Here is a 72089-nt window from a genome sequence, read left to right on the forward strand (position 1 = left end):
GACACTTGTATCATGCAAGAAGAGTCACTCATCATTGTACTAAAGTGTGACTCGACTCCACTTCCATGCAAACTGCACACAGAAAGGCCTGGCCGGCATTTGAACCCATGACCTCCGTGATATGCGGCCAGAGCTCCAAGCAATTGTACTCAATTGCAAAACCAAAAGTTCTGAAAAACTACTCAAAGTACAAGTGACTCAACTCTTAAGTACAATGTAATAGAAGGCGTTTGATTCAATACCTAGGAATTTTCTCTTTACCGGCTATAAAAATGCTACAAAAAAGTAGTTTTAAGCATTATTTCAATATTTATATAAGACGTCACCATGAAGCCAGTTTTATGCTATTTGCAGGTTCACCAAATATGGAGAATAAGAATGTTGCTTGGTCTTTTGAACCTTGATTTTGGTTGCATCATTCCTACAGTATGGTCAAAATTCAGTGTAACACAGTGCATCCATCCATCCATAGACCAAAATATCTAAGGCCTTCTCCACACAAGCCAAAACCATCCTTTTTTCTCCCGTTTTTTTTTTTTGCAATCCACAAGGCACAAGAAATATGACTCAAAATGATGTAGTGTATGAACAAAGCCTATAGGGGGCGCTGTAACTGCCACAAAAATGCACCAAAACTGAAGAAGACACAGAGCATGAAAAAAAATCCTTGTATTCAAGGAAATCAAACATGTTGCTTCTACTGGAGCGTGTAGTCCGCCATTGTTCCCGTGGCGGGATTAAGTGGCGTTGTCGTGTGGACAGGCCCTTCGCGAAATGCGTCGCTGGACCGTGGCGTCGCGGAAAAAATACGTAAACATCAGGAGTGTGCCACCGTGTTCACGAGACACATCTTTGTCTGGGGACAGAATAAATGACTTCATGCCGTGCCCTTTGACCTTTCAGCCTAAGTGAAGTAGAAGGTCCTGAAACAAAAGATACAGACAAGTGTGAAGTGCTGGACGGCCTTTTCTTTGTGGAGTTTGCATGTTCTTCAGGTACTTTATTGGGGGGGGGGGGGGGGGGGGGGTCGAGCAACAAGAACGCAGAGGAGGTACCTGAGAGTCCCATCAGGGACTAATTCCTTCCCTCCCCTCTGAGTCATAAAAGGAGAGAAAAGGTGCATAAATAAAAGTAAATGGTCAATCTGTGCTGGATTCGCATTCAGAAATTCAGTCCGGGAGTTGTTGTCTATAGTTGTGTGTGTTGTGTGTGTGTGTGTGTGTGTGTGTGTGTGTGTGTGTGTGTATAAACGCTGCAGTTTCCTGCTTCGGGTTTCCCTTTAAAAGGGGGCAAGGCTCAGTGCTGGGAATTCACGTCATTTCGCCGTTTTACACACATCGAGATCAATGAGAGAGAGAGAGAGGGAGAGAGAGAGAGAGAGCGAGAGAGAGAGAGAGAGAGAGAGAGAGGGAGGGAGGGAGAGAGAGAGAGAGAGCGAGCGAGAGAGAGAGAGAGAGAGACTCTTCCAGGAAGGGATTATTAACCAGCGCGCTGCCGACACGTGAAGGAAAACACACGCAGACAAAAGAAGTTTTTCACGCCGCGCGTCGCGCGCCATGGACCCGCACGGCGCTTAGAGCAGGAAACACGACACACACACACACCTAGAAGGAGGAAGGAGAGAGAGAGAGAGAGAGAGAGAGAGAGAAAAAAGCGGGCTGCATGAGGAAAAAACTACACAACTTCCTCCCACAACCACCGAGCAGCAGCAGCAGCAGCCGCCGGAGCGCCGCTTCTGCTGCAGCCGAGCGGCGGCGCGTCCGCTCCCGCGAACCACACAGCGCAGCGCCGCGGACAGAGAGAGAGAGAGGAGTGGAAGGACGCGGAGAGAAGTTTTGACGGGAGATAATGTCTGAATCCTCCTCCTCTGCTGCAAACAAGGTACCCCCCTCCTCCTCCTCTTTCTTTCTATCTCTCCGTTTTTAATACGATCGCCCCACTTCCTCTCGCGCTGTCGTCCTCGCGGCGGATCACGGAGCGTCCGGAGCGCCATTCAGCCGAGGCGCGTTTGTTTTGCCCGTCATCTGTTGCGCTTTCTTTTATTTTTTTTTTGGAGTTGAGCTCGCGGGGGGTGGTGGTGGGGGGAGTTAGTCGTGACTGTTGATCCAGAGATTGGATTGATCAGAGCTGAGAGGGATAAAACCTGGACTGACCTGTGGTCGCAGAGAGAAAGAGCGCGCTCTGGGAGACGCTGCAGGAAGGACGCACATGAGGGGGGGGGGGGCACAACAACAACAACAACGGCGAGGGTCCTGCAACGGGACCGCACGAGCATATCGTGTTAATTGCTATATAATAGTGACAAGATATTGCGGCAAACGATTTCTGTTTTCTTCTGACTTAATTCCCGAGGTCACCTGGTATGACGCGATCAATCTACGGAAAACTTTTCACGAGTTGATTGCACAGTTTTTGTAATCCAATCGTGATCAGTCGTACTTGTCCTCGTATTTAAAGCCAAATTCTCGACGCATAATCTGTAGGATTGCAATGTGTATGTTGTGCATCACGACAATAATGCATTTGTGACGTATTGTGCAGCGAGGACAGTTTGCACTTCTCTAAAATCTTTTTTGTTCGCATTTTAAAGCATTTAAAAAAAAAATCACAACACAATCATAATTTAAGCATCTGTCCCATTTCAACCACATGGAAAGAAACAACAGTGTGTGGATTACAACTGTCAGATGAGGATACAACATAGAGACACTTTCTTGTTATTCCCAAGCATGGATTTCCATTACTGCATTTAGTAATTTGTTTAAAACCTGTGGCATGTCAAACGTCACCCGACTGGCACAGCAGTTCTCCAACAACAAACTTAGAGAAAAAAAAAGCAGATGAGAAGGATTGAATATTGACGTAAACTGCACTTAACTTTTTGTCAGGCAAGTGACCACATTTGTTACCTTCTTAATTACCTACTAATCCCCCCCATACATTGATGAGGATCGTGTTATAAATGGCTCTGGTAAAGCATATTTTCCTTTCAGTGTAGTTGGTGCACAAACTAGTGTTGAAAATAAGCAACACATTTTCTAACATGTGTATTACAAACCTATAAGTATTTATATTGGGGCACAAGAGCATGAGGAGATTTTTTTACGCTGGAAATGGTGAAATATGTGTGTAAGAGTGTTTTACCTGGGCATCATAAGGCCCGCGGGCCACATGGGTGACCATGCTTGACCGGCTCTCAGGGAGTCGCTGGGAAATCCTGAAGCGCAGGAAAGTGTTACCATTGGCTTTATTACATCTAAAATAGTCACATTTATCAAGTTATTAGCTATTATTACATTATTGGTCGCATCTAACAATTGTTGGATTTGTGTTTCACAGTCGAGGAAACAAAAGGTGTTTAAAGAAAAAAAAAAGGTTTTATTCTGTTATTTACTAAAGTGGAAAATTAGGAAAAAGTCAAGAAAAAGTCCAGCAGAGCAACAGTAGCTTATAAAAAATCTTGTTAAAAAAAAAAATTAAGTATTGAAATACCTTAAGATAAAACTCTAAGAACACAAACACCCATAAAGCATAATTTAATTATTGCAGTATTGTAATCAGTTTCTCCCCATCCTGCATTTAACAGACGCTCATGACTGATTTATTCTCCCGACTTGGCCAACAACTTTTTCTCCATCCGGATGATTCATTCAACAATCAGCAATGAAAATAGTCGATAGTCGCATGAGATTCGCGCATCGATCAGCTCGTACAGCGACCGAGAAGCAGACGGATCAATACGCAGCCGTCTTCATAGAGGTAAATTGTTCTTAAGAAGTCACCTTGGGCTTTATTGTTTATTTTCTGTCTTGATGTTTGGTGAGTTTGTAAATCATGAACGACAGGTTAATTGTCACGCGCTAACAATGGTAGAAATATTATTTTGGATGTCAGGGTGACGGAGCTGGAAACGGCAGCGTTGGCTGTGTGCGGGTGAAATACGGTGTTTTTGTTTACGAGGGATGTCTTGCTCATTAGCCAGTCTGATGTCAGCGCACGGTTGCAGAGGAACGGTCGGCGCTTCAGTCTGAGAAGTTTCACCATCACAGCAGAGTGAGAGAGAGGGAGAGGGAGAGGGAGAGAGAGAGAGAGAGAGAATGACTCCCCTTCACCTCCACGCTGCAGCCCAGTTCTGTCAAAAATGACGTTCTCTTTTCGGGATCGGTCGCCGACGTTGTCCTCTGCGGAAAGTGACCCGGTTGAAGGCCGCATGTGGCAGCATGACTTATTAGAATCGGAGAGACGAGGACATAGACGACTGGGAGATTATTGCTCGGCCTCCGCAGGAAATTCCTGGTACTGGTGCGCAGGTCTCGGCGTGGCTGTTTGGTGACAGCAGCTGCACTGAAACTGGAAGGAGAAATGGAACAAAAAGCAGGGGGGAAAAAAAAGAAAAGAAAACCTGCGTTTCATTTCCTCAAGAAACCTTATGTGGCTTCATTTGCAGGAAAGAAAACCGGTCACAAGGAAAAAGGGCACAAACTGGGAAACCTCACACTTTAGCCTGGGCTTTACGGAGCGGTCCGGATCAGTGGCTCATACTGTCGAGCAGTTTTCATCCAGTGACTCACCAAATCACAGTTTAAATATAACAATGGAGACGGTTAAGGGCCTGCTTTTGTAGTGTGACTGTCGGAGCACTCTCGCTTCACGGGAAGGAGTGTCCCAGGTGTGATTCTGGGTTTTGGGTCTATTCAGTTTCTGATTGTGCCGGAGTCTGCTTTTCTAGTTCCTTTCCACCGTCCAAAGAAATGTGCATTCTGTGAATTAGGCTTCGTCTACGAGTGAAAACGCTTTGTAGCGTTTTAGGCATCCGACAATAACGACCCAGCTTGGTTGTCTGTCCGTACAAAAATGTCCGTGTCCTCCCATCGTTGACGTTTATAACGTATTGTTCTCGACAAACACCAGTGGGTTTTCATTACAAAAAACAAACAACAGCACCAACATGAAAACAACATCGTTTTCAGCGTTTCTGCCGTTTCCATGTAAACGCGAAACTTTTCTAAAATGAAAAAGAAAAAAAAGACTACGCGTTTCCACTTGAAACGTCGTGTGAACGGAGCCTCAGTGTCTCCGAGTGTGACTGTGTGATCTCTGGGTTCTGGACTCTGTCCAAGTTGGAAATGAAGTGGGATGGATGGATGGACGGCAGAAATTCTAATCAAATATGAAACGTTGAATTTGTATCTTTCATTCGACTGGTATTGACCACTGCACCACCGTACCGCCTTCATTCCAAACCTATCTTAAACGTTCACCAGCCATTGAGGAGATCCACCTGTACACAGGTACACTTTCTGCCAAGTCGATGGCTGTAGCATCTCCAACGTAGCAAAGCGCGGCCGCCGTCGCCGTGAGTGCACGGCGAGGTGAGTGGCGTCGTCACGGGTGGGGGGGGGGCTGTTTGGGTTCAGGGCCGGTGCACCGTGCAGCGTTGTGAGCCATGCTTTGTGTCTCTGTGTCTATTCATAGCCGGAGAGGAGCTCTTTCAGTCCTTCCGCGAACCCGCTGCCAAACTCCACTTCCTCCCCCGTCCATGCTCCCGCCGCGAGGCCGGCCAGCCGAATGGAGGACGAGCCCGCCAGGCTGCCTGCGCACCTGCGTGAGTCACACACACACACACACACACACACACACACACACACACACACACACACACACACACACACACACACACACACACACACACACACACACACACACACACACACACACACACACACACACACACACACACACACACACACACACACACACACACACACACGAGGACCAATTGATTTAAATGTTTGGGTTTTGCCTCAGCAGTCTGTTTGGTCTGGTCCTCAAACCTCACCAACTCACTTTGGATTGTTTTTATTTTTATTTCTTTATTTATTTCTAAACCTCCCTTCTTGTTAACAACAATTTGAGTCTTGTGCGAGTTCAGGACAGCGAATAGAGGCAGTAGCTATCAAAGTGGTGACGTTACCTTTATAGTTAAAAGCCATCATGTCCAATCACACACACACACCATTATCACAGCATGAGTGCGGAGGTGGGTGGAGGAGGGGTGGAGGGAGGGGGTGGATTTCGTCGACAGACTTGCTCGCCTTTACTGAACAAGGAACTGATGGACCGACTGCGCTGGGAGAACCAACCGTCACACTGCAGTCAGAAGATAACGAGTGCAGAGTACACAGGAAGTGGGATATTTAACGGGGTGAATATTATTCTGGCCACAGGGGCATCTTAAGGGCATGTATGAAGTTTTTTTATTTATTTTTTTGTCAATATTTCAAGCGAGAAAAGTTGCAAAAAAGCTACTTTGAATCCGACCTCTTACTCATAAACTGACCAACCAACTTTTGGGAATCAGACTGAAGTTTCTGCCGCTACAAAGTGGGAGAAGAGGAGAGAGTAATCTATTGTTCCCCAATCACTTCCAATGTCATCAAATTTGAATTGGGCACTTCTTTACATGAAATACTACCGTTATTATGCCGACTACCTTTATAATCTTGGGTATTTACAGATATCGATTTAAGAGAAACAATTGCTCCTTAGTGGATTTCACCAGTACTATGTGCTAAATATAGACATTCTGGAAACATTCGTTTCCTGTTTGATAGCAGGTGAGCAGCTGTGATCATGTGACCGAATTCACCTGCTAGTCAGGGAAGACAAACTGACTGCAGGAAGTGAACATGGAGGTTAAATGAGTTATTAAAGGTCGATGATGAAGGAAATGTTACCTTAGAAGGAGGGCTTTGTTTATTTCCAATGAAACTGCTCTAATTGAAGCTCGTCTTGGAAACTTCAATAGTGGAAAACAAAAACAGGCTGAGTTTTTCCTGTTTTCCAGGTGAAACCAGTTGGGAGTTTTGTTTGGGAACACCGATTGTCCATATTTGCTTTGAATTTGAGCAAAACCAATTTGTTCAAATTCAGATGAAGGAAAACCAAGTTTACGCCCCGGAAGAAAGAAAATGGGGCTTTTTTTTTTCTTTCTTTTTTTTGTGAGTGAGTCAAGAAATTTTCAAGGGAAACTGTGAAGCAACACTGTGACATATACACTTCTGTGAAACTTGGGTTTGGTCTTTTAAAATGTTTTTATTTTTTTATTTTTTTTAAACTTACTCAATCACTCCCGGTTTAAAGATTAACCTCCAGCTGCTTCGCCCGTCAATATTTAACCAGTTCACGTCTGTTTTCTGGAGGAAGTGTGAAGTTCAGGGTGTTCGTCTGGGTGTTGGGTCTAGATCCGACGTGCCGGAAAAACCCCCCTGGGCCACTTCCTCTTTCGCATTGTTGCAGAAAAAAAAAAAAAGGAAGAGCGCTCAACAAGTCCGCGTCGAGTTTCCTGCCGGGGGCAAACCGACGGGTCAGTTCACATCCGCAGGCGCGTGGAAGTCACATTTTTGTTTGAGGAACATGTCAAACTCAGACCGCACTCTCTTGCACATCTGCAGGGAGATGTGGCTTCTCTCTCTCTCTCTCGCCGGTGTTTAGATTATTTCAGCTGCCGGTGAAGATCTGCTCCACTCGCCCAGACGGCCGGCGACACGTCTTCGTCGCGGCTCGTACGGCATTTCTCCTCCATCGCTGTTTCAACACACGTGCTGGAAAACAAGCCGTCCATTAACCCACCCCCCCCCCCCCCCACACACACACACACACACACACATATATATATACAGACACTTTGTCCTGAGTGGAGGGGGAGAGGGAAGGAAGAGAGCGGAGGAGGAGGAGAGGGGGAGGCAAGGGTGGAGGAGGAGGAGGAGAAAAAAAGACAGAAAGAAAAAGAATGAGGGAGGAAATTGCAGTGTGGGCAGAAATCCGCCTTCTCCATTTCCTGGGGAGGAAGTGGATTAGATCGGGGAGAGTTGCAGCCTCACACTGAAGAACCAGGCTCCTTTTTTTTTACCCTTTCAGCCCGACACCACTGCGACACACTGCAAACACCCACTCTATGAAGATGAATAATATTCTGTTTTAAACCCCCACCCCTAAAAAAAAAAAAAAATCCCTTTCCCGCTTTCGTTTTAGTTTGTTACAAATCCGACAGCTTTTCCAACTGTTGTCTCATTTTCAGTCTCGAATTTCCATCAAATTGATTCCTGTGCGACCTCCCAACATGTACGCCTCCAATTTGACTTAAATTGCCATCAAATGCTGCTCATGGAAATGTAATCATGTGTTAGAATTGGCGGTAGAACCACTCCATTACCTCCACGAGCCTTTACCAGTTCACTCATAATCAGAGATTTGTCGGGGGGGGGGAAAAAAAACACGGGCAGGACTTAATATTCTGAACGAGGATGCGATCGGACGTCTAATCAGTCTGAAATGTGTTTTTCCAGGCGTTTGTTTAAGCGTTTAAATGACTTGGAACACATCGTGCTCTTTTACCAGAGTTCTGGTTGTCTATTGACGACGGTTGTCCGCACGTTGTCGTCATGCCGCGGGGACGCGACTGAGTCAAGTCCGACTCTTCCCAATGTGGAAGGTCGACGGGTCGGAGAGCCCTGCAGAGTTCCAAATGCAACACAAACAGCTTGTTACTTGCTTGTAGCTAGTAGTCCTTCCTTTATGGAGTCAGGTTCACATTTTCAGAGAATATGTCCAGAGAATAAATGAATTCACTTTTTGTCCCTGCGGCTTAAAAAAGAAAACTTGACAGGATCTGTGTGGTAGCATTAGCCTGCGACGAAGCGGGTTTAAGCGGCTATAGCGGAGGAGTGCTGTCAACCGTCCATGTCACTTTGTTCTGTTTGGCTGTTTGTGTGGAAGACGGGACAACTTCTGAAAGACCGTCCCGCTCACGCACTCGCGCAGATTACGAAGCGGCGCAGACGCTAACTGGCGCGCCGGATTCGGCGGCTTGTAACTCAGCGGTAATCCGTGCGGCGGCGGGCCAACGCGGCGCCTACGTGCCCGAGCGTGACGCGGGCGACGGGGCCGGTCGGCGAGAACGCGGTTACTGAGAGGTCTCCAGCGCAAGCTGATTGTGTGTTCTCTTACAACAAAGACCCATGGGACGTGAAAGAACAGCAAGTGCAGAAATATCTTCTCGTCCGATTTAAAAAAAAAAAAAAAAAAAAAAAATCTATGTCCATGGAAACAAGAGTGTGTTTGTGTGTGTGTGCGTGCTCACAGCTGGGTTTGTGCTGTGCATGCCTGTGCGAGTGGGTGGATGAGTGTGAGTGAATCTTGTGTCTTTGTGCAGAGCTTGCCAGAGGTTTTGTGTGTGTGTGTGTGCGCGTGTGTGTGTGTGTGTGTGCGCGCGTGTGCGTGTGTGTGTGTGTGCATGCTTGGTCTTTCTGAGGGGAAATTTCCTGCCCCTGGAAGCAGCTCTTGTCCTCAGGAATTTCCTGAGTGGGCAGACGGCGCTTCCTGAATAAATGTTGTTGTTGTTGTGTGTGTGTGTGTGTGTGTGTGTGTGTGTGTGTGTGTGTGTGTGTGTGTGTGTGTGTGTGTGTGTGTGTGTGTGTGTGTGTGTGTGTGTGTGTGTGTGTGTGTGTGTGTGTGTGTGTGTGTGTGTGTGTGTTTAACTTGCTCTCTTTTCTCCTCTGAAAAGGAAACTGTTTTCACATGCCAGCGAGGGAGCTAAGCGCCACCACCCCCCCACTCCCCCTTTCTCTTCCTGTTCGCGACGCGCTCCTCATGGCATTCTTCTTCTTCTTTTTTTCGGGGGGGGGGGGGGGGGGGTCGTCTGTACTGAGAACATCACAGTAGATGCACGCCAGTCTCACAGACTGATGGTGTGACGATAATGACAAGTCATTAGACGATGCATTAAATCGATCCCACGTGTTTTTCTTTCTGCACACTTGGAAGTTAAAGAAAGAGACATTTCCTCTGCCTCATAATGATAAAAGTGGCACATTTGACCGGTTTTGTGCCCCCAATTAAAAGTGTCACTGATGGATAGAGGGATCTGTGCTGCACATTTATCAGATCTGTGCAGATTACAATGGATTTTGTTGGATGGTGAAAGACCCTTGTGGGCTTGCCAGACCTGCTGCCATAGAAACATGGTTTTATTCTATCAAAGTCTGAAACAAAACCAAGTTCCCTCAGTCTTCTGGACGTCTCATAACTCTTTCATCACTCGTCACTGCTAACTCGTCCATTACCTATACATTACTGATAAAAAAAAAAGAAGCTGTGTAAATATTTGGTGAACGCACCGACAGACGTCCCTGCAGCACTTCTGCATTATCAACACCGACTGTGTCCTGGTTGTACTGCCCTCGATTACAGTTCTGCATTGTGCAAGGTAGCTTGCACAGTCTCCAGAGAACCGAACATGAATATTGTTTTATGAGCACAATTAGGCCATTTAGTCTCATCAGTTCTCATTTAGAATCAAAAATTGGGCTTTAAAATTGAGTTTTGTGATTATTGCTCGCAGATGAATGGTTTTGGAAATAAAGCCACATTTGTGTTGGACTAAAGTAGTTTTGTTCTCTTTGATCTAGAACCAGTAAAATAAGGAATTAACAACCACAACTCCAAATGTTCTCCCTTTGTTCCATTGCATAGGTTAAACTTTTAGAGGAAAGGTTATTCTAATTTTGACAATACTTCTATTAATATAACTAACTGGTGTTAGCATTAATGCAACCTATCCAAATACCTCTGTGACTGTTTACAGTAGTAAATCTCCAGACGTCCTCATTTATATCCTGATAAACGTAAGAAAAAGTATCTTTACCAGGATTCATTAACAAATGGACCGCTTTGCTCACTTAAAGAAGCCTTGACAATGAACTTGTACCTGCGAGATATGGTTTTGTATTGTTAAAGTATTAATATATTACTAATGGATAATATTAATCTATAGAAATATATTAAATGAAATGTATTTCCACTAGAAAATGGACGCGTATGACATAACGGCGCCCCAATGTTTGATCGAGGGAGTGGCTTAATGCTTGCAAGGTTCAGATCATCTCACATCTGTCCACTTTCATCTCGCACAACTTGTGCTCACACGACTTCTCTGTTGCACTCTGTGACCACACCGCCCCCCCACTGCTACCGGCGGTACTGCTCCATTGGTCAGCGTCTCAGGCGATGAACAGAACGACAGACGACGCTTTGTGCTTTACGCCCGTGGAGCACAAATGAGCCTTTAGGGTGAATCGAGCAGCCTGGATGGACTAAACAAAGCTTTAAGTCAATTGAACACTGCATTTATTTGTCGGACATTTAAAAAAAAAAAAAAACCCAAAAAGCCGCAACACAAAGTTGAACACCCAAAAATGAGGAATTCATCAATTTTGGCTTCATACGTCAGAGACACGTCAGAGACACGTCAGGGACACTCCTCTTTGACTTTGCAGTGTGGAAAAAGAGAGTCAGTGAAGTTTCCAACATTGGGAAATATGACAAACAAACTTTTGCAATCCCCAACCACTTTCTAACATGTCGTTTTCTTGTATATTTGACAAATAATTACCGTACAGTCTGTCAGTCGTTTAATTGCTCTTATGAATGAAACTTCTGCTTTAACCGACTAAAAACAAAGACTTCCCATTCTCCACTTTGAGAAAAGAAGACGTGCTCTGACAGTTTTTTGCGGGGTTTTGGACAAGCAGGGGCCTTTTCAGTTGGTTAACAAACGCCTTTGAAGTTGAAGCGTTTACAAAAAAAAAAAAAAAAAAAAACCAGAGTGGGGAAACAAGGTAGAGGAGGGGAAGAAAAAGTTGGCTGTGGAACAAAAGGAAGAATGGCAGTTGACGCTGGATTCAGGAACTAACCTACAAGAGCCGGCTTGCTCCGGCGCTCAAAAACAAACTATTAAAAAAAAAAGAAAAAACAGGTCGTGCTACTTCCTGGCCATAAAAGTTGAGCTGTGATTGACGATCCGTTTTATGTTTGTTGTGACTGGATGCGGCCCAGTTTCGCCGGACGGGGACAGGCACGTGCATGCCGGAGGAGGAAGTCGGAGAATAAATATGAGAGGGGGAGGAAGAGGAGATGGAGGAAGGGTGGCAGGGCTCTCCTGTATGAAAAGTAAAAGTGTGAATGGTGTTTCATTTCCCCCCCCCCCGCCGCACCCACCTGACGGTCAGCGGGGCTGTGCGGCCCGGCGACGCTCACAAAGCGAAGAGGCGACGGAGGATCCGTGGAAATAACCACACGTCCCTGAGTCAGGGTGTCAGGAGGTCACAACACCTCCTCCTTCCTCCTCCGCCTCCTCCCCCTCTGTCTGCAGAAAGAAAAATCTTTTCTCCATCGAGATAGCAAAACCAATATCCGCCTACTTCTGCTCGGAGAAAAAAAAAAAAAAAAGCAAACATTTGCCGGTGTGACTAAGGATCGCTGGGTGTTCAGAGCAAAGTCCCAACATTACTGTTGCCGTTTTACTTCTTTTTCTCGTGTTTGTTGTTTATTCAGTTGTAGTTTGTCCAGATTGCTGACAGTCTGGACTTTTCTGATCCCCATATGACTCCAAATCTAGTTTCACCGATTAAAAAGAAAGAAAGCAGACTGCTCAGGATGTGACTGCATGTGTGGACATGTGTTGCACTTTATTGTAGTTTATTGGATCCCCGTGACTATTAAAGCTGCACAATATCAAGTGAACACAAGATAAGCCATCTTGTTGCTTAATATTGCGATAGACAACGATTAATATTGTGCAGCCCAAGGCAACGATCTGGCATAGTTAAAGTACAGTGACTTAAAGTACCTCCATTAGCAGTGTAACATGATGTTTACACTAAAATCCTTTTGGACAAATTTGCTAACATTGGGTCCTGACAGCCCAGATGTTTAACTGGAATCTGTTCAACACTATATTTTATATATTAGAACATTATAACATGTACCTCGCTGTTTTGGGAAAACTATGCATTCTACATTGTTGTACAGTAAATTTACCTGCTGTTTATGCCCCCCCCCCCAAAAAAAAAATCTGCTAATGGTGGAAGTTGGTTAAACAAATGTATTAAAAACAAAAACCCAACGTGAAATCTACAAGGATTTAATTTTCGAATTAAATAAATAGTGACAAGATATTTTGACAAGTAATAAAACAATGACGTTTAAATGAAAAACTGCGTTTTAGTGTCCGTTTCCACGACAACAGTGCTCCGAGTCACGCAAGACGCAAGTTTCTGAAAGCTGCTACTGCGCACCACGGACGTGATAAATAGTTCTTTTGCACATGCGGGAGTCGATGGTCAATAACAACAATGGCTGCACCCTCTAGTGGCCTGGCATGCTAATTACTTAGTTTCCAGCATTTCGGCCCTTTTCGTGTAAACGAGGCCTTAAAGTTTATCCAGTTGTCTTTTCTGAGTCCGTTGGTTCGGGGGGGGGGGGCAAGAGTCGGTGGCGGAGTGAGTGGTGCTTTGGCGTGCGAAAATGGGACCGTGATCGCGGTCGAGCGGCAGGACGGACCTCATTAACTCGTCTGGCTGAGAGGGGAAGCTGAGGGCTTCTGTACCGCAACAACGAAACGAGATACCAGTGATCTCATCCTCCTCTTCCCTTCATTCATCCCGAGCGCTCACGAGTTGCCTTGGCAACTTGCGCGCTCTGTGTGTGTGTGCATGTGTGTGTGTGCGCGCGTGTGTGTGTGTGTGTGTGTGTGTGTGTGTGTGTGTTAGCGAGCATTAGCGGGGGCCTGAGAAACCACAGAGTGAAAATTATGTGTCATCAGAGAGGATTAGGAGCCCACGGTTTAGTCAAGGGTTTGGGATCCTGCTACTGTCATGCTTGAAGGTTTTATTCAATGTAAAAACGCACGCACGCACACACACACACACACACACACACACACACACACACAGTCAGAACCTGAGATGCAGTCACAGAAGGCAGGATGATGGTGAGGAAGACTGAAATTGATTTTCCTCCTGTAACAGATTTTTTGACAGAAAACAAGCAGAGAGGACAAATTTATCATCTCTGGGAAGTGTGTGAATGTGTGGAAGGAACAGAGTGTCAGGGTCGAGGCTGCTCTTTTTTTTTTCTTCTTTTTTTTTTTCTTCTCTCCCCTCATTCACTCCCCGTCGATGCCATCCATTTTCTTTCCCACCTCAGAGGAAGCCAAGAGACTGTTTGCGTCTTAACGGCTCCTCTGCAACGGAGACTTTCACGTCGTGTTTAGAATCGGCTCCTGCCTGCATCATGCAGATGGCACATATCAGAGAAGATCCCAAAATCGCAGCTTCAGTGTGACTCGGATGATCCATGTAAAAACAAAATATGATCAAATAATGTGACATACTAGCGATAGAACGGACGAGGCGATGATAGCGCGTCATCACAGGCGTAGTTTTAATCTGGGAGACGCGTTAATGAAGCCAGAAACCAACTTGGTCACACAATAGTTTGTCAAGACAGACTTGCAGGTACATTACATATTTTGTAGCGTTGCTGTCTTTGAACGTTATCATTGGATATGTCATGAAGGTTTCTCTGTATTTAGGATGTTCCTGGCAACTGATTCCTCTGTTGATTTAAATAATCAGACCCCCGACAAATAGCATTGCCTTGCATGCCCTTGTTTGTAAAAAAAACAACAACAAAAAAACGGCATTTCTGGGCTGCTTTAAAAAAAAAAAAAAACTAAATCGAGAGTATACTCAGTTCTCCAGGGACGACTAAACCACTGGTTCTGACCACAGAGTGGATTTAAAGCTGCAGTTGGTGATGTCTATCAGGCGGCAAGTGAATATTCTGTCGTTCAAAGTTGATGTGTTCGACGGAGAAAAACAAACCGTGTAAATGTTCGAATAAACGTGACAAAGATGGAATAGTGATGGGTAGACGACCGAGTCGGAGCATCGCTAAACCTGATTCCTGGTCCACAGTCTTCTTCTATATCAAAAGTGGTAGAAAACTGGTGAAACGGTGACAAGTTCTTCTCTCATGCTCTCTTGGATAAATCTTCTGGAACAACAAATAAGCACTCGACGATCTGTTCATCAGGCGGTCGCCCATCTTTTTGAAAAGAGTTTTGTCTTTGTCGGGTTCATACATGAAGCGTTTGAAATGCTGCTTTGTACACGAGCTTCTTCTGTTCAAACCCCAAACGGGGAAAGTGTAGCATGTGGGGACCGAGCATGACGCCTCTTCCTGTTTGGCTTTCCTTTCCTCTTTCTTTAGTCTTCTTGTTCTTGTACTTTTACTTCATCCGCCTTCTATTTTTTTTCTCTTTTTTCTTGTTACTTCTGAACACCATCCGCTGCTGCTCTCACCACTCCTTCCTCTCCATTTCCATGTATTTTTTTTTTTTTTTCTCACCTTCTTTTCTTCTCCGCGCTGTCGCCGCCTGCTAAGAAAACCTCCCGGCATTGCTCTCTAACCTTACCGCGGGAAGTTTCCTGTGCTGAAACGGAGCCCACGCTGGATTGCTTCCTGCCAGAGTGCGTTGTGGGACACATTTGTTTGCCCCCCTCCCCCCCATTCCTCCTCCTCCTCCTCCTCGTCCCTCCTGCTCCCCTTGTTGCTTCCTCCTCTGGGTCCTGTGCAGATGGCCGGGGCCGGCAGACCGGATCTCGGAGGGGTTTTGGCAGCGCCGCACCGTTCTCCGGCCCCGGAGAGAGCATACCGCAGCCGTGACCTCGCGACCCGGGGGCCGCGCCGCTGCCCCACCCGGCAGCGCTCCGCTCACAAGTCGGCGGCGAGGGACCGACGTGCAGCTGGCGCATGCCGTGCAGATGGCAGATTGATCCAATTTTGATTTAAAAAAAAAAAAATGTCCATGATATTGTCCGTGACTGGTATTCCAGCAGATCCCAGATCTATTCTCATTATGTAGTCCAGTTAAATTTAAACATAAAGTCATTGCATGAGCTGTAAAAAAAGGGGGGGGGGGGTCACATATCGGTTTAAATCAGTCCTGGCAGACATCAAAGTCTTCTCTTACCACTGATGTTCAGACATATTGATCAAAAGGGTGTGCGGGAACACACGCTTATTTGTACATGGCACATACGGCCCTTTCACTTCCTGGAAACCTCGTCAGAACGTGTGAAGCAAAACTACCGTTTCTTATCTGCACAGGGTTCCTGTGGTTGTGAAACACCTGTATCCCCAATTTTCGCGGACACTTTCTTCCGACGTCCGTCGACAAGCCCAGGGTCTGAGCCTGACAGGCGGCGAGCCGCGCGCCAGATAACCTCGGCCATCGCGGGGGGCTTATCGGTGGAGGCCCTGCCTGCCATCTGAACGCAGAGCGCCAGAAGGGAAGGGGAGAAATGGGAAGCCGGCAATCTAGACAGGGTTTCATTTTATATTGATTGCACTCGGTGAAAACTTCCTTTGTTTGACGGACAGAGGGGGAGCTAAAGGAGGCGGGCAGCGGAGGGGCCTGAAAAGCGAGCACAAGGTTCCTATTACTTGCGTGACAGTGACATTGGCGGCCAGAGATAACAGCTGTCCGACTCCCAGAGGAAGTGTTTGAGGCCGGCCGATAAGTGAGACGTATGAAACGAGTCGCCGTCCTCCGTGTGGGTATTGCAGGCGCTCCGATCGGAGCTCGAGACGCTGTTGCAAGGCAGTTTTTTCGGGAAAGTGTGCGTCTATGTGACAAAAAGAGAAGAACACAGGAAAAAAAAACCGAGGGAGTTGAAGCCTGAATCACAGTGTAAATCATCGGGTTACAAAAAAACACAAACTGATGCGATTCGTTGTCATTCAGTGTGTCATACAAAGAAAATAGATCCTTTTATCTTGTGTTTTGTCAGTTTTAAAGCATTTTAGAGATGACTACAGTGGGCAGAGTCAGAAAAACAATCATCGATGTGCTAAAATTGGATTTCCAGTCATAATGTGTAAAAGAACATAAAGTGCATATTAAACCTTGGACATTTATCTATTTGAGCCAATTTGCTTTTTTGAGCGTTTTTTTTTTTTTTTTTTTTTGAAGTCCTAACATAAATCTAATATCCAGAACTTGATTTTTGGAGAATTTGTTGATCCTTCCTCCTTGCCAATTGCCTTCCCTTTCCTATTCCTCACATAAGAGGGAACAGGCGTGACGTGATGTCGGGCGCGGCGCCTGATTAAGCTCATTTGTTCACGCGGGGTCGTGGTTGCAGCGCAGAAAGCAAAGAAAGTCCTGTATCCTACAAATTTCTCTAGCTTTTCTGGGACGTCTCCAAGCTGCTCCCTGACCAAACAAGGCATGTTACTGCATCTCGGGACGGGTACCGTTCACATTTGAACCGACGCGGTGCCGATACCATGTGAACGTGTACATGTGAATCGATTCCCGACTCGGCTATATTCATTTTCAGTATGTTTTTGTGTATAAATGTGGTAATAAATGTTAATTCGTTCAATAAAACCTATTTATTTCTCTATATAAACTTTAATAAATATAGCAAAACAATACCTAACTGTTTATATTGTAACATCATAGTCAAATCATACATTTCTCCAACATGAAAACCCCTTAACTATTACAACGTAGTGTTATTTTCTTAATAATGCACAAATTAAAATGCAGCTCCAGTTATTCCGAGTCCTTTTCTTTGGCCTCTGGAAACATTGGCAGATCTGAGGCTGTCGACAATTGTTCACTCTTCAGCCTTGACAAAAATCTTGTGCTGAACCAGTTCGCTGCGTTCAAGTCCGGCTGGGAAAATTGCCCACTCTTCCACTTCTCAGTCGCAAGGATGCGTTTAGGTAGGGAATCGTGGTGCCGTTTGATTTGAATTGGTACCTATAAAAGTGCAGAATTCGGCGCCCGTCCCCAACTCCATTGTTTTCAGCATTAGTTCTGTGTAAGCGGGCGTTGTCGAACGCAAGACTTTTCTCAAAGGATTTACGTTTTTCACGTGGAAGAAGCTGAGATACAGATAAACTCATGAGTTTACCAATAGTTTTGGAGGAGGAGGTTTTCGATTAATCTTCCAAAGAGGAAGGAATTCAATGCTAACGGCTAAATCCAGAAGGTGGAACAGAAGAAATTCTCTTGAGCAGAAGTTTTTGTGGGCGAATTCGAGTTAAAACTCTGTCTGCAGAGCTTTGATTCTCTGTGAACGTTGGTTGGTGACCAGTGCAGATGTTTTATACTCCTGTTCCCACGCCAGTAAAAGACACATTTCTGGAGGAGGGAGGAGGCGAGGAGGGTGGGGTGTTTCCTCTCCTCGTGTCCTCGTCCTTTCATACACAAACTAATAAGCCGCGTGTCCTCTGATGTTCCCGTCTGCAGCTCACAAAGAGCAGACCAGAGCAGATCAGAGCACATTGAAAAAAGAAAAAAGTCTGACTGTCTCTCAACCTTCATTTTTCCATCCCAGTGATTCATTCGGTATTCTTCCCTCGAAACATCTTCTAATCTTTTATTCTAACCTCCTCTCCCTTTCCTGACTCCCGTCTCCTCCTCCATCTTTTTTTTCGCTCTCTTTATCTCTGCTGCCGTTCCCGTAATCACTCCCTCCTTTTGGCTTTTATCTCCACTTCCTCAATATCCTTTTTACTGCCTCTGCCTCCTTCCTTCCTCCCCCCCGTTCGCTCTCTACATCCCCTTCCCCCCTCCTCTCCTTCCTGCCTTTCCTTCTCTCTTCCTTCCTCACCGCCCCCGTCCTCCTGCTGCCTCCTCACTTTTTTTTTCCTTCTCCTCCCCCCCCCTCTGCAGGTTTGCAGCCGGTGTTTTGGAGCCGGGAGGACGTTGCTCAGTGGCTGCGGTGGGCAGAGAAGGAATTCGCCCTGCGGCCCATCACCAGCGGCTCCTTCCAGATGAACGGCAAAGCTCTGCTCCTCCTCACCAAGGAGGACTTCCGCTACCGATCCCCTCACTCCGGTACCTCTCTCTCTCTCTCTCTCTCTCTCCCTCTCTCCCTCTTTTATTTTTGGGGTTGCCGGGTCCATCCCCGGCCTCGGAAAAACTGGAGGCATCCTTGAAATGTTTCACACATGAGTCACTTCAATTGATCTCATCAGATATTTTTGGCGTCCACGGCTGTGGAAAACAAGAGGAAGAAGCATTTTTAAATCGTGGAAACGGGACCGACGGCAGGAAAAAAAAAACATTTGTAAGGGGGGGGGGAGAAGTGACACGAAGCGACTGAAGATGAGTAAACATCTTTGAACTCGCTTGGCCCCAGTAAAAACTCAACCCTGCTCGTGTTAAAGAACAGGAGCAGTGAAGTGAGGCGGCGTTCACACAGAGGAAGAGAGAGAGAGAGAGAGGAAGTAGCAGACGGTTGATCAGGAAGTAGAACAACCTCAACCGTCGCCACGGCGACACCAGAGGCTCAGAATTCAAACGAGAGAGGACAGTGCAAAATAGATTTCCTGCTTTGATTTCATACTTAAGCTTATATTGTTGAATAAAATGCCCTGAATCGGGACGAACAAGCAGGTGAACACCAGGCAGCCCAGGGTTTGGATTGTGGGAGGACTTACAGAAAGCTGCAAAGGAATCCAGTGAATCAACATTGTTTTAAAGCAATTGTGGTAATAATGCCGGTGTTTTTAATGTGACACAAGTAGCGATGGATTATATATATATTGAACCTATTAAAATATGAACAATAAGTGTTAAAGTACATTTTATTATTGAGCAACAATCATTTGATCCTCGACGTTTTTCATTCTCAACTCTAGCTATGTGGATTTAAACACCAATGAGGTAAATCAGTCACTTCATTCGGTTCCTCTTCACGATCAAATGTGATTTACTACAAAAGCTCCCCGGTGTTAAACGGGTGCATTTATTTATTTATTTAAGCCAACAGCTTCATAATGAGGAGTGTGTCTGAGGCTCTAAAGCCGCTCATCAATGTTCAAATCTTCTCGGAAACATTAAAAGTAATTAAAGGTGACTGAAATTAAATGAGATTAAAAAAACACAGTTACTTGTGCAGGAAAACGTTGGAGAATCTTGATTTATTGTCCGACTCAGTAAAAACCAACGCGACAAAAGCCGGACCGGCTGCATGTCGGTGTCATCTGGGGCCTCCAGTTTAAGGAACCGAGCAGCTTTTACGGCTTCTGATCCATTTCCTCCTCGATTATGAGCGCGGTTCGCGTCGGCCCCTGCAGCGTGCCTCCATTTCCTTTCCGAGAGTTGAAATGAGGAGCCGCCGTTTTCCTTCCGGGAACGTCGTATCTCCGCTCCAAGTCACAGCTGCACTTGCACCGTTTAGACTGGGACTAAAGGCTGAAAGATGAGCCGCGGGTAAAACAAGCTGCAGGGATGCGCTCACCTGTTTTCCTCCGATTCATTTCAAGTAAGAAGGAGGAGGAAAAAAAAAAAAAAAAGCAGAATCAAAACAAAAGCGGGGAGGTGGGAATTTTCCCCTTCGGTGCAACTTCATGCCACAAGACTTAGAAAGTGAGAACCGAAAGGGGCGTGTGTGTGTTTGTTTGTGTGTGTGTGTGTGTATGTGTGCTTCCTTTATGAGATTCATTTCCTTGTTATGGTAAAAGTGTTTAGTTGAGCGAGATAAGGCGGAGCGGCGGCCTCGGTGAAAGCCCGGTCGGAGCAGCTGTGAATCGTTTGGTCCACTTCCTGCCGGGTGTCAGCACCGCTGTATAACCCACTTACGGGAGAATACGCAGCCACGGCTCATTTACTGGAGTCGACAGGTCGGCTCCTTTGTGATACAGGACCCGTTTGCACAACCGTTCAACTGAAAACTCTACGGGTTTTTTTTTTTCCATCTTCCTTTCAGTAATGTTTTGCGTTTATATGACAACAGGCAAGCCAGCGCAAGAGTTGGCGCTGTTGTTTTGTTTTTGTAATAAAACCGCACATACAACAATACCCCGTCAACATCCCTTCATTCGTATGGAGAGACGACTGAGTTGGATCGGTGTGACTCGTCTATAAAACTACCAAGTCCCCGTTTTTGTTGATGTCCATCTCCTCGCACGCGTGCAGAAAACACTGTGGTGTAAATGTTAAACTTTTCTGAAACCGATGTGTTGTCACGTTGTTTCCTAAAACAAGATTTAAAACGAGTCCTTTGCTCCAAGTCCCCTGAAATTCGGTCAATTTTCTACAATTTCTTCACCGTGGCTTTATCAAATGGTTCTATCACTAATATGGAAATGATCAACTCATGAAAATGGGTCAAATTAAACCAAAATGTTCTAAAAAATTATGTTTATTGTCATGAAATTGTGACCCTTCTTCCCCTTGAATTGTTTTTTTTAATAGCGAGTGGTCGAGTAAAGAGAAGGAGTCGGTGTGCGATGGGAGCAGTTGGTGTTTGTGTCGTAATCCATCGGTTTCTGGTCGAAGCTGTCGAGTCGTGTGTCGACATCCATCGGAATCGACCCTCAGACCCACTCTCTAGAACCTTCCGCCTCCTCCCGGGCCCTTCCACTATTGCTCAGGCTGCCCGGAAAGCTGCCCCGAGAAGCAGAAGAGGAACCGGCTCCTCCGCGCGTGACGGCGTTAAAAAGTGCGGCCTTTGAGACGCGCGGTGACCTCTGGCCTCTGCTCCTCCGCAGGCGACGTCCTGTATGAGCTGCTGCAACACATCCTGAAGCAGAGGAAGTCCCACGTCTTGTACCCGTCGGCCTACTTCCCCGGGAACTCCTTCCACTCGCTGCCTGAGGGCGCCGTGCAGCACCTGAAACTGGAAGGTCAGTCGCCCATCAGTCCATCAATCTGTCATGCACATGCAGGAAAACACACAAATGCTTAGAAGCTTTAGGTTTTAAGAGCTCACGCAGACTAATATATAGTGTGGGAATCTCAAATTGGATGCTTATGATGGGGCAATGAGGGATACACGTCTTTAATTCAGTGATTTCTCTTATTTCACTCGTAAATTAAAATGAAAGGAAATTATTTTACATCGATTAAACAGCAATTTCATCAATGTGGGGCCAAATTGTGAACAATCACTTCTGCCTTAGTCATGCTTTGGAATTATTTCTACTCATTTTATGCAGATATGCAATTTAGTTTTAATTAGTTTTAATTTGTTTCTGTTATAGCGGCATATTTACAAACTGAAATTAGCTTGGAGTGATGGTCCCCTTCTTCTAACCTGTTAAAATGTTTCTGTAAATAGACACTTTTTTTTTTTGGTGCACTTTTCACACAAAATGTAATATTTTCTCAAAAATACAACCTCAAAACATAAAAAAATAGACACAAATTCGAAGCAATTGAGAAAATACAAACATTTCAATGTAAAACGAGCAAAAGTTGATTTGAAATTGAGATTTTTGGGAACTCCGAGGTGGCGGCTGTGCTGATTTCAAAGGCGGCAGCTCGTCTCTCAGTTCGCATGAGCACAGACGCGTTGACTCGGCCCTTTTTGTTTTGCCGCAATCAAGGAAGCGGCGAGGACGTCGGGTGAAATACCTGACATGGTTTTTCTGGCTCTGATCTGAGGAAAGGTGACACAGCAGCTCACTGTGCAGCTTTTTCTCATGTTGACAGTAAAACCTGCCCCACCAGGAAACGTTCGGCTCCCGTTCAAACAATACCCCACTTATTACCACCGGCTTCCAAGTTTCGCCCGCTTCTGCATGATCTGGGCTTTTTTTTTTTTTTTTTTTTTTTCAAATGAGGGGGGGGAGAAAAAAAATTATTCAGCCCATTCCCAGTAAACTTGAGCAGAAAAGAAGTGAGGAGGGACTGCGGGGTGTCAGTGACACCTTGTGGAGGTAACAAGCACCGGCAGAGCTGATAAACCAACAACAAACACTGTTGCATAACTCTAACACAATTAAAACAATGGTGGCTAACTTAAGTTTGTTTGACAGTGAGTTGGATCAAACAACCAGGAAGACTGTTGAGCGGTTTCCCGGCAAGTGTCACAGCTTTGGAATGAAATGTTTTGAAAGGACTGCTGCGTCACATCTCGTGTCGGCTTTTAAAGCCAACCAGTTTTCTGGAAATGGAATGAAAAAAAAAAGTGGTAAAGTGACTTTGAGAAATTAAAAATATTCTACACAAGATATTGCAAAATTGCTGTTACTGTATCATTAATACAGATTTTGCAAAAGACCGTCTGAACTGTGATAAATTGTGTTTAAATGAGCTCCATGTTCTGCACATTTATAATTAATTCAATTCAACTTTATTTATTAAGTGCCGATTACAACACTTTTTCCTGAGAGCCCAACAATTAGGATGTTTTAAATATTAAAAGTGGGATGAATCAGTTGTTCTCAAAAAAAGAACAATCAGGTAATTATATGAATCAAATGAAAAAAAAGACTAAATAATACAACCCAGTCACAGGTGTGTGTGAGAAAACACTGCTTTTAACATCTATCGTGGCAAAAAGTGTGATCTGCCTTAATTCAGGTTTAAATTGAGCTCGTGTCACAATAAATACTCTGATAAGACTTAATGTTGTGGTCACTGCAGACTGGAAGCACCCAGTTCAGCTTAGATGTTTATTCCTTGTGCTTGTCACTTACAGGAGACTCAAAGAGTTAATCGGTTTTTCGTCTCGTCAAAATGTTACGGCTGATGATCACTGGATGTGTTTTCTTAACAACTTTATACAAACATTCCATTCGGTCTCTGCAGAGACGGAACGTTTCCAAAAAGTCCTGCCTTCTCAGCTCTTTTCAAATCAAGTTTTCTGTCGTCACTCGAAAACGTTGCCGTGGAAACGGGGCTCTGATTCTGTCCTTGACGTTCCTCAGACACGGTACGCCGAGGACCCCGCGGCACAGAGCCCCTCCCCCAGCACCCGCCGACCATCGAGCTGCGGCACCGCTCTCGCTCCCCGCACCACCCGGCCATCCGACGATCCCCGCCGGAGTCCAACCACCCCCGCCCCGCCGCCGAGGACCTCCTGCACACCTTCTCCCAGCTGCCCGACAGCAACCACCACCTCCCGGAGGAGATGTACCCGCTGTCCGTGTCGCCGGCCGCCACCACCAACGGCCGCTGCGGGACCCCCCGGGAGGCGCCCTGCCCGGGCAGCCCCGGGGGCCAGGAGGCGGGCCCTCCTCGCGTCATCCAGCTCATGCCGAGCACCATCATGAACCCTCTCCTCCTGAGCCCCATGAGGAGCGGCGGGGCCGTCGGCATGGACTTCAGGCACAACCGGGGCGGCGCTCTGTCTCAGGTCACGATGGAGAACGGGCGCGAGGGGAAACTCCACGCCCACCAGCAGCTGAGCCAGCAGAGTCTGCTGCAGCAGCAGGAGGAGGCGCTGTACCGGAACCACGTCATCATGCCCGTTTCTCCTCCGGACGAGCAGCAGATGCCCATCGGACGCATAGCGGGTGAGCTTGAGTCCGGACCCCCGACTGTACGCGTCGCAAACGCATTCGCATGAGAGCTCGTCTCATGCGAATGGAAAACAAATCTCGTTCCATCTCCCTCCCGCAGACTGCAGGCTCCTGTGGGACTACGTCTACCAGCTCCTCTCAGACAGCAGGTACGAGAACTACATCCGCTGGGAGGATCCGGAGAGCAAAGTCTTCCGCATCATGGACCCCAACGGCCTGGCCAGGCTCTGGGGCAATCACAAGGTGAGCACATGCTCGCTGGGGCCTTCAGAGTTCAGGTTCTTAATCCTGAGTCCGCAATCTTCTTTACTGTTCGTCTCACGTGCTTCGGTGCAGAAACGTGTCGCGGCTCACTTAAGTTACACAAACGTCAGATAAGATGCGACGTGACGATCGGACTGATGCTGCTTTGAGGAATTAATATGGACGGGAAAAGAAGCGTGGATCTGACTTGCGCAGAAAAAAAGTACCACATTTTAAGCCGCACCCACAAAATTAAAAAAGAGTACACATATAGACTGCACTTGACTGCAGGTGTCCGGGTTGTAACAGGGCAGGAATTTCACTGCAAGCACATGGGATACGGGGATTGCACAGGAAATGGCTTTATGTGATGCTCCTGAACGCATCATTCACGGCTGACCACGGAAAGCAGCACAAGACGAGGTCACGAAGAGCAGAACTATCACTTTTTAGGGCAAGTTTTGGAGGAGTAGAAGCTCCAAGCCCGTGAACCCGTAAAAATCCATAAATTAGCCACATAATTTTACAAGCCGCAGGGTTCAAAGCGTGTGAACAAAGTGGCGGCTTATTGTCTGGAAATGACGGGAAGATATGGATCATATTCGCCTGCTTGGTGAAAGATCCCCAACTCTGGGCTTTGGGGCTTTTGTGTTTGGAGTCGGCATGTTCTGCCAGTGTGTGATTGGCTTTTTCTGCGAGTTTTACTCCAGTTTCCTCACACGGCACAAAAACATACATCTGAGGTGAACCTTAAATTAAGTTAATCTGCCCTGGATGTACCTGCCTCCACCCGAACTCATCACACTTGTATCTGCTGCCCCCAAGTGGCCAAATGGCGACTTTCCGTTACTGCAGCTGCCAATGTCGCTTTGACTCAGTTTTAGGGTTCTTCCTGCTGCTGCCGGGGTTCAAACCGGGTTTCCTCAAACCTGAAGTCAAAACTTAACTTAATTTATGCCGATGAAAGACTTGCAAGGTTTTACAGCTTCACTACTGAGGGCCAAATTCTGAACAAGCGCTCCTGCTTCGTATAAAAACCTTTTTGTTTCTACTTTTATTCAATGCACTTGATTTATATTCCCTTCCACAAACTGGACTCGTGGTGAGTCTAAATGTGCTGAAAATGACCACCGTATTACCATTACATAATTTTGGGAAATCGCATATTCCAGGAATCGAATATTCTTGGACGAGACTAAAACATATTGATCCCGTCTGTTCGGATTTCATTGCTCAACAGTTGCATTGTCCCTCAGGTTGAGATTAGAGGCTGAAGGTTGCCGATCTAATCTATCGGGATATAAATGTGCTCGATATATATTTCCATGCTCTACAACTATTTCACAAGTTTTATCCAGTAGACCAGTCAGGACCGTTTCAAACCACAGAGGAGGATTCAGAGGCTGGAAAATCGTAGATTCTCCCGTGCAGCTCTGCTGAAAATGTGTAGTTGCCTTGAGTTCCCCCGTGTTCCGATCACTAACGAGCGCTGTGCTCCGTCGCCCTCTACAGAACCGGACCAACATGACGTACGAGAAGATGTCGCGGGCGCTCAGACACTACTACAAACTGAACATCATCAGGAAAGAACCCGGACAAAGACTCTTGTTCAGGTACGTCGACCGTCAAGCACAGTTTTTTGTTGTTGTTTTTTTTTTTTTGCAACTCTTGACATTTTAAAAAGGCGAAACGACTCAGGGGAATGTCTCTGTTCACCGCAGGTTCATGAAAACCCCGGACGAGATCATGAACGGGCAGACGGATCGGCTGGAGCACCTGGAGGCCGACGACACGGACGAACAAATCTACATCAAGGAGGAGTGCTGAGGAGGGGGGGGATAAATAGATAAATAAATAAATAAACACAGTACATGAACTTACTACAGTACCACAGCCGCTGATGCCTTTCAGGAGCAGCTTAGGAAAAAAAAAAAAAGAAAATGGACGAGGGATCCGGAACGCACGGACGTTCACTCGCACTCATCCGACACGGAGAGCCGTGGAATCAGACCTCCTGATGCCTTAGAGAAAAGAAAAGAAAGAAAAGACAGTGCTGTTTTGATTTTTCCAATGGACACGAGCAGAACAGACTTTTTTAATGTGTTCTCTTTGATTCCTGAGCTGCAAAAAGCCAATCACTCTGTGCTTATGTCACTTTTTTTTTTTTTTCTTTTTCCCCCTGATCTTATTTTGGTCTCTTTCACAAGCATTATAACATGGAGTCTTTTTTTGTGTGCGTGTGTGTGTATGTGTGTGTGAGAGTGTGACAGGAACGTTTTCACTGTGGAATAAAAGTTTTTTTGATCAAACCGGTGTGAGATGTGCTCGCATCTCTCTCTCGCTCTCTATTTAACGTTTTATCACTCAACATGTCCTGGGCTTGCACGTCTCGTGCAGTGCTTCAGCCATCCACATGATGGCAGTAGTGTACAACACTTGATAATAGAGAGTTTTCTGAATTAGTCTCGGCCCATTGTGCACGCGCCACACCTCCACGATCTCGGGCCTTTATAAACGTCTCACGGTTCAGAAAGTCGTCAGAAGATGGTGATGGGAAACATATTGCGGGAGGATTTCTCGCTGCTGATGGCATCATTGCGGCCTTAATGGGAGAATCATTGGCATTGAGCTTAATTAATGAGACAACCTTGCTTTGATTGGCCCATAATGCATCGCTTCGTGGTTACTTTACCACGTGAATAGCTTGAATGTATTGCACAACTTTTGTTTTTGTGAGATTTCTCGTCTCGTTGCGCGCGTCTGTGACGTCTCTAAATTCAAATTACCCAGAATGTTTTTTTGTTTTTTTTATAGCGCTGGGATTTAAATGAAGACGAAAACTTGCAACGAATAAGACGACATAGTGCCTAAACGTTCCACAAGTTGGGAGCAGTAATCAGATTACTGTGGCGCTGTAGCCAGCAGAGGTAGCCGGCGGTGCGCCGTGCGCTCCGGAGTCTCTCCATAATAAAAGTTAGCGCGCGCAGAGCGCAGCTGTCAGACAGAGCCGAGACGCGGCGGAGCGCAGATCAACGGGATGGAGTGATCGACCCGGGAGCCACATCACTTTACACAATCACCAGGTTCACTTCGAGGAGGAGGAGAGCTGATCTTCTGACAGTCGGTCGGTCACCCATCCTTGGAGGCGCGCCGAGCGGGACGCAATTCAACCTGATCGCCCGCACGAATGTGACTGCCCGGCTTTGGTTTGTGGACTATCGGAAGAAAGATTTGAAAAAAAAAAAAGAAAAAAGACTGGAGGTTTGGATGTAGGAGACTGTCGACTGCGTTTTTGGATGACATACGCACGGCTCTGTGTTAGCAGACGGACACCCGTGCGTTTTATTCCAGGAGGGGGGAACTCTTATTTTTCTAATAAAAAGCCACCAGTCCTGATTTTTTCAGCCTGTCCAAATGTCTCCACACCACAGACTCGGCACTGGATTGTAGCAGCAGGAGCAGCAGCCCCACCTATGGTTTAAAAAAGGGCGTTAAGGTGCGGGAAGGGAGTGGGACAATTACAGGTAAGAGCCGCTCAGGCCGTGCGCATTTTCTGCAAAAGAAAAAAAAAAAGAGGAGGGGAGCGGCTGGGATCAGTGCCCCTCTGCGCCTGTTTTGCCACGACCAGGGGGTGCAGAAACACTCTGCAAAAAAAGGGGGGATCTGTAGCCCATCAGCACCGCGTCAATATCCAATCAAAGCTGAAAGAACGAGGAGCGTCGCTCCCCAGCTTCTTCAGATCTTTTCTCAAATAGACACATTCATATATTAATCTCACACAATTCCACACATCAGTTAGGCTGATTTGCATTCTGTCATATTTAGCACTGGCGTTTCATACATACTTTTCATGAATGAGTTTTCTTTCCCTATTTCATGATGGAATGCGTAAATTCCTGTGCGTAAAAGCACTAATAATGGAGTTAAACCCAGCTTGGACGCGTTGTTTGGTTCTGTCATGGAGCACTGCAACTTTGTTTTAGTGGATAGCCTACGTCATACACAAGATCAATAGAGATCAAGCGTGTTTTCTTTTTCGTAAATCATGTGGGCATTTCTTCTCTCTTCCAGTGCAGTGCATGGTGATATAACAGGAATTTGTTTTAAAAATAATCTGCTCACCTGAACCAAATGTTTGCTGTCGTGATGACATTCAGCCTCCAAACCTGCTGCCAAATGAAGGTTTGCATTGACCAGATAAAGAAGGGATTTGTCCTGCTGAGTTAGTAGATCTTTGAGGAGTACACGGATGTGCTGCAGAGAGACAAGCTTGCATTCTCGAAATGCTGCATTTGAGGAATTGTGTTCACTGTGAGACCTGAGCAGTCCCCTTGGAAATAACATTGACTTTCATTCATTTAATGTTTGATCAAAGGAGCTCCTACATTTCCCATAATGCGACTCAACTGTAATTAGAATCCCGACCATTAATATTGTGATTAATATTTAATATACACATTACATTCAGGAGCTGTCGGAGCCCTGGAGTGATTCTTGTGACATTTATATTAAAACCTGAGCAGCCCGGTGGCTGCTGGGCCTCAGATGCTTCAGCCTTCTCCTTTCTCACCTTCTTGCTGTTGCACATCAAACAATATCTTAAAGAAACTCTTATAAGCTGATGGTCGCATATGTGAAGAAAAAGCTGAGTTTTTAAAAGCTAAAATGGACAAAATAATAAATACCTCTGTGGATACAAAGAAGTTTAAGTTAATGACTTTTCCAGCTAACAATGTGCAGGTTTACAGTTTGAGAAGTGAAGGGAAATTTAAAACTAAAAACTTGAGATAAAAGTATTAAAACAGCTAAAAGTAGTAAAATGGCCCACTCGAAAAATGTTAAAAACAAAAGATAGAACTGAAGTGGTTAAAACTGCTTAACAATTAAAATGGCTAAATTGATAAAAAGTGACTAAATAGGCAAAAACGGGCTTAAAAGTGTTGAAAACGTTTTTGTTTTTTTATACATATATACCCATTTGCTATTTCAATGTTCAATCATGATGCAGAAAACACGTTTTTGTTGTACAGATGATGAACTTGAACTTAAAGAGTGAGAACTGAACTAAAATTGTTATAAAGTACAGCACAAGTGGCAAAAATGAGGCAAAATAGTTAAGAAAACTGTTAAAAAGTGGCTTAACAGTTAATAACTATTCAAATATTCAGTTATAGTTCTAAAATTTGATACACTTAACACATGCAAATGATTTAGTAATATATACCAACATTTAATGTACAAGTTCGTTAGCTGTGCTATTTACAGTTTTACATTTTGTTGCTCGAGATTAATTTTATTTGGCGTAAAATGTGTATTAATAAGTCTTTTAGACATAACGTATGAGGTACATTAGAGTCATACAGTAATACAGTGCACTTTATTTGGATAATTATGGAATTTATTGTTTTATATTGATAATTGGAGGGAATATTGTTTCTAACTGCACAATAGTCATACTCCATACTCATTTGGGTACTATGAGTATCTGAGTGTTCCTGGTGTTTGATGGCTCCGTGTTAAATGACAAGAACAAAATAGTGGATGACAGTCCAGGGAAGAAAAGTAGTGGGTACTTCAGGAACTCTGGAAAGAAAAAAAAAATCCTATTCAAGCAATAAAATTAGATCAAATATCTGAAAAAGAAAAATGTTCCCTGTTGCATTTCTCTGGTCCTTTTGTAGGATCTGACAGCTTCATAATACGTTGTACTTCCTGTATCGTAACGCAATATAACATCATCTGGAAGCTTCCAGCAGCCAGTCGCAGCTCGTGTCTTCGGGTTCTGGATGACGAGGTTTTGCAGATCAGCTTCAGCCCAGACTACCTGACCTCCGCTGGCGATTCGGCCACCGTCCCTTCTTTATTTTAATTCCTACTCTTGTGAGGTCGCATGACCTCATCCTGGCGCGGCCTTCATGGTCGGCTGCTCGTCGCCAACCAGAACTGAAACCAACAGCTGGGACGTGAAACACACACACACAGACACACACTGCAGGGGACTGCCGGAATTAGTTTTCCCAGGCAAACTTAGTTTTTGGTGAGCACGGCTCATTTTGGGTTTATTACAAACGCTCTGAAAGGTCATTGGGAAAAGCAGAGTGAGAGAAATAAAGAGATCGTGGCCAAAATGAGAAAAGATATCAGCATTATGAGGAAACTTTGTCTTAACAGTGCATTAAACCTTCTCTGTGCATCTGTGGTTTTCCACGATCAACGACCAGGAGACCCAAACACACAATAATGGACAACAACGCAACGCCTGTCGATAACGTGACGAGTTCATCCATTTATAATGCAATAAAGCCAGTAACCCGCTGCTTGTTAATGAAATATTTGAGACAAATTGATGAGTGACATTATACATGAACAATTATATCATAACTTATTTGTCTGCATTATATTTATTACATTCAACCTTCAGATTTTAACTTTCAATAATAATTCGACAGGACGCGGTTTGTGTTTAAATAGCCAATGAGCAACTTACAAAGTTATCATTCGCAACGTGGTTCAATGTTGGTTTATGGTATAAAAAAAAAAAGTCTAAGATGGAGGTTTGTTTCACAATATGCGAACTATAAAGTACTGGTCAAAGGTTTAGGCTCCGTTTAGACGACGATTCAAGTGAAAAGGCGTCAGATTTGCGTTTCCGTCTCAGCAAAGTTTCGTGTTTCCACAGCAATGTTTTGAAAACAAGGTCCGTTCACACGCAAACGGCAGAAGTGCTTTTCCGAATGAAACCACACAGACATATGCGTAGAGAACAATACACTATAAACGATAACGAATGACAGTCGTAAAGACAGACGACCAAGCTGGATCGTTATTACGGCGTTATTATGACTGTCAACTATAAAACTGTTAGATGACTGGGAGTCATCACACTCTGGAGGCCGCCATTGTTGTTATTGTCAACTCAGAAGAACTATTTACCTTGGCCGTGGCGTGCATGCACATTAGCAGCGTTTCAGAAAAGTTGCCCCCCCCCCCCCAGCCAGTTTCCAAAAAGTTCCTACACTTCGATTCAATGTGCAACTTCTTAAATCACTATTGAGCAGATTTGAGTTAAATTCACGACTTGTTTTGTTTCTTTATAAATACATCACAAGATAATAAAATGTAATTTATGCTATCTTTAGCATTTAGACCTACGTGGAGCACAGTGCTGTGAGAATTCATCCAAATGAAAGTCTTGAGGAGGCCGGCGGCCCCTCCCCCCCCCCCTCCGCATAGCGATCGGGCTCCGTGTAAAATATCGGCGTCTGATTGGCACCCACTGCGCCGGCCGTTTGATGTGAGCAGGAAGCGAAGGCCTCGCTTCTCTTTTTTTTTTTTTTTTTTTACTCCGCTCTCCCTCTCTTTTGCATTCTATTTGATGTGCGGCACGCTCTCCTCCCTGTCTGTTTCATTTGAAGTAAAACAAAACCGCCAGCCGCTGAATAAACAGGCGCCGCGCGGGAATGATAAAACAACGGCGGAGAGGTTCCTGCGTACGTCGCTCGCTCTGACCTCTGTCTTCCGCCTTCTCAATACATTCCTCCCCTCGCCTGCCAACAGTTCTTGGCAAAGGGATCTTCTTCGGTAACTTTCATATTTGATCGTTTTCCCTTCCGCCGTGACTCACGTTCCCGACGAGGAGGTTTGACTCCTTTCACCTGAGCGTCACGCTCCCGGGTTGAATTATGACAGCGTGGTACACACGCCGAGCTGACAAGTGTTGGTAAACAACAACTATCCGTCTTGAAAAATACACTTCCAGCCATTTTCGAGACGTGTTTTCGGACTCGGTAGTTTCTTGGCTGGAAAAGGTGTCCCGACGACGGCGAGGAAGCTGTGATTAGATGGCGAGATCCCTCACCTGCTACCCGCTGCCCGCCGATCACAGTGAATCACGAAGTGAACGAGCTTCAAGATGAGCAACAATTATACCACAAAGGATCTTTTTACATGTTTAATGTTTGCGTTGGCTCGGACGCCCGTTAACAGCAGAAACGCAGAAAACAATGTCGCGTTCACAAATTGCCGCTGTTGTTTGTTTTCGTTCATGAAGCCACACGTGCACAGAGAACAATACATTGTAAACATCAGCGATGGGGAGTAAACGGACGCAGATGACAAAGTTGGATTGTTCTCACAGTCGACTGTCAACTATATAACCGCCAAGTGACATGACAGTCAGGAGGCGGCCATTGTTGTCACGTTCCAGTGAAGGCAAACGCTGGTGGACACGCCCACTCTCACCAACATCGTGTCTGCTTAACAAAAGCAACCTTCCCCAGATCTGTTCTGTACTAGAAAACATGTTGTCGTGGTTTTCTTTGTGAAGCGAAAATGTCTTTTTTTCCCCCCACATTCTCAGAGCAGATAAACACTGCAGCTTATAATCCACGACGATGGTGACAGTATTAGCTTCTGTGATATTGCACATTTCTGGTGAACGTGATATCTCGGAGAGAGAGAGAGAGGAAAAAAAAAAAACAACGGAGGGATTTTCATCACATGCAGTCTCTCACTGAAAGATGAGTTCATCTGATTTTGGCGAAGCACTTTCACTTCACATTCGTCTCACCTTTTTTTTTTTTTTTTTTTGCAATTTGTCAGGATTCGTCTGAGAAAGCTTCTTGAGATGTGGTACATGTGAGACTGCGAATTGTGGATGGTTGAAGTTACAGGTCGCTGTAACCTCAGGAAACACTTTACCAAAGGTGACACACCTTTTAAATCTTATTTATTTATTTATTTGTTCATGTTATGTCATGCCATTTCACTATATATATATATATATATATATATATATATATATATATATATATATATATATATATATATATATAAATTTGTCATCCATACATGAACAAAAAGGAACAGAGAGAAGATTAATCTTGTGTTATCTGTTCCTATTAGCACTTTACAACAAAATCAAATCAATTCGATTCTCCATCATTCCACCCCAACTCCTCACCAGGTCACAGAACATAACAAAAACAGCATCCTTTTGTCTTACAGTTCTACAGTTACAGTACATTTTTTTCAATTCTTTTCATAGTCTCTCAGAATTTTCTCTTCGTACATTTTCTTAAATTTGTAAGAAATCTTGAATTTATTTGGTTCAGCAGCAAGATTTTCAGGTTCTTTTGAATGTTCTGTTTCTTTTCCTTGACAGGGTTGAGTGTTTCTACTACTATTACTGTGATCATTTGTCGACTGCACATTACCTCAATATTGCTTATTTACTCTGTAGGTTTATTACAAAACTGCAGTTTCACTCCAATATTCATTCTTTTTCATGCATCCTCGACAACTTCATTCAAACTAGACCTGTACTCTATTCCAGGACTACCTTAAAGAGACAATAACAACCACCCATACGCTCATTCACCACAGTGCATTGTATTGAACCGTCTCTTTATATGGCAACAACAACAATACACTTGTTTCAAAACATTTTTAGATGGTTAAAAACTTCCAGCAGAGCCCGACTCCAATGTGGAGCTTTTCTTTAAACCTTTGATCGAAGAGGTCGTACAAAATGAGAAAGTCGCTGTATAGTTAATAAACAGACTAATAAGGCCAAGAACGAATCAGGAAGCCAATTACAAATTTTAAGCTTCACACTAAATTAACCTGCAGAAGGTTAAAGAGGGGAAAGTGCACAAATTACAGCAACGGTACATACATAAATGAGGCATGGAACTTATTTTAGTGCATTAAAGAGCAATTGCACACTATAGGGAAACTGCTATGGGAGAAATGATTTGGATATTTCATTGAAATTTAGATTGTTGTCATTTTCAATAGTAATTTGGTTTTGCAAAAATATCGACTTTTTCATAATGTACTGTATGTGTATGTGCCACACCAAAGAAAACATTTAAAGTTTAATTCAAACATTTGTTACGGCACTATTTTAGTGCTCTGGCCCTCTCAAGATGAATTTGGGCTGTTTGTAGTACCTGCAGCTTAACTAAAGAAAGTGATGCAGGACGACCTGACGCCGCTCTAATGACAGCCCATATAAAATAGGAACATTTTAAGCCTGAACCTAAATGTAAAAGCCCCCTGCGCTGAAACTGGGTTTGTTAAGAGAAGAGTAACATGTCCATAAAGTCTGTCCATAAAGTCTGTTCCAGGCACAGGGAGATTATTGCAAGCAACACAGCAAAACCTTCTTTATGTGAATTTAAACCTGAACTAGTGTCTTTCTGATTACGCAGTGGGATGCACTTATTTTTTCCCTTGTATTTTGACCGATTTGTCATACAATTTCTGTATGAAAAGTGTCACGAAGATGTTTTTGGGTCAATGGTGGCCGAGAGGCAGGAGAAGTGGACTTGGGATCAGAAGTTTAACGGGACACCAATGTGGGTCCCCGGAGTGCCGCAATGTAACTCGCCCACCGCCTCCTCGAAACAGGACTTGTAAATGTGGAAAAAGGAATTTTTCCAAGGGGATTAATAAAGTATGATTAGTCATTACTTTCAGTAGGGAGCCAATGTTGGATGGTCCAGATATAAAGTAAAAAAAAATAATTAAAAAATCCCACTCATATTGTGAATATTCTTACCACTGAGAGCTCAAAACGAAAGAAGAAAACAGTTTATAAATATCACCACTCACGAGCAACGTACTCTGTGTATCCAAGACGCTTTGAATTGGGCTAAATGATGGTACGTGTGGGTAGCATAAGACTTAACGTGAGCGTGCACGGCCTGGACCTGCGGACGAGTTCACGGCTATAAAAGGAGAGAGAATATTTAAAGGGTTGCGCCACTTTCCTGTGCTGGCGTGGAGCGCTGGCGCTCGACGCAGATCGTGAGATGATAAACTGTCCAGTGTGGGCGGACTTCCTTTTGGAACGGTGGCACTAAAACTCCGAAAAGCAAAGGGGCCGGGACGGAAAAAAATACCGAATGTTTCAGTGACCCTCTCATTGGAGAAAAAGAGAAATTACATGAAGCCTCCGTCCCCGGCCGTCCTCGCTCCCATTCCGGGGACAGCGATGGCGTGCGCGGAGCCGCCAAGCCGCCAGTACTTTCATGACGTGAGCCCAAAGCCCATCTGGGACTCAATATCCTGTTTACCAGCCCTCAGCACTCTTGAGAAACCACAACAATACTGAGCGCCAGGCAGAAAGTTCACGACTCATTACAGTCTTGCTCAGGTCGCGGCCAAGGTCGAAGTCTTCGCCGTCCCCCCCCTCGGTCCGCCACGTCGTCTTTTCCCCTCTTTCGGATCCGCGCGTGTTTTCACGTCATGCTTGGAGAGCAAATCTCCCGCCTGAGGCTGTTGTGGCGACAAGATCAGTGAAATTCTACAGCGGAAATGAATAAATCTGATGCGGGGGATTTGCTTCCAAATGGTGATTTAAAAAAATCCAACTCAGAGATTTATTTCCATAAATGTTTCTCCACGAAATGACATCATAACCGCGGCCGTGCTATCTCGCTAAGACACAAACTGCATGTATAAATCTGCCCGTGCCATTATGACTGCTTGTAAATCCACTTTGGGGGTTTCTACAGTTTGTTTTCCTCTTTACTGACGAGGAGTCATAATTCCCGTGGGAGGCATCTTAAACTGCAGATATGTTACTTACTATCTTTGATTTTCTCTCAAGTCACAACATTATTACAGACATTTTCAGTTACGGGCCTCATTTACGCGACAATGTTTCATGTGAAAACGCATTGTTCTTTTTTTACGTTTGTTTCACAAAATGTCCCACGGCAAATATTTGAAAATTATATCTAGAAATGCTGAAAATGACATAGTTAGCATGCCAGGCCATGAGTTGGCGCTGTACGCTGTACATATTAATTAGTGGTGAGTAGCAACGAGGGCATTGTCAACTATAAATCTAAGTCCCAGGAGAATATGGACAAAGAGTCATAACACTCTGGAGGCCGCCATTGTTGATATTGTCCATCTACTGAGCATGTGCAGAAGAACTATACTGTAAAACACAGCCGTGGTGCACCAAAAGTTGCGACCCCTCCTCCCCCGTTTCCATGGATACAGAGTTGATGCGCTTTGAACAATTTCATTTCCCGTTTCTATTATCACAGATTTGGAACATTTTCCAAAACTTGAGTTTTAAGCACCCTTGTCTTGTAAACGGACACCCAAAACACAACAACAGTCTTACGCTTTTGCTTTGACATGTTGTGTAAACAAGGATCTTAAAAGTACCTTTATCAAGGAAAACGAGTGATTATGTAATCCCACTCGTGGCCGCGTTGCAGTAACTGAAGTTAGGAAGCCGACAGGTTTCCACAAAAATAGGCAATGATTACTTTTTACATCCTGCTTCTTTTCAACACTCATTATTTGCAGCAACAGGCAATACAACAGAAGGGTCACAGTATTGTAGACAACCGTTTTTGTAATGGATACTGGAGGAGGGAATGCCATAGCTGCCAGCTGCTCCGACATTTGAGCAGAAAACCTTCATCATATCCACCGGAGTCCACAGTAGTGATCATCTATTGTGATATTAAAGTTTCGCTTCTTTTCAGTTCCACTTTCCCTCCAGGGGCTTCGCTGACAACGTGCTGCGGCTGTCCGTTTAGAAAAAAATAAAAAATATTGGCGAAAGCGTGCTTTGATGCACAAATAAGAGCGTCTTCACAGAGGAGTGGTTACATTCATTAGAAGTAGACATTTAATATAAACAGATTTTCTTCTGCACATCCACACAAACAGCTTTTTGGATCTGCCTGTGTGCCCATCTTTATTTATGAAGACGGTTAAATATTCATTGTATGTCGGTTATGTGGAAAACATACAATGGTGTGTGCTTGTGTGTGTGTGTGTGTGTGTCTGTGTTTTCCTCTGGCAGAGTTTCATCCCCCTGCACACGCTCTGGCCGAGCTGCACGCCTCGCTTGGCTCACCACGCGGCCCTCGGGCTATTTAACCCGGGGGCTGTAACCTAAAGACCTGATCCTGGCAGCCTGTGGCTTTCAATCTGACCGCTCTCTCCCACTTATCTGGCAAATAAGCCGTTTTAATTGCTTACACACAGAGCCCCTATCAGGCCGTGTAGCCAGCGCGGAGATAAGGGTTACACAGACTCAGGCATCAGTAACAGGATGAGAGGACCGCAGAAAAACAGAGCTGCGGGGTCCCGGGAGGACGGCCAGTCAGGAAATGGCCCCGGACATCCTATTAATTTCAGACTCGCAGAGCCGCTGCACCACCGGACTGTAGGGCTCGGGAGCCCAGGCTGTTTTGTGGCGAAAATCACAAGATTTAGAGGAGCGAGATATTCGCTGTCCCAGACGTTTTTTTTTTGGTCGTGTTGGAAGCAACGCATTCCCGGACTGAGTTGCAGAGTGGAAGACGAGTTGATGTGAGAGGTCTCACTTTTAGTATTTAGCTTTGATGGCCAGACCTGTGCGCTGAACCATATGTTATTGGAAAAGAACAAATCTTGTTTATTTATTAGACTTTATTTTCATTGGCCAAATTTGTGGTATCAAGTGGAATGAAAACTTGTTGAGAATGACAGGGTGAAAAAAAGATGTGGACATTTCCTAAGTTTCTCCTTAGTAGGAATTTATTAATTTACTGGAATACAAAAAGAGGTTATCTCGTCCAGACGTCCTGACTTACTACTGCCCTCGAAAGGAACATCTTCTTTTCCGTGACTACAATAGTACAAAGGCTGGCTGCTTTTGGGCAATTTTATTAACATATCGTGTTGGTTATGAATCAATATGAATGACTTCCCGAGCACATAAAAACAAACGGCACCAGATCACGGCCTGGCGCGCTAAAATTTCAGGAAACATCGTCGTTTGAACTCGGCCCTCGTCAACATCTAATCATCGGAGCTTCCGCAGCTCGCCCCCTTCCTGCAAGCATCCCGACCGTGGAGGTTCGACTGTGCATTGTTGTGACCCCTCATGAAGAGCGAGTCAACACAGTAGCTGGGTAAATGTCAGCTACAGCAGGTTTCTAATGAGACCAGAGACCAAGGAGGGGGGCCGACACATCACAGGCTCTGTGCTGAGACGCTCATTTACATCATAGCGGGCGGCAGCTGGAGATGTGAGGGAGCGATAGAAGCAGAGAGGCGAGCTGGAGAAGTTCAAAAAACAAAAAAACAAAAACATGTTGGTTTTAGCTCGGCAAACATTTCTTAGAAACAGAAATCTCACTGGCTGGTGTTAAAGCTGAGGGTGGGGCTTGAGATGGGTTTCTTTCTGGTTGCTGTTCTAACAATGAATATCATTTTCTCATGCAAAAAAAAAAAAAAAGGGTTTTCCCCCGGGGGACGAGTCGAAGCAAATATGGTTTAGCAAGGAAAATTAATCTTTTAGAAACGTGCTTTAGAAGCAGCCGTCGGGTTTGTTGAATTTGTGTTTCGAGTCATTTAAACAGGATTTTGAAAGCGAAAACAAAAAAAACAACATTTTAAACATCTTAAACATTAATTTCCCAGCTGTGGCGAAGCCACACTGCGGTGGATCAGCTCTCCATTACGGGGCAAGTAAAGAACACGCAAACTCCACACACAGATGGAAACAAAGCCTGGATCTTCTTTCCGTGCGGTGCAAGTCTTAACCACGACACAACTGTCGGCCCCAAACTCCACCAGGCGCGACATAAATATTTAACGTGGAGATTTTGAGGTTCACACTGTTTGCATGCATTTAGAAACCTGTCAGTATTTGCATCCGAATCCGTCGTTACATCCTCTCACTTTCTCACGTGAATTCAGTCTCACTTTTTGTGCGAAACTCCATGAATATCATTTGTGAATATGAAGGCTGAACGTCTCAGACAGTGGCGACCCTAAATTTGTACCACTTTTGAGTAGAAGTCGTTTTATCCATGCGCAAAGGCATCTGTCAACGTGCCGTCCGGCCACCAGTCGGAGCTAAAGAGCCGTCAGCCATATTTGCGCTAGCGTGACATTGTTTAACCTCTGCGCCGACACAATAATGCCAATTGTCACGAAAAAATATCACAAGCTCTGCTTCCAATTAACTTAGTGAAAGTGAAAACGTGTTAATTTTATGTTTTTGTTTCAGAAAAAGTTTCCCATATACATGGCAACGTATTCCTCGGAGCAAAGTGCCACAGGCTTGAACAGCAACGACTGCAATACAGTTGTTGAAGATAATCGGATTAAAGATGTGAAATTGCTCTAAATATACACAATATTTCAGGAATGGTTTTTAACTGTTAGAGGATTTTGTGTTTCAGGCTTTTATTTTCCCGAGAAACACAAATGATTAGCAGTAAAGTAAATAAATATATCCAGTGAGAACTCCTGGTGACATATTTCTTCAGCTTCACAAATAGCTGACACGCACAAACAAGCTGCTACAGTTTGATTCGCTGAACAGATGCCGGGCTCTCTTCAGATATTACCATTCAGACAGCATGTTGTTAAATTAAAGCTAACAGTGTGACCTCTCCTCCCATCTGTGCACAGATGAAATCTGCCTTTGCTTTAACAAGTCTGATGTGTTTTCTCCATCGGCGTAACAATGTGTGTGCGCACGCCCATGCTGTGCTAATGGTAATGCAAGTTTTACCTGCTTTGCTTTTTGATGGCTGCATTTCATAATGGGGACATGCTTCTTCACTTTCACCTTTCTGCCACTGAGAAAATCAATGTCAAATTAAAACTAGTCTGCACCGTGGCAAATCTGCGCCGCCGTGGGCCTGTGGCGTTAAATTAAATGGACTGTCTTCTCCAGCTCACTGGGATCCTATAGTCTTATATCAGCTGCCTTTCTCTCAATCTCAAGCTGCGGAGGTGCTGATGAATAAACTCGGCACCGGCTGAACGGCGGCTGCTACACATCTGTGGGAAAACGGGGTGGAAAGAGGGAGCGATGGGCTTGTAGTTTAAAAAAAAGAAAAAAGAAAAAAAAAGAGTAACCGAAACCTTCAGACTCTGTGGTGTGTTGATTTGTTGATGTACGAGCCAGATGTTCCAGGTGCCACTTGAGATTGCTGCCAATTTGTTATACTTTCTGGACGGATCCGTATTCAAATTATTCAATTAGCAGATTTGGCCCATGGATGCATAGACTAGGAACAGGACAAACTGAGCTGGTGGATTTTTTATTTTTTTTAAAAAATTGTTTCTCGCTAAAGTAAATCAAAATGATTCAAAATAAAACTGGAGCAGATCCAAAGGAGGTCGCTTCAGGTCAGCGGGTCAGGCGGGTTATTCATGAGTTTACTCACTGAAGCATCAACTGTGGAAGTACAACGTAAGCTCCTGATGAAGATGTGATTTAAAGCTGCACTAATCTGTGGTTTTAGATTAATAATGGGTCACATGTGGAAGGTGAAAAGTACTGCTGAGAGGGTGTAGGACAGAGGTCTGCAACCTTTGAGCCCAAATGTTTCAGTTTGCAATTTCCAAACAAATGATATTCGTCTCGAGCCACGAAACATGTAAGGAAAAATCATCCCCCGTAAAAACCAATATTTAGGTTGCATTCATAAAGTGTCATTAGTACAATTTATTTGATAAAAATAACCCAACAAAAAAACAAGTCTGGCATCAGTTTAGTCACTTGAATACAAACTGTGTGCAAGGAGCCCAATTTGTTAGGGTTTTCTCAGAGGAGGACTCAGGATGGCCTAAAAAGACGAGAACCCAAAAAAGTCAACTGACAAACTCCTGGATATAGCAGGAGAGAGACACTGGGAAACCCAAACACACAGGAACACAGACTGAGCTACTGACACACAGACGAACCAACAAGCAGAACACGCAGAAGAAACCTCAATATATTCTGCTGCCACCAGGTGAAGACGATCACACACTCAGACCCAGGTGAAGCACATCAAGGGGCGGAGCAGCAATCAGACACGAGGAGGGGAAGTCGAGGGTCGACGGCCACCCTGCAGGTCCTGTTGCTCAATTCTGATTTTTTTTTCTTTTTCTTTGCGTGATCGTTCTGATTACATTTAAATGCAACCTCTATCAAACTGCCCTGTGAACCTGATTGGACCTGATGGTTTCAGGGCCCCCCGAGCGCAGAAGACGCTGTTGACAGACGTAAATATGGACGGCACGCAGGTCAGCGCCAGGGTTGCCAGATGTGACTCACTGCTTTCGGCTCTCACAGCGTAACACCCACACACCTCAAGAAAAACCGGCCCAAAATCTCAGCCTGTGTAGAAATCATGTTGAAACCCGAAAACTATTGTATGTGTAATAAAGAACACGCCACGAACGCACAAATGCACGAAATAAAGTTGAGAGGCAAGAGAATTTGGCTCCCCAATTGGGGGATACCCGCCATATCTGGTAACGCAGGCGTGTAGATCCATTTTCAAGTGGTTGTTGAATATGAGCAACAAAATGAGAGAAAGAAGACAATATTATTAACATATTCCTTGCTCCTGAGTTTATCCGTGACAAAAAATATCAGAATTGGTACCACATATGATTGAGGCCTGGGTCGGGGTTTAAAAAAAAAAAAAAAAAAAAAAAAATCAGAATGGGAGCTTTGACACGGCCCACAAAAAAGTCGGATATGGGTCACTTCAGCAAAAATCTGAATTGGGTCACTTTTCCCTGAAATGTGAACGAGGTGAAGGAGCCTGAGAAAGTACTACAATGACAAAATAGCACAAGGAACAACATTTACACTGAGACACGACTAGCTGCTTTAGCTGCAAAACACAACCGATACATAACAAACTGTGTTTAAAGTATTGGAGAGGCTGTGGTAAAATGAGCATCCAGTGAACAACATTGTACGAGAAATATTAATGTTATAGGAGGAAACCCATGAAACCTCTCAGATCTTCTCTGGCTCGAGCTCATTGTTGTTGAAGGACGGCGTCGCTCCTCGTCGATCCGGACTGAACGGAGCTGCCGGGAACTCAACATTTCCTTTTCACTCACGCTGAAGGACACGGCGTAAATCAAGTCCTCAAACAGCCACCTTTAATGAGTTTTTAAAACAGCATAGGAACCAATTACACTGCCAAGCTCAAGGTGGTGACAGCTAATTACAAAACCCGCAGCGAAGAAACACTCACAATGGCCATTTTATCTTCCTCTGACAGCGCGCCTGACTGGAGTGAGTCATCCTACTCATTTTGAAATATGGTCGTCTTATCAGAGTACATTTACGTGGAGGGGAGTTGTACCTGGACCAGGTGAGCTGCTACAGACAACACGGCGATACGCTGCTGCCTATAAGCTTCACCGTCATGAATCAAATTTCACCGCTGCTCCGGTGTTAAAAGTCGCAACAATAGGAAACAAGTAAATGTCACAGATTAAATGGAGAATCGAGCTTTAGTGATGAAGATGATGTTTGTTTCTCGCCAGATGCTTACGCGTGTTGAGGTGACCTTTGTACAGTTCCCTACTGGACTGAACTGGAACTGCTTTTTCAGACCTTCTTATATTGTCTAATCACGCAACTCCACAAACGCATGTATGTATGTATAAAAATACCAATGTCAATAATGCATGCAGCGATGGTTCCATTGGTTACCTTGTGGGGATTCAGACTCCATCCCCACAATGTAACAATCGAAAGCGAAGCTCCATATAAGTGAAATCCACTTACCGGTCGCAAGGTTGCTGCCATAACCTCGAGGTTAATTATTTAAAGATGATTTATATTTTAGTTCCACAGCACGCCTCAGCCAGCAAACCAACATTTATTTTTTGGTGCAAAACTGAGCGGAAGTTCAGCCAGTGTCTTTTGTCATTTTAACAATCTGCAAAAACACCACAATATACTAGTGAAGCCTGCATATAAGTTGTTTAAAATCAGACTTAAACAATGTAGTTGCGACCAAATGCTTTCTGCTCATTGCAAATTTCCTAACTTTCAGTCAGACGTCGTTTACACGACGACGTTTCAAGTGTTTGTTTTTTCATTTCAGAAAAGCTAACTTTTTCAAACCAATGTCCTGGCTTAAATGTGTTGAAATAATGTTGATATGTTTGTATTTATCAATGTAACACCTGATTTGAGATTAGCTATCATAAACCAAAATTGCAATATTAAGGGTCTGCTTACGTTTGACTACCCGAAGCTTACAAATGGCTAAATACTGTGATGAAATCCAAATATTGCCTTTGGCTTCATGAGGTTTTCTCCGCGAGGCTTCGTTGAGCAGTGGAAAATCTCTGACATACCGAGAAGCATCCGCTCAGCACAGCGCTCAGTGATTGTCGTGGGACGTGCGGGCGTGAACACACGACGGTATCAGAGTCTGATAACATGTAGACATTGTTCTCCCAAGCTCCTCATTACAAACATCTACGTATTCACGGTCTGCTTTCATCCTGCTCTGAAATTGACCAGATTTGCACAAACAAAGACTTGTTCAACATGTGAAATGTTTAAGACGGGTTCATCATGTCTGTCTGCAGCCTGAGTGACGTCTCTCAGTCACACTGCTGTGAAGTTGAATCTGCAAAATAGCACAACTCAATAACAGAACCTTTCTTTGATGTGGTACTCTGAGAAAAATACCCGCCTTTAATGCTCTCGGTTTCAAAGGGAAGCCGCCTCCAAATTGATAAAGTCCCTATCACTTTCTGCAAAAAAGTGTGAAACACTAAACTATGACCGCAATCTTCTAGCTCCCCCTTGGGTGACGGCGACTGAACACAAAGGGCTGTTATTTAATCGCAATAACAAAGGTACACAGTGGGAAATAGGAGTGAATCTTACCAAACGAGGTTGGGAATTTCATATCAGTGTTTGGGAAGGACAATAAACAGAAGATCTTCTGAAAAGCAATTATTGTCGTCTACAAATTAAATATTTTAGGAGGGACGATCAGTCTGGACCATGCTGGGAGTTCTGCCCGTCATAGCAGACGCTTGTTTTCCCTCACAATGTTCTTTATACTGCGTTAAAGTCATTTTGAGCGTGAATGACTGAATTTCCTCCGGATAGTCCAGTTTGGAGTTGTTCATGTACTAACCAATTAATCATTCACCAAAAAAAGTCACAGTAAATGTGCACAACAGAATACTCATTCATTTATATGAAAATAAGCACAGACTCTCTATGGTAGTCCTACTTTTATGTAGCCCCTCTGGAAGAAACAATTGACAAACCCTGCAGTCAAAAACCACATTTATACTTCTTGTACGTTTTTGTTAGTAGATACTCCTCCTGCATACATTTTAAACAAAGGCATCCACGCATGGAATAAAGTCCCTCGGAATATGGAAATAAGTAAACCATTATGAGCTGCTAGTACTCCCATCCTGAGGTTATTGGACTTTCGGTTAGACGTCTGAGACATGATTTGTGGTCGAACAACTTATATGTTGGAAAAATAAAGTGACCTTTGAAGGTGTCGGGGGGAGTGACCTCATCATGCCATGTGTGGATTTCATCCTCGTCTTTTCATACTGACTATCTCAAACCCAGTCACTCAAAGGTGACGCCAAGGTGGACGACTTTAAAGGTCCCATAATATGCAGTTTTTCAAGAATTTTCACAAAGTGTATTACTCCAGCCATGGTCCTGAACTTCAGCCAATCTAAAAGTCTGTCTAATGAGCTCTACTGAGAACAGGCCGCTTCTGTGTCTGTGCCTTTAAATGTTAATGAGCCGTGAGAAGATGCAGTGACGGGACCTGTGTCAACCTGGTGCAGCCCGTCATCTCACGAGACGGAGGGAGGCCAGTCGAATGACTCGATGCTGGTTTTCCGGAAGCATTTGCAAGAAGAGAAAAAATGTCGTGCCCTCCCAATTTACTATCCTCACATGACATCATGAAGGGAAAATCTCTGATTTGCCTGTTTTGAGCACACATTCGCTAAAAAGTGGGGCAAGCAAGTGAGGGAGATGACAGACTTTCGGCACTCCCGGGGCCTCTTACACAGGCTATGAGGACACGTATTGCTGTTAGAAAACCACTGTAAAGGGAGTTTTACATAATGTGGGACCTTTAAATATTTCATAGGGATGGAAGGAGGGATTGTGAGGTTAACCACAGCGGTGGACAATGTGGACACTCAATAATGTGCCAGCCTGTAATGGTGAAGAGCTGAGCCGCAAAACATCCCGTTTGGCTGTCAGTCTACATCCCGACTCTCACTGGTGATCGTGAACTTTAGGTCGTGACAAAAATATAGAGCCCGACGGTCAGGAAGAGACTCAAAATGGACATCGTCAAAGACAAGTTGAGGAGATTGGTTGGTTTGGGAGAAGCTATCGGTTCCTAAGAACTGTGGGAAGTTGCAGTGGAAAGAGGTGGGGCCTTTTTATTCTCCAAACCAATTTGGAAAAAAAAATCCATCAATTCCCGAACAAAGAATATATGAAACCTCTTTTTTTCTTACTTTAACAATTCAAAAACCAATGCGAAGATCCCATTGACTTGCTGCTGTATTTAAAATGAAGAGGCTAACCCCGAGTTGGCCTACAAACCTACTAACATACGTCGTCTTTGCAGAATTCATTTCGCAGGAAAAGTGTTATGTTAAGGTCAAATGAAGATTTCCTCGTAAATTTTCCTTGAAAGCAGAAATTCTTTGCGTCGTCGCAGCTGGTGCACAAACACGTTTGCATCAACTTGACCATCACTGCTTATTATTGCACAAACTCCTCTCTGATGAGTGCACTCGCCTAAACTCATGCAGCGTTTTCACATCTCACGAGTCTTTGAACTGGACTCTTGGTCGCAGTGTTTCACTCACAAACACCAACGCAGACCCTTGCAGCGATTTGCTGACGGCTATATTGGGCCTCAGTCGCCCCCGTGGGTGGCGTTCTGGCCCGTCGGCGAGTCAGGAGGGTAATAACATCCCGCCTTCTTTGTGGAATCCTTTCTCTCTGACCGAACGGAACCCGAAGACACCACCGACAGACTGTGAGACTGTGCTGTCTGATTAGAAACAGTTCACCCCATTCATAAAAAGCTTTGATGATACTTTTATCGCACGTGTGTATTTGCACGCATTTAAACCCCGACGCTTTCCAGGCCCACGCGACGCCGACCGCAATCATATACCCGTCCAAACAGCCCGTCAACAAACTCTCCGGCTGACGCACCGTTAATTGCGGCATCTGAGGAGATTTTAGCCGCTGCTTCACCAAATGCACGGAGTCACGTGGCCTCGGAGGTTTTTAAGGGGAACTTCTGAGTGATAGTAATGAGCTCTCGGAGACAGCAGCGCTGCGGTTGCAGTCGGCACGGCGCCCAATTATCCGCCAGCACCTGTCGAAGCTGGTCGTGGTTGTACGGAGTGGCGCTTTCAAACGGCATGCATGTAGTCCCCACCCCTCCGCAGGATCACCCCTCGCACTTATAATGAGAGGCTGACTGCGATGGCAATGGCACACTGAATTCCAAATTCCTTTTTTTTCAAAAGATTTTTTTTTTTTCCCCCTTCATTTGTCCATTTTATACAACGATAACTGATTTTCTTTGAATTGGAAAAAAACCCACTGAGATTTCTGAGTCAGAGAAACAGAAAATCTCTGGTGTCACCTTAAGTGCCTTTTGTTTTTTTTTTGTGTATTTACTTCCTTGAAATGTGTGACACACGCCACTTTTTCAAGCCATTAGAGTTTAGGCTCAACATGCATTTCTATTGGACACCGGGTTTGTCGCGCTGCGACGCTCTTCACTGTGTTTCCTCGATATTTCATCGTGATCTCCAAATGTTGCTGCAGCACATTTCAGTGAATGCTAATGTTTGCTTCCTGATCGCACTAGTGGGGCAGACATTGTCGTCGTAATTGCAAGACTGTTGGAAAATGTTACGTAACAGAGCAAAGTTAAAGTCCACATTAGGGTTTGTTGAAGGGAGAGTCTCCGACTGCAGGCTGCTATTTATATCCTTCTTTTGTGACTAATAACTTACGTTCAGTAAGTTTTTGAACTTTTTTTTTTTGTCATTAGGCAACTTTTTATTTGTTTGTCTTGTAATGTTTTGGCCGATTGATTGTAATTGCTCCAGTTTCTGGTTGTTTTAGAAGAAACTTGTGCAGTTACCTGATGCTTTGTTTACAACGTGTTTCTCAATGGCCAAGCTTAAGTGACTTTTTATTTTGCATAAAATGAAACGTCCAGTCAGAGAATATTGGTTTGAAATCCCTGAAAATTAAACAAAGAGAACAAAAGGAAGACGAGTGCAAAAAAACAACAATAAAATGCAAGTATCAGAGGTATATTAGATATATATATTGTCTAAGGCTCCGGATTACATAATATTTTCAAGTGAAAACAGTTTTGGGTTTCTGTTTGCATGATGGCGCTACTCGGAGACACTTTGTTTGATGCCGTTTCGCTTTTCAATTCAATGTCATTTTTTAAATTTCTATTTGCATTTCTTCATTCATTTGTATTTCCTACTCCTTTATGTTCATGCAAACGTAGATTAAGTGGATTGCGTTGTTTCTTTTGTATTTGTTTGATTTATCTTAACCATCTTTTTCTTTCTTTATTTTTCTGTCTGTATGCTCAAAATAAATATTCATTAAAAAACAACAACTTTTTATCGGTTTTAAGAGAAAGTCACTTGTCTTGAGCTTGTTGTCAGATCCCTGGTTGCTTTGTTTTACAATCTGGCAAAACTGATAAATGGAACAACCCCAATTACTGCAAACTTTCATGAACTTTAATGAAAAAGCTTTTGTCACCTGAACTTTTTACTTTTTTTCTCTATACTTGTAAGGGCAACTTTTCACATTATAGCAACACTTCCGCCGTCGTCTTGTCTCACACACACACACACACACACACACACACACACACACACACACACACACACACACACACACACACACACACACACACACACACACACACACACACGCCGCGGCGCCATTACTTGTTGATAGATTATGTAATAACTGCTCGGCTTGTAATAAATTGTCTTTACATGGCTCGGAAAATGCAATAAAGTCTGGTCAGGCAATCAATTCTCAGATAACATAACGTCACAGTATTACATTATCAACCTTCATATCTCCATGTGAGACGTAACACAATGGTAATTGATGGTCCTGTAATATTAAAATGGCCCAAATTCTTATAGCTCATGTTATTAAATCCCCTCTTTTCTTACAACTTGTCCTTTTTTTTATTTAAAAAAAAAAAAAAAATGTGGTATCATGATTGTGCTTTCAGTCAATAATCAATTCTCACTAAAGGGCAGTTAAAGAATTTGACTTTTATCTCATTTAAACGACTGTAGTAAAACATATCAGCGGCCGTGACAGCGATTAATTTCTCTCATTATTAAACGTGAAATAAAAAAAATTGAGCTCCGAGGTTGAGATCATTCTGTGTGAACGAGCAGATCATTAAAACCCATGCACTCCGCTGGAGTTGTGTAGCTTTGGGACGAACCAAACAGGCAGTTTTTCTCCAAGAACCCCCCACCCCCATCCCCCCACCCCCTCGATTTCATCAGACGGAGAATCCCATATTTTAGCATTCGTTCTCATATATTGCATTTTGTGTTACAAAGCGAGGACCCGGGCCACCGTGTTCTTAATCACGTAAATCCACACGCAATCTGGCTCAGCCATCTTAGCCAAGGCCACGGATCCATTTGGCCCTTCTCATTTCGGGGGGGGGGGGACTGCCAACCCATTAGTTCTGCTATGCTCGGCTAGATTTCCCTATCCTTCCATTTCAGCATTTTCTGCGAGAAAATGGGAAAAGTTGGGGATTAATTCAAACTAATCCTCCATTTTTCTATTGCCTTTAATTACTTCTTCCAGCGTCTGACACCCTCAATGGTCATCAGCGTTAAGTTGACTTAGCGAGAGACTCCATCGTATTGTTAAAAGGAAAACGCTGTTGTCTCTGCGGTTTGGAGCATGTCTTGGAGCTTGTGCCTTGCATTAACCCCCCACACATACAAACTCTCACACACACACACACACACACTCACACACTGTGTGTGTTTCATTTCTTACCATTCAGCTGGATGTTTTTGTCTCGCGATTGAGCCACGTTAACGCCACTAGAGTCGCCTCTTGTCCACCTTTAATGGATTTCTGCCCCTGTAGAAAACCTATTTTCTCATCGCACGGACCTTTTAGTTCAGTTTAACTCTCAACGCTCATTATGAACGGAGTAAATCCGTGCGACGATTACACTGAACACTCCGCTGATCTCGGGGCTGCCTGGAAGTTTCCTCGGCGCTCTTACCTTTCGGGACAATCAGCCCCCGTTTTTTTTTTTCTCCCCCCTTATTCCCCCGTCTGCGGTGAGAAGATTGAACACGACTGAGGGAGTGCGGCTCGCCAACATTACCTCAACCTCCACCCCCTCCGCCACTTCCCTCTACTACTAAACCTGGTGCACTTGTCAGCGTGACCGCCGAGGCAGAGCAGCCTTTTCATACCCAAAACAACCCAATGAAAGCAATCTAATGCCGCAAATTAGCCTGTCACTTAGCCCGGATTATAATCCTCGTGAGGACCTCGGCTGAAATAACTGGAGCCGAGTGGTAAAACAGAGAGAAGTGGAAGTAAAACTATGAAAAACAAACAATTGCAGTTCAAAGGCAAAGATCTGCTTGGTGTAATTACATCTTCTCCTTTTTTTTTTGCCCCTTTTGAGATCCGGCCCGGCGGCTCAGCCTCCGACAACCGTCAGAAAAGAGGAACGGCCCCGATCAGACTCTTGCCGCGCTCGTCCTCCCGCCCCGCGGGCGAACAGAGGTTGGCGCGAGAGAGCAGCAGATAAGAGCGCGCGAGGCGCCGCTGATTTACGGCCGGTGTCGGCGGAGCCTGTCATTTGAGGTGCGTCGGCGACGGCGATCGGTGTCGAACTGCGGCGACCGTCAGAATGTAAACACAACCCGTGAGAGAGAGAGAGTCGGGGGATCAGCTGAGATAAGCCGGCGGGGGCCTTCACCCTCCTCATCCTCCTCCTTCTCCTATTATTTATCTTGCTATGCACACAAAAGGATTCACTCATGACTTTGGCTCATCTTTGCCTATGGAAATTTAAATTCAGTCCCTTCGCTCACCTCAACTCACCCGTTCCTCCTGTTCACCTGAGCTTTTCTGACTCGTCTTCATCCTCATCCACCCAGGAGGCATTTTTTTGGGACCGGCACTATTTCTACACTGCCGTGTCTCATCAGAGGGGTCCTAATCCACACAACCAGCCACCTTCTCTTGAAACCTTTCCGTCCGCTTCCAGGCGACTTGAATGTTATTGGTTTGTTTGTGCTTAGTCAATGATTTTTTTTTTTTTTAATTCAAAATATTTGATACACCCGCCATTATTGAGGCTTCTGGCTCATTGGAGGAATCATTATATAATCCACAATCATCACATGAACTCTATTGTCTGGTGGGACAATGATTCACTGACACCTCAGTCGTGTCTTTTTTTTCATGCACAGTTTTTTGTTTTTTATACATAATATGTAAATAGTTTTACAATTTAAATGACGTTTGACAAAATCCACACAAGTAACACCGATCTCAATGCTCACACCTCAAGTGTTTATTCTATTTAAACTGTTTACTAAAGAACAATACACCAGTTTCTTGAATTGTTTTGTTGGATTTCTTAATATTTACAGAGACAAGGGAAAAAAAGTGTTTGATTCACTTTATTCAGATTTGACAAAATATTTGAAAATTGCCACCACTTTAACCGGCTCCGTCCTTCAGCCGGCGCCTCCTGTCACAACTTCCATTTCAGCTGAGCTTTTAAGGCTTTTCAAGACTTTTGTATTAGAGTTTCAGTGCGACAGAAGCTTCAACGCCTCACTCTCATTCGAGAGACTTAAAGTGCGACTTATGTTGGTGGTTTTGTTTGTTTATCACTTTTTTTTTTTCTCCAGTGTACAAACATTCGGCGAAACATTTCCTGATTCCACCTTGAAGTTGGGAGAGTTTAATAAGTTTTCAAAGTGAAAAGAAGTTTTACTTGTATCTGCTAGGTTGGAACAGGAACCTGTGTGAATGACACTAGAAAATTGTTCTGACTCTCTGAAGAGCAAACAGTCTTTTCATTGACAGCTCAAGAGGCAGATGTTTTCTGCACTTGGATTTCTGAAGGTGGCGGCTGGAGCTCAGTTGTTAGATCAGGTTGTGTTCTGGTCCTAAAGATCGAGGTTCGACTGCCAATTTGACGCCTGATGGTGTTTAAGTACAAAACATGAGTCTGTTTGTGTGAATGTGACTGATCATTTAAAGCACATTAACATTACTGAAGCAGCAAAAGGTGCTATATAAGTAAGATCTACTTATGATTTCAAGATTTTGTTAAGAAAACAGGTGGAGCTATACACAATTGACTCAAGGGAAACATTTTTTTCACATAACGGCATCATCGTCCCTCCGATCAGAACTATATTCATACCTTTTGATTTTTCCTCAGAGGACAGGATGCTGTTTAGTCCGAAACACTGTTGATGTTGTAGATTTTGAATGGAAAAGATTTGCTCAAAGCCTAAAAAAAAAATATCAGCAGGCGCAATGTTGTGAAGGACTGACTGAAGTGCAATATTTTCTGTTTGCACTTTGTGTTCAAACTCTACAGAACAACATATTTGGCCAATCAGGTGAAAAGACACCCCAGACCCAACTGCTTTAAAATACGGGTCAAAACAAAGAGCGCTGTTATACGAAGCACAAAGATATTAACACCTGCGAAAGTGTTTGGATTTATTACAAATCATACTGTTACTACAGTATGAATTTTTTTTTTTATTTAATCGGCTGATCATAGGCAATAGAAAGTAGTCGGTAAGGTTCACACTTAATTTTCACGAGTGTTTTCCCTCAATGGGAAGTAAGCTCTTGGTGAAATAAACATCTCAATGTGTTTCTCATTTCCCATAACCTGGCTGGTTGTGTCATTCACGTTGAACCGATATATCAGCTTGTTCTCCGGCCGTGTTTTTATTGCGGCATCGATTGCATTGTATCGATTTTTATTCCGTAATATTGAATCGGCACCGGCCACAAGAAGTCCATATTCATCAGTCAATAATCGATATACTTGACAAGATTATAGACTATTATAGACTCTGTACAACTCTGCTAACCATGACATGTTTCTTTTTAATGATACTTTAACAGCTGAAAATGAAATATATGGCAAGGTAATATGATTTTTTTTTCTTCTGACAGCCATCAATGTCAACATCTTGTTATTAATTTAATGACATTTGCTTCACTTCCTGTTAGGAGTATAAAATCGACGTATAAAATCACAAATATTGAGGAAACAAAACAACGAATCTGGAAGAAAATATGACATACGACAGGAGAAACCTTGTAAATTGTCACTTTCCAGGTCCGAGAACCAGAGTCGATGTCGTATTGGCTCAGTCTTCCCGGTTTTCACAGAAAGTAACAAAAAAAAAAAAAAAAACTTGGGATGAAGACGTTCACATGGACGTTGACAGCAGCAGTGGGAGAGATGATGAAGCCCCGTTGGTTTTTTTTCCAGCCTGGCTCAGATTCCTCCAACCCTCCGCGGGTGGTGATGAAACTTGTACCACTTTGTCATGATTCCTCCACGTAGAAATCCACAGATACGGCTCGTACGTCACGAACCCGGCTGCCGCCGCGGCCTTTGACATGGAGCCTTGGTGGGAGGGCTCAGACGTGGTACCGAGTGATAATTGGCCAGCAGATCCTCGCGAGCTCGAGAGCTAATTAAAGAGTTGCCTGTCAACTTCTCGCCTGTTATCAGCGTGCCACTGAGAAGTTTCATTAGACACTTAAAAATAGATTTCCCCTGTGCTCCAACACCTCGCTCTTCACCTTTTCTTCTCATCAAAGTGTGCGGGAGCCGACTCCGTTCACGTTATTGCCTCCGATCAATCCGAGCTGGGAATTCGGGGGTTTCCGATCACACAGACTGGGAGTCGGGAAGGAGGTGAAAAAAAAATAAAAGCTCTTAAACATGGAAACTTCCCACAGATTGTCATCTGCTCTGATCGTCACATACTCGCTGGGTAGATTCTCCCTGTTGATCTTCACAAAGAGCGAGGCGGTTTCAGCCTCGACAGCCACGAGCGTGAGAATCACAATGCTTTCTGAGGCTTTTTTGCTGAGTGTTGATCTGCTTTCACATGTTTTTGATTGGGAATTACAACATGGAGAGTGGGATGAAAACACATTAAATGATGAAGTAATTATTAATGTGAAACCAAAAGTGAAACAGTTTCCGACTATATAAAAAGAATTAGAGATTTCCTGAACTGATACTTTCATATTCTTTGCATATTACCTTGCTTAGTGGTACAAAATTACATAATCATGTTTTGTTTATTCTCAAATTGTTCAATCGGTAAGGTTCACACTTGGGATTGGAAGTCTGCTGGTTTGAATCCAAGCACCGTGGAAACCGGCCACTAGTCGGCGCTAGACAGCCTTCAGACAGCACTGCCAATAATCAGAATAGTGCTCGAGAAACTTTCAAAGTTTATATCGAAAATGAAAAAAGTAGCATGTAGGCTGTGTCAAAAAATATCCAGCACATAATCAATCTCAGACTATGTGACCATGTCGCTCTGAGCACGTTTAGATAAGGTCAATTTTGAATAGTATCGGTTAAAGGCAGAGAAGTAATTCCCCCAAGGGGATCAGTAAAGAGGTATTTGAAACTAGTGTGTGTGTGTGCAACACTGCTGGATGCACATGTCGAATCTCGAATCTTACCCTTCTTGTTTTAAATGCCCCTGTAGGTTGCGATGTACTTTGCTCCAGCTCTGGTCAGGCTGAGATACATTGTTGAGCTAGCAGAACATATCATGGATCCAAAAGCTGTAAAATAAGACAAAAGCTTTGATTTTTTCCCCCCCATGGAGTTGGACTAGTTGTCCATATGTTGCTTTTGCGAACTCTCAGCACATGTTTACTTTTTAGATCATCGCATCATAAATGTTGTATTGGATGAAGCTCTGAGATATTCTATATATACAGTTTTTCCTTTTTTACTTGGGAATATTTGCATCACTAACGCGGCTACAGTGGCGTTGTTTCATGGTCTTTTGTGGCGTCTTATGTCAGCAGCAGAATAAAGAAAAATGGAAAATAAAGACGCCCAAACTGTCTCGCTCTGGATATCCATCAAAATAATTCTTAAACATTTCAAATTAAAAGCATCTAGCTAGTTTACACAAAAAGGTTTTCAAGTGAAAAAGGAAAAAAATGATTAGCTCGTTTACACGCCAACGGTTCTAGAAGCCACGGAAAACTGAATGTTTGTGGGTTTCATGACAAAAACAAACAACAGCACCCACTAGTGGCCCAATATGAAAACTGAATTGTTTTCAGCATCCCTGCCGTTTCTGTGTAAAAGGGACATTTCTTTCAAAATGTTGCAGTGTAAATGCAAAGCTTTTATGAAACGAAAACGCACAAACGACTTCAAATATTGTCGCGTAAACGGGGAAGAAGTACTTTGCTTTTCTTGTTTATTCATCTGAGCAGCTTGTAACAACATTATACTGTCGAAAGCATTTAAAAAAAAAAAGAAGAAAAGTGTGGCGTTCGTCTAAAACACGTCGTGAGCGTCACGTGGTTCCATTCTGCCTCCCACACTTTGAAACCCTTCTGTCATAAAGCAGTGCAGGTTTTTAAAGGCAATTACAGCAGTTTAAGATGTGCGAGGAACCACATTACTGTGTCACAGCGTGAGGAAAAGAGTTGGCAAAAAGCCCTCGAGGGGCTTCAACTTCAAGGATGAAGGGTGAAGAAAAGGGCACGGAGGACAGAAACCATCCATACAGGTGTACGACCGTACAGTAATGCTGATAAATGTTCTGCTCTGCACTGTGAATGTGAATTAAATAGAAGTTATACAAAAGGGGCCCCGGTTTAGTCGGGATTTGATTGTGTTTGGGTTGTTTATTGTTTCCAGATAGATGTAAATCTGAAGGTGAACAAAGCCGATCTCCTCGGGTACATTTTCTCTAAAAAGCGTCATGACCGAAATAAAATCGTCCTCGCTTGAGGACATCACAGTGGAAATAACTCCGAATCAACACGAGGCAATGAGACAACTATTTAGATTCTGTCTTTACACAAGAACATTTATCACCATCTGGAAATTTGTGATATCAGGGTTGACAAGACCGCAGCCAAACAAATCGACCAATAACTCTCTTTCAAACTAAGTTTTCAGGCTTTAAAATCGTGTGAAACTAGACTAAAGGCTTATACTGGCACAGATACAAGGTTTAATAGAACCACATTATTTTAAAATAATGAAATAATGAAATATTAAATTTGTGTATAATGAAGGATAAATGATGGACATTGTACCTTGAATGCTGCTGCAATTATGGAATTATTCGAGCTGGGTTTTGAATTGATTATCTTTTGCATCAAGTTTAATCTTTTCTGACGTGTGCGATAGAATAACTTAACCTTTGAATATATTTTTAGCGATTTATCAAAAAAGCGAGGGATAATTTGATGCATTAATAAAACCTAATTAACAGTTTTAAAATAAATGTATTGTTGCATCCATTTATACATTTTCTTCATTTGAACTTGAAATAAAAGCCAAATTTCAATGTTGCATAGGGAAATACATTCAGTTGTATAGGAGTAATTAATAAAGAGAATATCAGTAAAACTGTGGGATGTATGGCATTTAACAAACACCATTGTTACGACTGTATTTGCTGAATTAAAAATGGTAAATGAATAGCATGTTAATGATGTTACGCACTGTTTTCTGAAGCAAGAGGTAATGAGGTCAAACTATTTGTGGTGTTTAATGTAGCCGTGCACAAAGGAAATTAATACGTTGCAATAAAGATTTGGATCTTTGCATTGTCGTATAAAAAAAACACCATCTTCGAAAACGTTGGCATTTTTAACCACAAATCCCGTTGTGTTCGGAGGCTGCAGAGCAATTAGAAGATAAACTGATGAAAACACCATCATGTCCCAAATTAAATAGTCTGCGCAACGTTTTGAAAAATGCTTGGATCCTGCCTCAACTGAGGAAAATGCAACTTTCCTAAAACGCTGCCACGATTGTAGTTGTAGTTCTTCTGCTCATGAGGAGATGCACAATCACAACAATGGCGACCTCCACCTCCACCTCCACCTCTGCCACTCTCACCATCTTCAAACTCATCTGTTCCGACTCGCCTCCTCTGTCACTACGTCACTTTATCCCACAGCATCTTCATTGTTGGCCGTTTTTTTTTATCCTCTTATTCAACTTGTATTTTATCCTCTCATTTTGCTTTGGTGGAGCAAATTGTGTGTCCTGAAAGGCGTTTTTGAATTGATTATTATGATTATCATACATAGTTGTCAGGATTTCTGCTGTTTATGTGTAAACTGACTTCGTTTTCAAAATGTTTCTTTGTAAATGTGAACATTTTCGGTATTTTCCGCTATGTAATGGGGGTTTAAAGTCACTCAAAGTGACAAGAAAGAACAACATTTGTATGAAAAGATCACTGTCAGCATCTACTACGTAACTCTTCCTCAGTACTATCAAAATATCTAAATTGTCCCGTTTGTTTTATTGCTTATAATTACTTGTACTTTGCAGTTATTAGCTTTCTTTTTTTTTCTTCCAGTAAAGAGGCTCATATGTCCCCACTCCAAATTAGCCTCGGAATCACACGTCTGCAGCAGATTACAGCGACGCCACCATTATCAAACTGTCACAGACGAACACGTCAAATCAAAGTCGGCGACTCAGCCGAGAAGAAGGACGCGGAAAGCTCCGGCGTCAGGTCGCCGGGCCCTGTTGTCTCGCCTCTTTATCCTCTGTAGCAGCAAAGATCGGCGTCGATGAAGTGCGAGCGAGACGGCGAAGAGACAATAAAGCCAATTGAATTTAATCAGTCAAACATCCCGATGCGTGAGCGTGAAATTGTGACCCGCAGAAGTGAAATGAAATCAGCCCGAGCTCTTCCTGCCGACTCCCACACACCTGACTGCCTGTCGGGGATAAATAGAATTCCTCATACATCATTTATTTATTGTCCTGCATTGCTGCTGTGCGGTCACCGAGCCGGCGCGCTCGGAGAGGCCCGCCGTCTCCTGCGGGGATCGAACCTGCGTCCTACAAAAAAAACACCGACGCCACAATGTGACATTAATACACTTTTGGAAAGAGCTGACAGAAATCTGCTCGTTATTCAACCTTTATACTTTTTTTTCCACCGTGTGTCCTTCATGAAGCGGTTACATTTTGGATATTTGAGCTCAGAGGACAGTTTTGTATCGTCCCTTTTCTCTCTTTTTGACTCAAGAACACCTTTTTTTTTAACTCTAATATTCACTAAAAGGAAATTTTAAACTGCAGCGTTAATCACCACAGACCATTTTCATGGAATTGAATTGATAAAATTACAGATTGTTGGTATATAAATGAGATAGCAGCATAAAATACAGTAACACAGTTCTCTCTTGCGCTAAATTTGGATAAATGGATGTAAATCAAATCAGAGGGAAAATACACTAAAGGAATAACAACTGAGCTGTTCCTGTCTTCGACAGCTGGATTGTTGCTATTCTTAACACCTTAACAATTAAAAAAAGAAAAAAAAAGTGTAAACTACTAAAAAAGGTGTTGAAATGCATTGAAACCTGCAGGAAGCTCATTAAATGTGTAGCTGTGTTGGAAAAACTCAACTTTAATATATCCACTTGCACAGTTTCAGTTGACAGTAAATATAATAGAATAGAATAGAATACAATAGAATACAACAGAAAAATTTAATAATCCCAGTTTTTCCAGTTAAGCTTTGACTTTATGATTTACTAATTGTTGAACCCGGGTCGACTTTTGTGCTGCGTTTCTATGACATAACATTATTTACGTGTTTATGGCGTTCTTTTCCTCACACTGAGCTGCAGTTATCAGCTTTATGCTGATCTTGTGCTTCACACCGGAAGATGATAATTCAACTATGAAAGAGAAACACTTCACATCTCACTCATGCATGTTCACATTTACAGCTTTTAAATCGTTCCTTCTTTGGGGAACCACATCTATCATATTGTTATTTCAAACACTCAAAACAAAACAAAATTTTTTATTTTAATTAAAACAGTTTTGTTTGTATTTAAAACTCAATTAATCTCTTCTCAAAATTTGTTTGGAAAAAGGTGTCTAAACTAATTATTTGCACTCAGATAGATGATTTAGTTTCCTCTTGATTGTGTTCTGGATGGTAATGAATTCAATACAGCCTGAAATATAAACTAATTTTGGATAAGTGTGTGTTTCCTTCTTTTTTCTGTGTTCGTGCTGCTAAGTTGTGTTTTCTTATGTTAACCAGCTGCAGGGTTGAACGAAAGCTTTATTTTATACACGCACATTCGGACAAACCTATTCACACATCACAATAAGGTTTCATACACAACCATCAAATTCTCTCTGAAATGCATATTCGACTGAATATTTTATGAAGTGTGGTTTTAATATAAAATGTATATAATAACAATAAGCCATGACATTTTATTTATTTATGTTAGTTCCTAATTAGTAAATGTGAATGCTCATTTTATGAAATATATTTAATATCTTTGTATAGATTACACATATTTATAGGATACAACTGTCCGTAGAACATGATAAATAGTCACGGGGAGCGTTTTTCTTGACGATCTGTGTTCAGGTGACTGCGACAGTGAGCCTCCAATGTGGCTTGCAAACACTGCGTATATAAGAAAATAACTGTTGCCACATGACGTCTACAACTTTGGACATCGCAACTTCTCTAATGAGCCTCAAACTTATCTAAAATGTTTAAATTGAGCTCATTGATAATTCATAAAGTCTCAGCAAGGGAAGCAATTACACGGGAGCAAACAATAGGCTGGTTATGTAATGAGATCCTCAATATAAAAAGAGGAGAGGTTTTGTTTTCATTTTTTATATTTTTTATTTTTTTATAGAGGAACACTGAGATCTGTGTGAGTGTGCCTACCTGCTGATGGTGCCAGGCATTATTTGAGGCGGCGATGGCCTGAAATAGCACGCTGCATCACGAGACGCTGATGCACCGACACCCTGATCAAAGGAAAACTAAGGTTGGGACCATTTGGCTGTTGCGGTTTTGATGAGCGCGGCCTCTCAGATAGCATCTCCATGTGTCGTTACGGAAGGTCGTCCTGGTGGTTAACTCTCTGAAAGGCACTCAGCGTCAGTGTCGGGTAACGCCGCTGATATTCGCCCCGCCTCGCTCTCCCCGGCTTTGCTGAAATTTGAAATCAAGGCCTTTTTTCTCTTTTCTTTTTTTTTTTTTCCCCCTCCCCCTCCTCACGCTGCCTCGGGTCGGCGCCACAGCTGGAGGCCTCCCAATCAGTTTCTCCCCCTCGGTTTTCCCGTGACTGCGGATTTCTTTCAACGGCGAAGCTCTGTGATTTCAGCTTTTCCAGTTCGTATGGAGAGCAGATGACTTGTGCTGATGTGAATCCAAAGCAGATCTCTTACGGTCGTCACAGGGAAGGAACGACATTTGGTATGGACAGACGGCGAAGTTGGATTGTTATTACAGTGAACTTCAGCTGAAAATCTACCAAGTCCCAGGATGATATGAACTGGGAGTCACGACACTCTGGAGGAAAACGTTGTTGTTGTTGTTATTGTCCATCTCCTAAACCGGACCTGAGGTCGGTTGGTGGTCCTGGATCGGCCGTGGATGTGAAAGTGGCACGGCTGCATATGCACATGGACAAATGACCAAAGTTTATGTTGAAAATCTCTCAAAACCGATAACCCCCCCCCCAATGATCTATAAATCTGTACCATGCGTGGATTTTAAACATTTTTTCCCACGGCTGCCATCTCCTTGGCCTCTGATAGCAGTTACATCCCTGACTTGATATTAACAGTCATCCAGAAATAATCAGGCGAGTGCGTGAAAGCCCGCGGAGTGAAGCGGGCCACTTAGAGTCCCTTCGTGATAGAATTTGGAAGGACTCGCTCTGCGCTGCGGGCTGGTGTATTATGATTTGATTAGCAAGTCGTCGGGACAATATGCCGGAGCGAGGGGGGGTGTGGGGGGGGGGGGTTCCCCTTCTTGCTCCCGACTCCATACGTCAACTTCGGCGCGGCCCTGACAGCTGTCTTGTTTTGTTTATGAAGTGAACTGAGCAGGATTCGTGGCAGATGCTTCACAGGGCGCGTGACAAAGAGTGGGCAAACTCCCTTGTTTGGCTTGACAGGGTTGAGAGCTTCCCTCCTCGGCTGTCAGAAGGGAACATCTGTGTTCTGGCGAATGAGCGATGTTTGTTCTGCGACGGAGCAATCGGCTCCCTGCAGCCGTCCGAGGTGACAGTCTCTGTCACGGTCCAAGTGAGGAGTGAGATAGTGATGGAAGGGGAAGGGGGGGGGGGGTGGTTGAGGGGGGGGGGGGGGGTAATCCCTGTATCGAATCCAGCTGCAGAAACAGAGAGAGAATGTCCAGCTTTTTATGGTTTTAGTCGCTCCCCCTCCGCTCGCCCTGCAATCTCTGTGATACTGTGGATTACACACTCGCCTTTGCTACAACCGAGAGAAACAGAAAATTGAATCTTACACTTTTGAAGTGATTATTGCCATGAAACTAAAGCACTTTTTTGGGGAGTGATAAAGCTTCTTACAGAGAAGATATTTATGTACAAAAACACCCGAGTTATGACCCTTGAAGTGTCTGAAACAAAACAGAATGTTATGCTCCCACTCAACTTCAATGTTTGTCCTTCACTTTGCAGAAATTGGAGCGAATGTTCTTTAATGTATCTGGCGTGACCTTTGTGGTTTTCCTGGATTTGCAAGATTCGTCGATTCCTGCTCGCTAAATGTTGTAGACGGAAAACAAACGTAGCAATAACTGAGTGTAGAAGAAGGTGTCTGCTTTACTTCTTCCTTCTCCTCTTCAGACATAATTATCATTTGAGTGCATATGTGGTATGAATCAGTTCATATATATATATATATATAATAATAATATAATAATAATAATAATCTTTATTTCTATAGCACTTTTTATACATTAAGCAACACAAAGTGCTTCCACAAAAATTAAAAACAGTGCAAAGATAAAATAGATGAATAAAAAGCAGGTGAACACACACGCACACATGCAGACACACATCATAGGTGAAGACATGCCGAGTGATATGGAGACATGGCAGGACACTGAGGACTAAGGTGAGGAAAGGGACATATTTGGGCCGTCCACACTGGGGGCGGCACAACTTCCGACCACAGGGGGCGCCGCCCCACAGATCCCCCCCCAACCGGGCAGACAAGCCCGGTTGGGGGGGGATCTGGGGGGATATGTGGGACGAAGCTGCGTTGAGGGAACTTCTTGACATCTACCCCGTTAGATCAAAACTACGCATCCTTTATCCGTGAAACTGATATTTAAGCTACGTCTTTTTTCACAGTGTCAGGGTCACACACGTATAAAAATCAAGATGAGGAAGATGGTGAAGAATGTCAGACTGACAAGACGTGAACATTTTCAAGTTTTCCTTTTCTTTTTTTTTACCCAAAATGTGGGTGTATGAACCCATTTCACTTAGCAGCTTTCATGTTTTGTTCTTACATGGAAGTTGTAGTTTTTGGTTAAACAATAAACTTTGACGTTTCTGACATTATGAGGTATATTATTATTATTATTATCCATAGGTAATAAAAAGCACGGTCACAGAGAACTATTGCATGTTCAAAACCACTGAACTGTACCAAGGCTTCAAGCATGAGATGAATAAAACCATCTTTACAAAGAGAGAAGTCTGCCTGTAATATTGCTTTAAAAAGAAAAAGTAAAGTGGTTCTTTGCTTTCAAGAAAGAAAAAAAAAGAATCCATAGCTTGGCTTGCTGGGCCTCCAGTTTGTGTCCTAAACCGAAGGATGACTCATTACTGGTTGGCTGGTTCGTGGCAAATTATTCATCCTTCTTTTGATTGAGTAAGTCGAGATTTTTTTTCAGCCAAAACTCTCCAAATTGCCTTCCGCAGGCTTAGCTGAACTTGTTTCTGTTTGCATTTTTTATTAGGAGAGTCGCACAGAGCTAAGCAGCGAGGCAACAGGCCCGCTGCTCAGATTAACACTCGCTTTTGACTCAACGCAGTACACTCCTGCCCAGTGAAGTGTGTGTGTGTGTGTGTGTGTGTGTGTGTGTGTGTGTGTGTGTGTGTGTGTGTGTGTGTGTGTGTGTGTGTGTGTGTGTGTGTGTGTGTGTGTGTGTGTGTGTGTGTGTGTGTGTGTGTGTGTGTGTGTGTGTGTGTGTTTAAAGTACTCCTCTATTAATGTGGGAGAGAAATCTCAAATAGAGGGGAATCATTACAAGGAGGAACTTGGCCAGTTAGTAAGAAGAACACGATTTGGAGACACATTATCACTCATTAGAAGGTTTTTACATAAAGCAAAATATTTAATTTAAACTTTTATTCATTTTTGGCTTGATTCAAACAAGAGTTGTGACCACTGAAGTTTTTTTCAGTCGACTGAACATACGATTTTCTGTTATTTATTTTTGTAAAAGTAACAATGCTACTCACTGTGGACTAGTATCCCATCTATTTTTTATTTTTTGTTTAACCAATATCCCGTCAGGTTTGACTGGCCAATTTTTGGCAGTTTTTTTTTTCCATTTTTGTGGAAACGGTTTTCTCAATCATTTACAAAAGTAAAAATTTCCCACATGTTTTGATGTGTTTTTTGTATACGTGCTCCCAATGGCATGGGAGTAGTAATAGGATAGTAATCTTTGTGCCTTGCTTCTTAAAGAGGCAGACACTCAGAACCAAACATAAATAATGACAGTCTTTAAGCGAAATGAGGTTCAAGGTTACTTGGAAGTCATCAAATTCTTTCCAAATAAAGCTTAATTGTTCAATTTGATGACAACATAATATTTCCCCAACGGATTAAAGCCACACTTCTGAATCGATTCAAATATACCAAAAATCTCTTAAGAATGTACATTTTCCCATGCAAATACATTTCCTTAAATTCTGTATTTGCGAACTCATTCGGTCTCAGCCTTTAGAAAGCAGGTAAAGAATTAATTGCAAAACATTTTTTTGCCGACCTCTTTTTCAAACATTTGCTATTAATAGGACAAGGTCGATGGAGTCCTTTCCTCACTAATGAAAAGTATTGTGGCTTGTGCCGGCCCGTCAAAGCAGAAATATCAGTGACACAAATGGGACAATGAGGAACCAGGTTAGACTCTACCTGTAGTCCTCCGTTTCCCTCAAGATGTTCCTTATTTGCCATGCTTCACAGTCACATTTACTTCATTTTCCCCAACTCTAACATTAGCAACCAATTTTTACAAGTGAAGCTGCCTTTCCTACCCCCCGTTCATGTGAACAGACAAAAACACAATGAAAACTTTCCATTTTGACTTGAAAATGCTATGTAGATGGGGCCTAAAAAGCCAAGTCGCCAATTTCACTGCTGCAATGAGACGAGTTTAATAGAAATGTTAGCCAGCATGCCAATAACTTGCTATTAACAACAGACACAACACGGCTGCGTGTTGAGCAGGAGAAGGAAACATGACCTGAAGTAAGTAAAAGTATTGCTTTGCCTCACTGTCAGTGCGGCAAGGAGGGGGGAAAAAAAAAAATTGGGCAAAAAGTGAAGTTTGAGGGCTGTTCGCTGTGTCTCTAGGCAACAGTCGACCAAATGTGATTATTTCTCCACCAGAAGCAATAAAGTGGAAGCAGACTCAGGGCAGAGCAGAGCTCGCCTTCTTCAAACTTCAACACGCCACTTCTTCTTATTGCATTTAAAAGACCATGAAAACAGGGACTGGCCGATGATGTGATTCATCCTGTGACGGCATTCCAGCAGCAGAACATGGATCAACACAACAAATTCATTTGCATTGCTAATGAGTCGGGGGGGTTTGTAGTTTATTACATTTATAATTCATATTGGTTGGTTTCTGGATGGAGGTGCTGCAGTGCTACTGTGAGAGTGTTTTCATCTTCTTTCGAGTCCTTTTTAAAAAAAAAAAATTTTTTTTTACCTTCTGCTCAACAATGTCGGACTCCAACATGAGTCTCTTGAGTGGATCCGCCGCCACTCCAGTGGAAGTGAGTGGGAGGGCGGCGCGAAGCGGCCCGGACCGTCTGCGTTTTAGGTCCAAGATGTCGGGGATTTCTGGCTTCATTCAGTTTTAAACAAATTCACTTTGTACTCTTGAAAGGAAAGTCGATGAGCTACACGGCTCGACAGAGTCGACTCATAACAAAGAGATTAAAAAAAAGTCTGATCTCTGGATACATTTGAGGAGACAAATTTTTCCGGGAGGAGTGTCTGAAAGATTTGACGCTACTCCACGATAAAAGTTCATTTACATTTCAAAGTGTCCTCGAGTGTAACGTGCAATACACTGCAGATAGGTGGAGCGAGGAGGAGTGAAGCGCCGCAGACAATCAAAAGATAATTACACATTTCATTTAAGCTTCGCTTTATTAGTGTTTGTTCCTTCGTCCTGCTTCTCGCAATCATCTGCATGCATTATGAGCTTCGTTTCTTTTGTGCATTCTGTGGCCACAGACTTCCATCCAACATGAAGGACCGCCACACATGAATAGTAAACTTTTTTTTTTTTGGACTTTGTTTCTTATTAAAAGGCCTATTTGAGTGTTCATTGCAAACTACATTGTGCACATGTAAAAACTGCAAAATGTATAAAATTGAACAATATACCCTGCGGGTGATTGTTGCCAGGAGAATGACTTTTGTCGTCCTTCATTGTTTTAGCGTAATGAAAAATAAGGAAGAACCCACGTGATGCTATGGTGCTTCATACCTATGGTATGCAATCCTCCGGCTGTGAGAAATTGTCTCTGATACACCTTTTATTATCAATCCTATGTTTGTACATTAACCAGAACGATGGCAGAACAAAGTCAGCGTCATATTCAGATGAAACTCAAGTAAATAAGAGACTTATTCTGAAGGCCTTTTATGATGCATATTAGATCTTGACGATTTAAAAGGGGAAGTAAATGTTACAATTACGCCAACCTTGCTTCAAAAAAGAAGCTGTTGCATCTGTTTGGATTAAACTCATACCTGCAATAGTTACACAGGTATTATTCATTTAGGAAGATTTTCTATTTAAGTCCACTACTTATGAAGCACTAACCAGTTTCACTCACTTGCACCAGACTGTGTAAACTTTGTAAAAAGAGTTCAACCAGAAATTCACGGTGCCCTGGATAGTTTTCTGCATAAACACGACCGTGTAAAAACTCGAGATGCACGACATTGGATCGGTGCGGATATTTTACAAACATGAATATTGCAGATCACTGACGCTGATATATTTTTTCTAACGTTGATTAAACTCCATGAATTGAACCCGGCCCGACTCACGTTGTTGTTTCACATCACAGTTATGGATTATTATTTTTTTTTTAGCGTTTCTCCCAAGTTGCCGCGGACCTCCGAGTCAAGGTCAGGACGTGAAACGACCTCAAACTGTAACAAATCTGCAGCGCGGCAAAGTACGCCGCTGCACCAGTGACAAGACGGCGGAGTCAGGGACAACAACATATCATTTGTGGAATTGGGCTCTCAGACGGCACCTAACAAATGATGGTGGTCCGCCCTGCACTCTTCACCCTTTTTTCACACGCACACACCATTGCCGTAGATTGCACAGCAATGTCCACTTCCAATTTTTCGACGATAAATCAGTCGCCATGGAGCTGACCGTTGGCGCCCACGCCAGCCTCTCTGCTCAATTTGTGCTCTATTTGAGAAAATACATAAACCTCAACCTCACACAGCTATTACACTCAATGTTCCTGAGAATTTCCTTCCGCACGTCTCGAAAGCTGCCTTGAATTTCCTGCTCAGTGTCATGAACGAGACAAACGTCTCTTTATGTTGCTGATGGAAATGATAAGGGATCGCTTGAGCCCATTGAGTTTGATGTGTTATTCTTCCTCTCAAGTGGCTTCCAGCATGTTCTGAAGATCTCGGAAACGTGAACAAATCTGAATAAACCAGGTGATATTGGAAGAGTAAACAGAACAAAGTGACGAGGAATAGTGAAAATAATAAGTATATTCTAATTATCCTCCATTCTTCTTCATAGTCGGTTTTAATGATGTGTTTTGATGTGTGTGTGGACGAAATAAGTTAACAGTTTACCATCCAGGTTCTAAAAAAACTGCTATCTTGCTTCCATGTGGGAGAAAAAAAATAAAAAATCTTTCCACTGGCTCATCGTGAGCTCTCTAATTAACTACTGCATCTTGTTAAAACGCTGCAAAAGCTGAAGCATGAAAACCACAAGTTCACCAGGATCAACGTGTTTCTTGACCTTGCTGAGTTTTTGCTGCCGGTGACCAACTCGCAGATAAAACTTCTCACAAGGCAGAGCTGGTATAAAATCACAAGTGGCTGTGAATTTCAAAGTGGTTGTTGTATTTTGGTCCTCTTTAAATGGCGAGGCGCACCCAAATTATTTTTGACTAGTCCTGCACCATTGGGAGCACGTACATGAAACTTTTGTAAACGATTCAGCAAACCATTTTTGTTGTTGTTGTAAAAATGCCTGTCAAAGAGATTTTGGTGAAAAACCCAAAATGGAAGAGATACAAGTCATCGGCGAGCGGCAGACAGAAAAATCTCTTGTTGTCTTTCCATCATCTCGAAAGAGTCTGATCATTCTCCTCCATCAGAGCATGGTGGCCCAGAGAACTGAAGCTCACTGGAGATTTTCTCTGTAAACCCCCAAAATGCCTGAAAATCCCAGTCGATCAATGTTATCTGAAACACTCCCGCCATTCTGGCAACGACAACCATTCCACATTGAAAGTCCATTCAATCCCTTTTCTTCCCTCTTCTCATGCTGTGTTCGACTTCACCATGTAACTAAGGACATCATGTTGCTGCCAAAGTAAATGATCAGCAACTCTTCTCATCTGCCCTGTGTTTTTGAAATATTTCATATCTGGTGGCTTAGAAGACAGAAAACAGTGTTTTATATTGTTTTACGTGATTAAAAAAAATGGTTTCTGTGTGTTTATGCCGACATTAGTTGATGAGACTTTGCAGAAAGCAGATGATGACTTAAAATTTGGTTTTAATGCTTCATAACTAAGGTGGGTAATTTGCTAATAAGTAGAAATGTGGGAGGAAGCTAAAGCAGCTATGATTAAGCAAAAAAATCTAATTGCCAAGACAGCATAGGCATCATGTCACAGTGGTCTTCGACCCTCTTCAGTCCTTCTGTGGCATCAAGATGTCCCATCAAATCATTATTTTTCTATTATTGACACACCAGGTTCATTTTCAAAATGACTCATCTTCTTGGATTACCGCCATCTGCTGGTATTATCTCTCTACATTGTTTCCCACCGCTCTCCAAAATGACTCTTATCTCTTAGCTACAAGGTTAAAACTGGTTAAACAGCTGATATGGGTAACAGCTTAAACTTCTAACAGGTTAAACTACTATGTAAAAAAACCATTTTCACCTCTTTTTTCAAAAGATGCTAATCACAGCTACAAAAACTGTTTAAAAAAAAGTCTCAGAAATGATTCACAACACAGTTGCTTTGGCAAACTTGAGAACTTTACATGCTGCATTAACTAAATTTGAACTTGGTCACTTGGTGACAAAAGGGTCTCTTTTGGTCATAAAGATTGCAAAGTTGTCTGATTCCAGAATCGCTGATATTTCACTCAAAGTTTTCTTTCCCCCCCCAGATTTTCTCACTTTCAGACACGTTGAAACTCCTCATTTTCAAGTGAAAACTGAAAATGGAACTTCACTTGAAGTGAACTTTCATTGCTTTTTGGGAGTCCTTTTACAGATCAACAGTTTGACTGTGAGCAGCAACAGATGTTCCTATGTTGTTAGTGAAACGTAACTTGTGATAATAATTCCAGAGGACACGCCGAACATGTGAGTCCTGCTTTGTTTTGTTGCCGCGCGGCTCGATTATCCTTCCGTTGCAACAGTGGGAGGGTTAAGAAAAACCTCGACAAAGGTCATGTTTGCTTTGCAAAAATAAACTTAATTACACAAATAATCTGAGATCCCCTATGAGGTTTAGCCAATCTATATGTCAATGCGGCGAGCAGATAAGAGGCGGGAGGCGGTAAATAAGGCGTAAACGCAGCTTGTAACATTGCACGCTCCTGCCATACGACACCGCGCCTCTTCCAGTAATTACCGCGCCGCTCCTGCATCCTCGTTTGAAATTTGATCGCTGTCTGTCAGTGATAACGCACTGTGCCAGATGGTTTATGCAGTGCGGCCTTGGCCGCACCACACTTCATTAGAGGGGGGGGGTGTGGAGGGGGGTGCAACGGGGAAAGAGAAAGGTGCTCTGTGCGGGATGGATTAGCCACTGGCGCTCTGCTGGAGGGGCTTACCGGAGCCTGTCGGGGCAGCGGAGAGCCTTTACCTTCTGCTCATACTGCTACTGTAAGAGACGGTCGCACCGGGGCTGCAGGGGGTGAAGGGGGAGAGGATTTGGATGCATGAGGGGGGGTGCATTCAGAGTAGTCGTCTGTTTTTGAAAAGCAAAGGAATCTTAGTCTGTCCTTGTGCCGTTTGGGTGAATGTGCAGGGCAGAGAAGTGAAGCTGCTGTGAAGTTAAGTTACTGGAACGGCGAGCTCGCTCTGTCTGCCTCTGTCTAAGGCCTGAGGTCTACACGTTTTCCAAGCAAAATGGAAAAAAACCTAAAACTTTTGTTATGTTTTGGGTGTCTGTTTACGCAATAACGATGCTCAGAACCACTGAAAAAGACACGTTTTGAAAATGGGCGCCAAAGTGGAACTTTTTGAAAATGCCTCGATCCCGTCGCCCTGAAAATGGGGATAAAACACTGCCACTGCCGCGCCACAGTCATAATAAGGAGTTCTGCACACGCATGAATAGAGAACAAACACAACAGTGGCGGCCTCCAGTGTGGTCAAGGTCAAGGTCAAAGTGACTTTATTAGCATCCTTCTGCAGTCGCAGGTGAAGCGTCGAGCAATACACGCTGACACATTTAAACAAAACACAGGAAGGTAAGAAACAGCAAGGATGCAGACATAGGTCAGCACAGAGGCTCACTGACACAATTCAAAAGTGAATAAATTATTAAAAGATCCACTAAAAATGCCAATATAAAAAAAAAGTGAAAATATGGTAAAAAAAAAAAAAAAGAGAGACAATAAATATGTCAAAACTTGGTCGAACTTCCATTAAATAATAAGATAAAAGCCAAAAATAAAGTGCAGTAAGATTTAAAAGAGAAGCATCAGTAGGAAGAAAGCTGTACCTGTACTTGCTGTACACTGTGTGTGTGTGTGTGTGTCTGGAAACCTGCCCAGGTGTGCATTGCTTTAGCCCATAAAAGTCGCAAACATTAAATTGGGTTAAGTGATATCGAAGATGAATAAATAGATGATCATTACCATGGTAAATTTTGATCATACCAATTTGATCAACTATAAAATATTCCAAAATGGGGTTTCAAAGAAAGTTGAAAACACAGTGAATCATTGTTCTTCGCATCTTCAGTGGCAAACAAAACATCTGAGCTGTGTTTGTTGTGTTCATACCGAGCCGAGAGTCAGAAGATGAAGCTTTGATGTCTGTAATAAAATATCGATGAGCACAAGTCTGTGTGTGAGTGCACTTGTGGAGCAAGAAAATATTGATTTCATGCTTATTATATACCACTTTTTGACACATTAGACGGCCCAAAAAAAAATAAAGCGTGAGGAAGGGCTTAAACAGAAATGACGAAATTCATACGACAAAATATACACAATTTGGAAAGATCGGAATATTCTTGAATTACCTGCTCGGCTTCACATGCCACTCTCTCTCTCTCTCTCTCCTTTCTTTTTCAGGATGAGTGAGCGATACACGCAGATCGGAAGCAAACTGGCTCTACTTGTAATGGTGCTTGTGATCAGTGTCTGGGAAATGTCTGTGCCGACGGAAGGGGCGACAGGTGAGCCGAACTCCAACATCTGGATGCGTTGTCCTACAACTCTGTTTTATAAGAACTTCAGTATCTTATTGATCCCTGTTCTCACCCGGCCGCTGACCCCCTCCGATTTCCTTTAATACAATGTTTTTGTGACTTTGTCCTCGAGCATATTGACACTATTTAATTAATTGCTTACGTGCGCAGCGAACAGCTGTTTTTTTTTTTTTGCTGTGCTTATTGTTTATACTGCCAACAGTTATGAATCAGTCGTGAATGTGTTGTGCTGTGCAGCTCAGATTTATGGCAGTGCATTAATACAAACATGTATTTTATGCTCTTTCGTGGAGTTAAAGGACAAAGCTGGCCGATAAATGCATCGTCAGAGCTGATGCGGGGTTTCTCTTGAGAGTATTCTCAATATCAGAGGGGTCGGTGGGGGTAAAGACTACATCAGACAACGGCACAAAGGTTCATCCGACAGCAATGTAGCATTTTCTTTTCATTTCCCTTCAAACTAATACTAATTTATTTGGTTCGGCTCTTCTTTTATCTTGATGAAATTTGTTTTTTCCAATCGTCACCACCCATCTACTACACAAAAAGCAAGATTTGTATTTTTTTTTTCTAGTGCATAAATGAATCCAGATGTGTATGAAAGTTACACAAGTTGTTTAATTGAATAATTATGTACAATTAGATTAGTAACAGACATCAGGGGGCAAATAAAACTAAATGAGATTATAGATTATATGTACTCTGACTCAAAACACACAAACTTTCTGAGGTTGCTCGTCATGGGCAACATCTCCTGATCTGAACCGAGGGTTCTTCCCTCAAGAATTGTTAATTTGCATCAGACCATCCAAGTGGAAGAGGTCACAAAGACATCTCAGAGACGCACATCACAAACTCAAAATTCAAGATTTATCGGGTGTTCACTTCAAGGTTCACTCCAAAGGCACAACGCAGGTGAAAGAAATGTCTCAATATGTTGTCAATGTGTGCAGGTTTCCATCTCAGTTTATTAGTTGCAAGAATGGGAATGGCATAAAGAGAGGAAGCTCTTATCCCCCCCCTAAAAAGAAAAAAAAACAAGAATCACCAATGCTCTTTTATACTCTTTGTACCACTGCAGGTCTGACAGTTACAATAAACAGGAAAGTATTAGTAAGACGGCACAAAGAAAGTTTGTGAAAAATGGTAAGATGTGCTCCTCCGATAGTGGAGATGGAAAAAAAATCCATTGTTTTGATGTAATTTAGCAGCTCCCACGACTCCATGTAGAGTGCTGTAACACATTTCCTCCCTTTGTCCCCAAGCTGCTCCATCTAGTTTGTTCTGCATCTTTTAACCGAACATCACTGTGAGTAGTCTTTCTCTCATAGCTAATTGAGTCGTTATTTACTTCAGCCAAGTATCTTCGAGCACCTGTGTTTGCCGATATTTTTTATTAATTTTATGTTAGTCTGCATTCGTGATGACTTCAAAGCCTCTGTTGCCCCAGTAGTTAGAGCTCTCACATTAACAGCAAGGATATCGTCAGTTCGAGGCTGATTGGAGGTCTGTCATCACGTCAGTCCCTAATCAAGACGCTTTAAGTGACAAATAATCATAAAATTGATGCGTCAAGATGGCTTGTTGCTTCAGTTAAAACGATAATGTGTTGGTATGACTAGTCATTTTCTAATCATTTGGTTCCCGTCATGGCCTGAACAAGAGTTGAATTCCCAATGGTGTGCTAGCATCTCTTAACTTATTTATTCCTCTGTTTAGCTTTTTGAAAAGTTCTTCCGTTTGAATGAATAGTTTATGATGC

General features: G+C 43.3%; 2 protein-coding genes across 3 annotated transcripts in view; both read left to right on the forward strand.

The window, feature by feature from the left end:
• The first annotated feature begins 1495 nt into the window (after positions 1-1495).
• Positions 1496-26466, forward strand: etv6 (ETS variant transcription factor 6). Of its 2 annotated transcripts, XM_080518258.1 has the most exons (9): positions 1496-1881; positions 3587-3759; positions 5476-5605; positions 18596-18760; positions 21421-21555; positions 23584-24171; positions 24278-24420; positions 25933-26033; positions 26142-26466. In XM_080518258.1, the coding sequence occupies exons 2-9, from the start codon at positions 3664-3666 to the stop codon at positions 26245-26247; spliced, it is 1464 nt and encodes a 487-aa protein (XP_080374384.1). In that variant the 5' UTR covers positions 1496-1881; positions 3587-3663; the 3' UTR covers positions 26248-26466. The 2 variants fall into 2 exon arrangements, with proteins under 2 accessions (XP_080374384.1, XP_080374385.1); XM_080518259.1 differs by lacking the exon at positions 3587-3759.
• A 43725-nt stretch (positions 26467-70191) lies between these two features.
• Positions 70192-72089, forward strand: part of LOC308146441 (chemokine-like protein TAFA-2) — a gene marked incomplete at both ends in the record, with an annotated part of 19517 nt that continues 17619 nt past the window's right edge. Inside the window, one exon of the mRNA XM_080518250.1 lies at positions 70192-70294. Coding sequence (XP_080374376.1) covers positions 70192-70294 — 103 coding nt within the window. The remainder of the gene's footprint in view (positions 70295-72089) is intronic.

This window comes from Blennius ocellaris (assembly GCF_963422515.1).
Source record: "Blennius ocellaris genome assembly, chromosome: 22".
NCBI lineage: Eukaryota > Metazoa > Chordata > Actinopteri > Blenniiformes > Blenniidae > Blennius > Blennius ocellaris.

Excerpts from the sequence above, each read along its gene's own strand:
- etv6 (XM_080518258.1), top strand. The coding sequence starts at position 3,664 with ATGAAAATAGTCGATAGTCGCATGAGATTCGCGCATCGATCAGCTCGT. Across the intron at positions 18,761-21,420 it reads CTACCGATCCCCTCACTCCG|GCGACGTCCTGTATGAGCTG; the intron begins GTACCTCTCTCT and ends GCTCCTCCGCAG. Across the intron at positions 21,556-23,583 it reads GCAGCACCTGAAACTGGAAG|ACACGGTACGCCGAGGACCC; the intron begins GTCAGTCGCCCA and ends GACGTTCCTCAG.